This window comes from Echiichthys vipera, assembly GCF_963691815.1.
Source record: "Echiichthys vipera genome assembly, chromosome: 13".
NCBI lineage: Eukaryota > Metazoa > Chordata > Actinopteri > Perciformes > Trachinidae > Echiichthys > Echiichthys vipera.
In genome coordinates this window covers 4,980,557-5,042,305 of record NC_139838.1, presented here as the reverse complement: position 1 = coordinate 5,042,305, position 61,749 = coordinate 4,980,557, and the positions used below count along the sequence as shown (strand labels likewise).

General features: G+C 42.6%; 2 protein-coding genes across 2 annotated transcripts; one reads left to right on the top strand and one right to left on the bottom strand.

Annotated features, from left to right (window-relative positions):
* Positions 1-6,026: 6,026 nt before the first annotated feature.
* On the top strand, positions 6,027-23,601 carry asns (asparagine synthetase; the record flags this gene model as incomplete). Its single annotated transcript, XM_083925831.1, has 11 exons — positions 6,027-6,293; positions 7,096-7,333; positions 7,442-7,627; positions 7,724-7,825; positions 10,982-11,109; positions 11,293-11,419; positions 14,109-14,215; positions 18,098-18,198; positions 19,280-19,361; positions 19,495-19,650; positions 22,693-23,601. 11 exons carry the CDS (start codon positions 6,027-6,029, stop codon positions 22,900-22,902), a joined length of 1,704 nt encoding a protein of 567 aa, XP_083781957.1. The 3' UTR covers positions 22,903-23,601.
* A 2,165-nt stretch (positions 23,602-25,766) lies between these two features.
* tac1 (tachykinin precursor 1) lies at positions 25,767-32,153 on the bottom strand. The gene is made up of 5 exons (XM_083926090.1): positions 31,810-32,153; positions 29,901-30,003; positions 29,784-29,807; positions 26,425-26,481; positions 25,767-26,327 (listed from the first exon to the last, which is right to left on the bottom strand). Exons 1-5 carry the CDS (start codon positions 31,924-31,926, stop codon positions 26,281-26,283), a joined length of 348 nt encoding a protein of 115 aa, XP_083782216.1. The 5' UTR covers positions 31,927-32,153; the 3' UTR covers positions 25,767-26,280.
* Between the last annotated feature and the right edge of the window lie 29,596 nt (positions 32,154-61,749).

The window sequence follows — 61,749 nt, the reverse complement described above, 5'->3', positions numbered from 1 at the left end:
ATAGATGGCTTCTTTTACTCCGGGTTTAAAATACACAGGGATGCAGAGAAACTCAGGTGGATCTTCAACAAACACTGCATCAATGTGTGTTTCAAACCCGGTAACAAACTCAGACAGAGACTAGTACATCCCAAGGACAGAACCCCACACATCCACAAAAGCAATCTGGTTTATGTTGTCCAATGCAACGAGGAATGCAAAGATCTTTACATTGGAGAAACAAAACAACCACTGCATAAACGCATGGCCCAACACAGGAGAGCTAACTCCTCAGGCCTGGACTCTGCTGCCCACTTACATCTCAAGGAGAAAGCCCACTCCTTTGATGACAACAATGTCCACATCCTGGACAGAGAGGACAGGTGGTTTGAAGCCATCTATGTAAAAGTAGAGAAACCATCACTAAACAGAGGAGGAGGTCTGAGACACCACTTATCTCCAGTTTACAATGCTGCCCTTTCATCCCTTCAGGAGATTCAACAATCTAACCTCAAAGAACAACTGTTCATAAATGTTCTCCTGTGACTCCAACGACTGTCGTCAAGACCCAATAGAGCACTAACGAATTTGAAACCGCCTTCCCACCAATGACTGTCACTCTGGTCGTTGGCACTTGGAGCACAAAGGGTTCCAGTGACATCATCGGCCTTGTGAGAGGTTAAATACCTGGATCTCCACACCAGTTAGTTGGACCAGTCCCAGCCTGGTCAGATGCATAAATGAAGTGATGAAGCCTCTTGGATGAGAGGTGAAACATCTTCCTAGACAAATAACCAAGTCCAGTTGCTTTTGACTGAAACAATCAGACAACAGTTTTAATTGAATGAAACCTTATACCCGTGTGTTATTACATTTAAGTGACTTTGAACGTGGCATGGTTGTGTTGCTGAGTGTTTCACAAACTGATCTAAGGGGATTTTCACACACAACCATCTCTAGGGTTTACAGAGAATGGTCCCAACAAGAGAAAAGATCCAGTGAGTGGCAGTTCTGTTTTAGCCAGAGGTCAGAGGAGAATGGACGGACTGGTGCAAGCTCCTCCTCCGCCCTCTTCCTCCACCTCTTCTTCCTCTTGTCCTCCCCCTCCTCCTCCTCTTCTTCCTCTTGTACTCCCCCTCTTCTTCCTTCTCCTCCTCTTGCTCCTCTTCTTCCCCCTCCTCCTTATCTTTTTCCTCTCCTCCTCCTCTTCTTTCTCTTGTCCTCCACCTCTTCTCCCCCCTCCTCTTCTTCCTCTTGTCCCCCCCCTCTTCTTCCCCCTCCTCCTCTTCTTCCTTCTCCTCCTCCTCTTCTTCCCCCTCCTCCTTATCTTTTTCCCCTCCTCCTCCTCTTCTTCCTCTTGTCCTCCTTCTCCTCCTCTTGTCCTCCCCCTTCTCCTCTTGTTCCCCCTCCTCCTCCTCTTCTTCCTCTTCTTCCCCCTCCTCCTCTTCCACCTCTTCTTCCTTTTGTCCTCCCCCTACTCCTCTGGCTCCTCCTCTTCTTCCCGCTCCTCCTACCCCTTCTCTTGCTCCTCTTCTTCCCCCTCCTCCTCCTCTTCCTCTCCTCCTCTTCTTCCTCTTGTCCTCCCCCTCCTCTTCCTTCTCCTCCTCTAGGTCCTCTTCTTCCCCCTCCTCCTCCTCTTCCTCTCCTCCTCTTCATATTCTTGTCCTCCCCCTCTTCCTCCTCTTGCTCCTCCTCCTCTTCTTCCTCTTGTCTTCCCCCTCCTCCTCTTCAGACTGGTTGGAGCTGATAGGAAGGCAACAGTAACTCAAATATCCACTGGTTCCAACAGAGAAATGCAGGAGAGCATCTGTGAACACACAGCACCACCTACTTTCTACAGAGAGGGAACAGCAGCAGAAGACCACACTGACTCTTTATTAAGCAGCAGGTGCACCTAATAAAGTGGCCGCTGAGTGTAGACTTACTTTGGCCTCTTTGGTCGATTTTTAAAAAATAAAATACTTAGTGCATTATTATTATTTAGGTGACACTTTAAATGTAGGGCTTGAACTTGTAGCAGAGTATTTCCACAGTGTGGTAACAGTACTTTTACAAAGGCTCACCACTATCACCACCGTCTGCAGGTGATGCAACAGCACTGGCAATTGCAGGATTATGAGGCGTCACCGTCAAACAGGGGGGGTCAAAATAAAACAACATCCCTCTATTCTGTGGGGCCTTCAAAATAAAACATTTTACCGAATCATTCCAGTCCATTTTATTTTAGAGTTCAGTCCAGTATAAATCCAAAAACCCCACAGTGGAAAGTTCTGTGAAAGCCATGTGATTAATGAGACAGAATGACAGTAAAGTCTTTCTCTTTTATGTCCTTTTCTCTGAGCGGTTCAAATGAAGTTACCATATCACAATATCACAATACGGGCGCACTTCTGACTCCGCAGAGGCGAAAGACGGCTCCCTTGACCGAAGAGGCGTACACTTGCTACATCACCGCTCTTAATTTGAAGACACACTCACCACGTTATTTCCGGTGGAGTGAGTGCATCAGCATCCCCCGGTCCATCATCCGAGTGCTCTGCTCCAACACACGTTACATCTACAGGAACCACCGGGAGAACAAGGTCAGTCCGTGTGTGTGTGTGTGTGTGTGAGTGAGTGATATAGTGATTTTCACTTGAATTAAGTTTTCTAAAGAATTCTGCTTAAAAAGGAAGGGAATGCGGTTTTAGTACATGTCCAGTAATATCGAATCAATGAGAAGTATAAACACACGGAGTGACCCGTTCAAAAGTCACGTGAAGGCTGGAGCGGCTGGTGTCCACGGGCGCTTCACTTTTACCGTCTGAGCGCACCAGTAACGCACGCGCATGTGTGTTTACACTGGCCTAATATTAAAGGTTAAATAAGTAGAATCTTTATTAAAAGCTATATATATATGTTTTAAAAATACACTCACGTGGTGTTTTGAGGGGTACAGAATAAAAGTATTGCTTTTCCATAAAAAAATATATTTAGTCTGAATTAATATTTAAACTCTTTTTTGAAGGGTTTGACAATGACTACAATGGAAACAGAACGGGACAGAAATCCCGTTCTGTTTCCATTGTAGCAGCCAATAGCGTTGGGCGTTGCTGGTTGCCAGGGTTGTCTGTTGTTGCTACAGAAACAAGAATCATTTAGTTGAGTTGAGTTGAGAGCTAGCTAACGGATTCAACAGCACTCACAGAAAGACTTCCAGGTGAAGACTGGCTAACGTTAAATACTGAAATTTATTGATTAGTCCAAATGAGTGGTTCCCCTGTTGGATTCATCACTGACATGGAGCTGATCACTTACACACTCTGCAACAAACGTGGCAACCCGACTGCTGGAATTATATTTTGTTGTTGTGACTATGATCTTGAGACACTAGAAGACGCTGTTCTGTTCATGAAATAAAAACTTTTTTTTTCCAAGACGCACATTTGAGTTATTTTCCAAACCATATCTTTTACTTGTATGGGTCCTCTTGTTACTAGTGCACTCCTTTCAGTATAGTATGGCTTAGGACCATTGGCCATAGTGCAGGGTAGGGGTGTGCAATATTATAGACGGTAGGAGTTTGCTCTCCACCGTGTAGACGCGTGAAGCTGTGACGTAATGACACAATGCGTGTCACAGTCATTCAGTCTTTTGCCACTTTTTGACAGCGACCGGACATTTTTTGTTTTCTTTCATGTTACTTAGTGCATGAGTTGGCCTTGTGAATCAATCAATGTCAAAATAATAACAAGGAAAACTCTATACTTCCCCCATTAGTTTGGGAAGAGTCACAGCACTTCCGGTGCGTGGACTTTGTCTGCGTGATGGTCACATCTCACAGATTTCACAGGCTTTCCAGTTGCTCATCGTAACGGTCGATATCTTGCTGTCTCTCGTTCCTGTGATCAGCTGCTTTTAAATTTCCTGGCTGTGGGTCGCACAACAGTTCACGTCAGGCGTGAGTCTTCGGTGGAGTGGGGGGCAGACGGTTTGAAGTTAGTGAGCAGCTTAAGACCCTTCCAGATAGACGCAAAGACGTTTGCTGAGAACACTGTCAGGAGTCTCTTTGAATATGGGGTCTAGCATCTCTCAGGGCCTTGCAAAACCTGTATTTAGACTCTTTAAACCGGTCTTAGTCCCCACTCCTGAACGCTTCCTTCTTTTCCAACCCTAGCTGTCTGAGTTCTGCTGTAAACCAGGGTTTGTTGTTGTTGTAGATTACCCTGGTGTGTGAGAGTACACAGCTGTTCTCACAGAAGCTGATAAAGTACTCACAGCGTCTGTGTACTCATCCACCTGTTTGTGGCAGTTTAGAAAACATTCAGCACAGTCCAAGCATGCTTTAAGGTCCTGCACAGCCTCACTGGTCCACTTCTTAGATGTCCTCCCAACAGGTTTAGACAGAAAGGCTGAGTCCTTACCGCAGTGTCCCAGGGTTTGACCCCCTTTGGCCCTTTGCTGCATATCAACTAGGGCGGCCCCCTTATTGAGAATGAGCAGTTTAGGAAGGGTCTGAGCCCGTCCGCCATGTCGGAATCCCACACTATTGGTTTCCAAGGCAACACTGCGACATAGAGCGCTAAAGTACGGAACTTGAATCACAACTAGAGACGGAATCACTGCGTTTAAACCGAGATACGACGAGACCATTGTGAAGAGATGGAGAAGAATAAAGAACAAAAGAAAAGGGTCCTTACAGGGACAAACTTACAACCAGCACCGAGCAGAGCTATTTAGAATAAGGCAAAAGAAAAGGGTCCTTACAGGGAAAAACTTACAACCAGCACCGAGCAGAGCTATTTAGAATAAGGCAAAAGAAAAGGGTCCTTACAGGGACAAACTTACAACCAGGGCCGGGCAGAGATATTTAGAATAAGACAAAAGAAAAGGGTCCTTACAGGGACAAACTTACAACCAGCACCGAGCAGAGATATTTAGATTAAGGCAAAAGAAAAGGGTCCTTACAGGGACAAACTTACAACGAGGGCCAAGCAGAGATATTTAGAATAAGACAAAAGAAAAGGGTCCTTACAGGGAAAAACTTACAACGAGGGCCAAGCAGAGATATTTAGAATAAGGCAAAAGAAAAGGGTCTTTACAGGGACAAACTTACAACCAGCACCGAGCAGAGATATTTACAAAAAGGCAAAAGAAAAGGGTCCTTACAGGGAAAAACTTACAACCAGGGCCGAGCAGAGGTATTTAGAATAAGGCAAAAGAAAAGGGTCCTTACAGGGACAAACTTACAACCAGCACCGAGCAGAGATATTTAGCAAAGCTGCCAGATAGACGGCATTGACCCATATGAGCTGGCTGACAAGTTTTGCAGTGTGTAATGCTGTGTGGACTTCAAAGTGAACAAATCAGTTCTGGTTAGGCTAGGGCCATGAACAGTGTGAGCAGGTTTTTTCTGTAAATAATTTTGGGAAAAAACTCAGCGAACGCAGCAGCCCGTATCGTCCGATACCAATACACCTATACGTATCGGTCCATCACTACCGGTCCCGTTTTACCGTAATTTATTCATTGAATCAAAATCAGAAATACTTTAATAATCCCAGGGGGAATGATTAAAAGAGGGGGTAATTATTATTATTACTACATTATTAATATATATATATAAATTATTAATATATATATAAATATATCTATATATATATATATATATATAAATTATTAATATATATATTAATATGATATTATTATTATTTGAGAGGGGATTTTTCATTAGTAGCAGCTTATAAAACTAATAATAGATACTCAATAGGGTTGTTGCGATTGTTAATGGACTGCTGACAGTGTAATTAACATGCTCTTGCTCAGTGTATGATGCATACTTGTAAATAAACATATAGCCCTGACGACCACTGGTCGACCAGCATCTTAAGCTGTATGTCGTAAAGGCAATGTATTAGTTTTTCACAAATGATAAAAACTGATAAAAAATATTGGTCCTAGACAGTATTTAGTTTGTATGTTGCAGTTCTTTTACAGATAATGATCATTTCCTTGTATAGTTAGAAACTGGCATTAATCAACACTGTCTGTCTTTCTTTGATCCACCCATGGTCCACAGCTGTGACATGTGTGGTATATGGGCTGTGTTCGGCAGTGATGAGTGCCTGTCAGTCCAGTGCACCAGTGCCATGAAGATCGCTCACAGAGGACCTGACGCCTTCCGCTTTGAGAATGTCAATGGCTTCACCAACTGCTGTTTTGGCTTCCACCGGTTGGCTATTGTGGACCAGCTCTATGGTATGCAACCCCTCCGCATCAAGAAGTTTCCTTTCTTGTGGCTCTGCTACAACGGAGAGATTTACAACCATCACACGGTAAGAGCTGCGTCTCTGTGCCAGTGGTGCTTTGAGAAGCTCCACATGCACGATTTTGTTGTGTTTTGTAATTGTCAAACAACAACACCATGGTCATGTAGGGCATGCTCATGGGGGTATTGTTGGGTCTCCGTAATTCACAGCATGTGGTCTTAGACCTACTGAAAGGTGTCCGGAGATAACTTGACTTGTAATAACTTGAATCAGTATAGCTTGACCAAAATTGAATTTTTCTGAGAGGCTGACGCTGATATTGTAATTTCAGAGTATCAAACTGCCAAGGATATCTTAACTGTACAGATCAGGACATTTTATCAAATAAACTGGTCACTCCTTTCTGATGAACACACCATGTAACAGCTGGGAGGAGGCCTCGGGGAAGACCCAGGACCAGGTGGAGGTTTTACACTGTTCATCTTTCCGGTTTTACACTTGCAGGTGCATTGCTGTGTACCTAAGGATGTCTATCAAATCATTTGGCGCAATGTGGACATGTCCAATATGTTAATTAACCTGTTAATAAACGAGCAAACAGCTGTGCAGCAGCGGAGGCGGGGGTTCAGGGCTCTGCAGAGCTGAGTCGAGAAACTGAACTCTTCTTCAGAAGTGAAGTGACAGAAAGAACGATAAAATCAGCTTTGGCAATCTGCACTGACACTAAAGAGAGATTCAAGTAATGGTCAATAATGTGAATTTTGTTTGATCCAGTGATTTGCAAGTGATAGAGGTATGTACGTTTATGTGAAGAAACCAAGAATCCTATAACAACCCTGTATGTGGTATTTCTCTCTTTTTCTTTCAGCTGAGGAAGCAGTTTGATTTTGATCACCAGACTAAAGTGGACGGTGAGATTCTGCTCCATCTGTATGACCGCTTTGGCATCCAGAAGATGGCGTCCCTCCTGGATGGTGTCTTTGCTTTTATTCTGCTGGATACTGGCAACAGGAAAGTGTTTCTGGGAAGAGACACGTATGGTGTCCGGCCTTTGTTCAAGCTCCTTGCAGACGATGGATTCCTGGCTGTCTGCTCAGAAGCCAAAGGTAATCGGGCAGTTTATTACCCTTCCTTGAATCTGGGTCTTTTATACACTTGTGATGAAGGTTTTACAGCTTTTTAGCATTGCTTGACTTTTGTTATTCTAATCACAGGACTTACAGACATTTCCCATTCAATGTCTACCCCTGCCAACATCGTTCCCTTTCTCCCTGGGCACTTTGAGGTCTTCGACCTGAAGCAGAATGGCAAAGTTGAGTCCATCCAAACGGAGCAGTTTCACTGCTGCACAAAAGAGCCCGCTCATGCCGTCTACGACACCGTGGAGACACTGCCCACAAGTAAACTGTGCTTTGTTAGCTTGTGTTTAGTCATTTGGAAAGCATATTGTTTGAGCCTTTTTGAACGCATTTTTAAAAAATGATGTGTCTCCACAGGTTTTGATGAGGAAACGGTGAGAAGCAACATCAGAACCCTGTTTGAGAATTCTGTTAGGAAACGTCTCATGTCTCACAGGAGAATTGGCTGTCTTCTGTCAGGTAACTTAAAGTTCTGCCATCTTTTCACTTAAACAGCTCCTGTGGCTACTGGATAAGTGCATAAATTATACTTCATTTGAACAAAAGTCTTCATAAAATTGGTGACAACAAAGGGGCACAAATAGAGTAAAGGAATCAAGACACACCGTGGGCCTTTCACTACATGTCACGGTCCTCTTGTTGCTCCACAAAGAAGAGGTGGTTGATTTACCGTCAGTCACAACTCATTGTCAGTAGTGGTTATAGGCCGTTGCAGATTAGGGGGCCAGGCTGGGGCCCCTCGTGCGATTTTATATATTAACCCTTAGTGACCCACATAGAGGCTTTTTTGTATTTTTTAAGGGGGGGCAGGGGATGCTTAGGGGGAGACAGCAGGTCAACAGTAGCTATCACACGAAAGAGGCGTACATCATCTGAAAGAACCTGAGATTCATTGGACAGGCAGCTCAACATTGTTTGTCAAGTTCTTCCAGTCAGGAATCTGTCATGGAGATTGGGCTTTGGTTAGAAGCTTATTTAAATGTTGAATGTTTAATGTGTAAGGGCTTAGAATATGATGGTGGAAGTTTATGAGTCCCATTCTCAGCTCTATTATGTCTCATAAGTTGTTTCAGCACTTTTTGGGTTGATACAATTTGTTACCAAGATTTAGTGCTGAATGTAACCATTATTTACCAATTGAGAATTGATAAAAAAAATGATCAACAATCCCTTCCCTTCCCTTGTGATTTGGGATGATAAAAACTTTTGTCCTTTGGAGATTTCTGCAAAATTTGCAATTTTCAGTTACTGGATGGCGAGCACTTGAGTTGTGAAACTGCTCAGAAACCTCCTTATTGTCATCTACCTATGGAAGCCATCCATCCTCTGAATGCTCTTGGTCTTTAGTTTGTGGTTGTAAAGTTTCATGAGGCTGTGATTTTCCTAGAGGTCACAACAGATACTTTTAGACAGTGAAGTCAAGTTTCAAACACTACCATGAAATGGCTCCATAGCCAGACCAAACATGGGTCAGACCCAGTTCATGCGACTCAACACTGTTTATAGATCCTAGTATGCAGAAATATTCAAACACTCCACTTTAGAATAGGACAAAATAACACATTGGTACATTTGAAAAACTGCATGTTTTTTATTCAGATATCTTGAGGTCAAAAATCAAGGGACACCTTTGAAAATGGCCCAGACAGTTTTCCCCTTTAAAAAATAATATGCAAAATCTAGAGCGTTATTTCGCTTCCTTCCTGACAAGCTAGTGTTGTGGAAATGGATTTCTTCAATAAAGATCAACAAGCAGGATCAGCTTTTTCTCTGTGGTTTATTTTGACAAAGTATTTTCCTCTGCAGACAAAAATACGTTCAACCTGCTCTAGCTCTAACGCCCGCCTCAGCCTTTTAAAGACAGTAATGTCATCACAATCAAAAATATTTGTAAAAAACAAATACCATGCAGAAGAAAAGACTGTGTGTAGTGTTTGAATCTTCGGCTTCCCAACCAATTAAATCTCCAACACCCATTTTTTTAAACCTTCCATGCTGGGCTCCTCTTCCTTCCTCCTCTTCTCTTACCCTTTTGCCACCAACTGAATTTTCGACACACAATCACTGACAAATGACCTTTATCACACAGGAATCAGGGAGGTTTCACTCTTCCTTCCAGGTTAGTTTACAACTGGCCCTTTTGTATTTAGTCTCAGAGAAACTTTTTTCTTAATTTCCTGGTGGATATAAGAGACGCATCTATTCATAAAAGCAGAAATATGATAACAAAAATCTCCCACACACACCCTGTTGTACAAAGACTATCGTCCCTTCAGGAAAATCTTTCTTCCTCTTTTTATATTTGCTGAACATGTCTGCTTCATATTTTATTATGCTTAAAATCAACACAGGTTATGCAAGTGATATGTACTGTTATTAAAATAAGCATATACTGTATGTTATGCATAAAATGTATTACAACATACATTTTGGATAATAAATACACTACCAATACAAATGGTTAAATATTAACCATAGCTGATGTATACAAAAATAGCACATAAATAACATATAAACGACAGTTACTGCACATGCAGCAAGCTAGCTAAGGGCTGTAGCTGGAAAGCTAACTGGTACTGGCTAGCTGGTAAAATGCAAGTGCAAGTCAGCCAAAATAGCCCACTAGCTAGCTGGCTAGTATTGTGTGGAGAGCTGCAGCCTGGCTACTGTGAACAGAGCTTCAATGGAATCAAACAGGGCACCTCTGCACGTTCAATATATGTCCACTAAAAGTATTTGTTGTTGCCATCACCGGCTCAGATTGTTATCAGAAGTTTCTACATTGTGGAAAGATGGAGAAGAAGTTTCCGTTCTCCTGCCATGCTTTAGTGTGTAGTTACTGATGCAGGTCAACACAGTAACTGTAGCTAATAGCATTAGCCTACCTCCACTCCATTTTGGACTTCACTTATCTCCGTTCCCTCAAAGGCCCACTGTTGAGATGGTTTTGGCCAATGGTAAAAAAATTTGTTCACGAACATTGAACTCGTTTAGAAAGTTTGTCCAGATTTAACTGTGCTGAGTCCACTGATCGTAGCATTTCTACTGGAGCAGATGTATTTAGTCCAAAATGTCTTTGTTAAAATGCTAGTGTTCCGTCCGACTGACGGGCTTGTGCTGTCGTCAAACACAAACAGCCACCATATGATATATATTGGTAAGATTATATAGAGGCTAATACAGGGAGGTTCTGTTCCGTATTTTCAATGCTAGTGCAGTGCTGTTTGCATGTGTGTTTATTTTGGAACAGGCTGAATGCTTAACTCATGGTGTTGCTGCTTGCACCGTTGTCAGGGGGTGTACCCACCCAGGGCACGTGGCCGTTCTGAATGCGTGCATGTTTGCCCCGTTGCTTGGCAACCCGGAAGTGCTGCCTGCAGCATTCTCAACAGGGATCGACGAATATGTTGAATTGAATGGAAAACTCCCTTTTGTCCCCTGCAATACAGCTGCTGTTTAGGAGTGTACCACACATTTCCATCATGCAGCCCAGTTACATCATCAGTAATTGTTTGCATCAGCCAGATGAAATATATGCTATATGTCTTGGATCATAACACAAAGATGGATGGAGTTTTGAGTTGATGATCTTCAGTCATGTTGTCCATCCTTCAGGTGGTCTGGACTCAAGTTTGGTTGCTGCTTCACTGGTGAAGCTGGCCAAGGAGGACAAGCTGCAGTATCCCATCCAGACCTTTTCAATCGGGTCAGAGGACAGTCCAGACGTCGCAGCTGCTCGCAAGGTCAGTTAATTTGATGGAAGTCTTTCTCATGCCTTTTTCCCTGACTATCAAAGGTTTACAGAATGGACCATAATGACCGTTAACTTCAGTCTATAATTTGAATGAGCTGCGGCTGTTTTTTGTATAACAAACCAACATGGAGATTGGTGTGTTTTTAGTCGGTTTGTGGTTTGTGTTCGTCAGGTTGCAGCTCACATTGGCAGCGAACACCATGAGGTGAACTTCACTGCAGAGGAAGGCATCCGAGCTGTAGAGGAGGTCATCTTTCACCTGGAGACCTATGACATCACCACCATACGTGCCTCTGTTGGTAAGTGGGAAAAAACTGTACAAAAATCAGTTGGATCAAAAGATGTAGGTTGTATCATGGCTTTGAAAATGTCTTCCTCAGTTAGACCAATAAACTGAAAGTTTCTGGAATTTGTTCTTTTTTTTTGAAGTGCAAAAATGGAAACTAAGGAGTCATCAACAGACTGTGTTGGCTTGTACTGATGGGCAATGATTTATTTTTTACATAACAATTGAAATCAGTGCTTTATTTTACAGGTCCGTTATTCACAAATAATTTGACTAATAAACATTTCCTACAAGTTTCATGGTGAGAACTATGTGACTTGGAGCTAATGAGAGGGGAAATAGAGACAGTGATCAATTGGTACCTTTCTAGCTCATTAATCCTGGCATGACCTGGAGAGTTTCTATATCGGTCCACAGCTGTTACAGCAGGTCTGTTTGGTCTACTGGTGGCTGGATCCACTGGAGGCCGGAACTTGTTTATTCAAAATCTATCATGCCTGGCTCAGTTAACATTGTTACCTGACAAACTTGTAAACAGTGTACACACCAGACTAACACCTACTTACTGAAGACACCTCAGCTCACCTGATCACATCCTGTGACTGCGTCGTATGGATACTTAAAGTGATATTCCGGCGTAAAATCCATCCCCAAGGTCTTTTTCGCAAATACACTCATCAAATAAGCCATCGAGACATTTCTTCCGTGTAACAACTATTAACGGAGAAATCTCGGAGAGTCGCTAACAGTTGCTAACAAACAATGCAACTAAAATGCTAATTATCTCAGGGCAGTACGGTGAAGGCATCAAAATGTTTTTTTTAACCACTAATACTGCTCAAAATAACAGCAAACCTCTGCAGCAGCATGAGAAGAGTCCCTACACACTAAACTAAGCACCAATGGGCTCCTTCCTTTGGGATTGACTTTGGTAATCCACTAGAATGGACTTTACTATGAGAGGAGCTGGTACAGGGGTCAGTTGGTAAGTCTTTAAAAACACGCTTTTAATAAACCCTGGGTTCACTAACTACAGTGTTGGTGTTTCGTTTTATGTGTAAAACTGATTCAGCTCGCCCAATAATACATTTCAGTAGTCAGGGGTTCACAGCTTCGCCATTTTCACGTCTCTAAAAGGTCGCCTCACAACATTTCTGCTGATTTATGTGCTCACTGATGTGACAAAAATGTGCCAGCTGCATCACTGCATTCCTTTTCCCCTTGACCTGCTCGTTTGAATCCCAGTGGGATCCTGTGAGAACGGTGAAAGAGGTCAATGGAGGCAATAGATGGAAGATTTACTGTGGCTCTACCCACCACTACATAATCATATTAATGAGACAAATGTAGAATTCACCATTCAACAGTATACTGTGTGAAATGATGACTTGACCTGATTTGGTATAACGTTTGTATCTTTAGTGTGATTGTCAGATAATTCTCAGCAGGAACGTAACTGTGTGTGAACTTTGGGAGAGGGTTGTTAAAGTCAGGGTTGTACGATATCAAACACCTGACAGCCGTAAACAACATAACTTTGGGTCGCAAACTAAGGGCGCATTTACACTTGGCCCAGACGACCCATGCCCTGTGCTTGAACGTGATTCTCCCCCCTACCTCCTCCCCTACAGTAAACACTCCAGCTCCACATCAGACCACCACGAACCGTCCGTGGCATCTTTTTAAATGTCCATCGTGGGCAACAGTCGTGTATAAATAGACATCAGGGCTGCTGACAATGCTCACACTCGTGCTAGTGCTCATTCTCGTCCACGTGTGCATGCTCGTTCTCGTACATGTGTATCCGTGCTTTACGAAAGCCCACCTCTCTCAACCGGGCCAAGGCTGGGAAGCGTGCCGTGGCTGGGAAGCGTGCCGTGCCTGGGCGCGGAACAGTTGTACTCACACTGATCAAACAAGCTAGACTGTGGCTGTCATTCTTGCTTGGACAGTGTGAGTGGGCCCTTAAAACATCTGTTTTGGGTCGTAAAAATGAAAGCAACTGTCAACTTCTGTCCACTTTGGGGTATAAAAGGCAAAGCAATTAGAGGGTTGTCAGAGAATGTGTCTGACGCGTATTAAAGAGATCTGATCCATCACACCACTTGGACTCTATTTTTGAAATAATTTCTTTCACAATATCGTGATCTGCGATGATAAATAAATTAGATGACTACGATGAAGCTGGAAAAAGGAGCTCTGATCACAATGTACAAATGTCATAAGCTAAGCAAATAAGATAAAGTACTCAAGTAGCATGTGTTTATGTATAATGTATTAAATGTGATTCATATTTTTATTGTTGTGAATATCTTGCTCTCATTATAATATTTAAAGAAAGATGCCATATGTTTCTTAATGTGGTCATTTGTCATGTTAACATATGAAGTTGGAATCGCTCCATGCCATTACTTATTGAATAGAGAAAAAAAGAACATCTGTTGGGAATGTGCAGCCCTTTATTACCAGTGTAAGCCCAAATAGCTCGCTTCAATCAATCATCACACCTGAGAGGCCCCTTTTCAATAGTAGACATTGTTCAATGGCTTTTACATACATATACTGTATATATGGACTTTCATTATGGTGTGTTCGTATTCAGAACCCTCATTATTCTTTTATGGAAACGTATATTCTGATAAGACATTTCTGCTTGCCATCTCTTTGTAATGGAACCCTTGTTTGTGTTTCTCCCACTGCAGGGATGTACTTGATTTCAAAGTACATCAGGGAGAAGTCCGACAGCGTGGTGATCTTCTCTGGGGAGGGCGCCGATGAGCTGTCTCAGGGATACATTTACTTCCACAAGGCAAATCCTCCACAAAACACTCACTACTTCTGAATCACTTTGTTTTGTTTTTCTTTTGCATGTCAACATTTCGTTCATATTTAATAAACCATATAGGCAAGGGTTAATGCCAGAAGCGGTGTCCTATATCAGGAATTAATGGACGACGCGGAGGCCAGAACCGTCTGACACACAGCAGAGTCCGTTCATTCCTCATTATGGACACATCAAAGGGCATTAACCCCCCTTTATAAAACAAGAGAAAAGAATAGTTGGCACACTGCAAGGCTCCAGATGTCAAATCTATTTGTTGCACCATGGTGGTGACGATTGGAACAGAACACTGCTCTTCTTCAGACGGACGTGAATAATGCACAGCACCACCTTAAAGTGTCATTCTGGTGTAAAATAATCCCATGGTCTTTTTCTACACTTGCATACATCAAATAAGCCATCGAGACAGTTTTTTCTGTATTTAAACTATTAATTATTAATCCCGAGAAGTCGCTGCCAGACGTGGCTGACACTGATTAGCTCGGGGCAGTACGGTGAAGGCATTAAAACGTCTTTTTTAACCACTAATACTGCTGAAAATAACAGCAAACCTCTGCAGCAGTATGAGAAGAGTCCCTACACAGAAAACAAAGCACCAATGGGCTCCTTCCTTTGGGATTGACTTTGGTAATCCACTTGAATGGACTTTACTATGAGAGGAGCTGGTACAGGGGCCAGTAGGTAAGTCTTTAAAACACTCTTTTAATAAACTCTGGCTTCACTAACTACGTTGTTGGTGCTTTGTTTTATGTGTAAGGACTCTTATCATGCTACTGCAGAGGTCTGCTGTTATTTTGAGCAGTATTAGTGGTTAAAAAAGACGTTTTAATGCCTTCACCGTGCTGCCCCGAGCTAATCACTGTTAGCCACATCCGGCTATTATCGGCTGTTAGGGCCTCCCCAAATTATCTTCGTTAATAGTTTACACATGAGAAGAATTTTCTCAATGGCTTATTTTATGAGTGTTTAGGCGAAAAAGACCCTGGGACGGAATGACATACCATGGTCAACTGCCAAAGAACATTTTTTAAAGACCATTAATTTATACTTCAATGCATTTTGCAATCAAAAGTCTTTCCAAACAAATGACCCCCTGGCAACACCCCCAGGGGTTCACTGCTCCACTGCTCCAGTTAATAGGATGAACCTTAGATACAACCTGACAACAGGAGGTATTTCTTGTCCGCTCAGCTCACAGAACCACAGCTGCGAGCCAGAGCGCTAATGCCAACATTATGCTAGCAGCATTCAAAGTCAACAAGACAAGCTAAGTTCAACTCAGACACATGAGGGCCTGACTGTGGCACATCAACCATGATGTGAAGTGGAGTTCTGATATTTTTTGGGGAGTTCCAGAGGGAATCAATACAGCAGAGGTTCAGTAAACCACGGCATTAATTTAATGAGGAGTAGCCCCCGAAGAAACTAGGAAAAAGAACTGAAGAACTAAAGAACTAAACTCACTTAAGCCTTCAGACTTGCAGAACAGCAGATTCAATTAACAGTCTTTGCTGACCTCCGGTGGCAGAAGTTCTCACCTTGCTATAGTTGTTTTGTTTTTTTACTGCAATTTGCCTTTACAATTTGGCTTTTACTTTTTAAATGATGTATAATATTGACTAGAGCTTTGCCCGTAGAAAGTAAGCATTCCTATGGAAAAGTGGCCCAATGAGCCTACACATGCCTAAATGTAGCCTGACACACAGGTGTACATGTAGGCAGTCTCACAAAGTCACTTACAGATACTCTACCACACACTGTGACACACATGGACACACGCACTGACACACACAGACACACAAACGATGTAAGAAAAGCCACATTGACCGAACATGGTCAGACATATAGACACACAGAAAAACATAGGAATACACACATTAACACTACATGCAGCACATAAACATACACACTTGAACACAGTAGTTGATGTTGGTGTGAATCATGATCATTTAGGTTTGTTGTAAAAGTGTAGATGGATACAAAATTATTGTGTTTTCATGGAGTTAGACTCTTAGCAAGGACACTGTAGGGAGTTAAACCCGTTCTACTATTGTGAAAGTACCACTACTACTGCACATATCAGTGTTGACATGGGAGCAAGAAGATAGAAGCCTATTCATGCTGAATAAGGTGCTAACAGCCGTAAGAGCTCTGCAGGGTTTGGTGAATTCAAAATGAGTGAGTCAGAGGAGGCTGGGAGAAAATAAGTGACAGTGTGTGCGTGTGCGTGTGCGGCTGCTTTGGGCAGACGGCAGCCTCAGTGAAGTGATGTTCGCTGCCTCTGCCGGTTCACAGGACATGTACCTGTTCTTTCAGGGGCACATTTTTCAGCTTGTTCCACGCATTCTATGATTAAGTGTGAACAGAGAGCGTCAATGCGACGGATATTCTAGATAGATCCTATCCTACAGAATACTGTGTTCTGCTGCTCATCTGAAACTTTAAATCCAAACCGTCTCCAAATGATCGAGCCATTCTGTTTTCATTTTTCTAACCAAGTCCTCCTCGTCCTTGTAAATGTTTTCATGTGCACAGTTAAGTCACTGCAGCAAATATCATAGGACATTTAACAGCAAAACTAAAAACTGTAATTATAAACTTAACCGAGAAAACGGAACTAAACTTCTGAATAATCAGTAAAGTTACTGTTCCTTGTGTGTAAATGTGCCAGAGCAGCAGTAGTGGAGCAGCATCTCTGCTCTCTGCCATGTCTGCTGCTATGCTGTATTTTCCTCATTGATAATGTATGATTTCATCTATACGCTATTAATCTGACTCACAGGTCTGAAACTAGCCATGACAGTTGCCCTGTTTTGTGCCGCTTTTAGCACTTTGTGCCGGGTGGAGATAGAGCTCTACTACATTTGCAGTGCAAATACCCAGATATTAAGCTTAGGGTTCCCCCAATGTATTACAAGCCTGGGGACACCCCCACTGGGGGTTGGTGAGTTTTTTATTTTCTAATGTACACTGAACAAAAACTATAAACGTCATACTCTGGCTGTGAGGTTGGCATTAAAGTAAAATTCCTGGGTAAAATCATCCCAGGGTCGTTTTCGGCCAATTCAGTCATCAAATAATCCATTGAGACGATTTTTTTCGTGTATGAACGATTAACAGAGAAATCCCGGAGAGTCACTACAACACTGGCAGTGGCCGGCTGTTTGCTAACACTGATTAGCTCGGGGCAGTACGGTGAAGTACGGTGAAGCCACAAATACTGCTGAAAATAACAGCAAACCTCTGCAGTAGCATGAGAAGAGTCCCTACACATAAAACAAAGCACCAACAACGTAGTTAGTGAAGCCAGAGTTTATTAAAAGAGTGTTTTAAAGACTTACCTACTGGCCCCTGTACCAGCTCCTCTCATAATAAAGTCCATTCAAGTGGATTACCAAAGTCAATCCCAAAGGAAGGAGCCCATTGGTGCTTTGTTTTCTGTGTAGGGACTCTTCTCATGCTACTGCAGAGGTTTGCTGTTATTTTGAGCAGTATTAGTGGTTAAAAAAGACGTTTTAATGCCTTCACCGTAATGCCCAGAGCTAATCAGTGTTAGCCACCTCCAGCTGTTGATACCCTACCGGATATCTCCGTTACTAGTTCATACACAAACAAAATTGACTCGATGGCTTATTTGATGAATCAATTTGCCAAAAAAGACCATGGGATGAATTTACACCGGAATTACGCTTTAAATTTCCTCCTAAGCGCTAATAAAAAGATGGTATCAAATTTTAACATTGAGAACTCTGGGGGTACCCAATCAAAGTGAGATGAATGTAAAGGCTTGCGTGTGAAAGGGCCTCTGCTGCAGGTGAAGTTGCTGACAGAGTCGTGTTCCACCTCCAGGCTCCAACTCCCAGAGCAGCTTCAGAGGACAGCGTCCGACTGCTGAAGGAACTCTTCCTGTTTGACGTCCTCCGTGCTGATCGCACCACTGCTGCACACGGGTACATGCATCCGTTCACTTCATTAACCACCACTGCCAGCATCAAGGAATTGAAGCTGGGAGCACTCCATGAAACATAAACCTGCAGATCAGAGTCAGATCGTTTATTGAGAAGGTTTTCACTTCGAGGACTTTGCCCCTGTGTTTGGTGCATATAATAAACATATCAAGAGGGAAAAAATGAGTATTGCAACAGTCAAGAACGTAAATATAGAATAGAAATGTTGCAACATAAATATGTAAAAGAGAGAGGCAGTCTGTTACAAGATGATAACCGACGACAAAGAATAGATATTTGAAGTGAACTTATTTCAATCAGAAGGAGCCCGAAATGAAGCCGGAACCGACAATTATTCAGCATTTTTGCCCGACAGCTTAAATGATTAATTATTAAAACACTTGCCTGTTCATTTTCTAATTGATCTATAAATTATTTCGGCTCTATTAAATTTTTGGAGACTCTCTGGCTTTGAACGCTGGCCGTGACTTCAAACATTTAATTCAGTTTTTGGTCGGTCCAGTGAAAACATCATCAGTCCCGCTCTCCTCCCTGTTCTCAAAAACAGTCAGTCATTAGAGCACTTGTTTTTTTGTACTTTTATTTCGCAAGTCACTTAATTAATTGGGCAGAGAAAACAGTGACATAATGGACTGACATCAGAAATTGCAGTAATTAATATCAGGCAACAGCTGTTCAGTGTTCATTTTCAGGAAACGTCTGAAAGGTTTTAAGATCTCATCTGTAATTTAACCACGGAAAGGTAAATCCTTCAGGAGAGGAGAAAGACAAAGTGTTCAACTCAAGTGAAGAATGCATTAGAATTAAGAGCAAACGTGGAGTAATGAAACCTTAATAATGGGCCCAAATACCTGCAGTAATGAAAGCCATCAAAGCCAGTAAGGTAATAATGGTCTTGGTATGACGGACTACATAAAAAATGAAAGCACCCCGGTGATGAACAGTAATAATTGATAGTAATGGAGCTATTAACCATTTTATACGGCACCACTAGTTCAGCGTTGTCCCTTACAATCACTCTGCCTCATCATTTTCTCATCTAATGTTCCTTTTTATCTGTCAGCCTGGAGCTCAGAGTGCCTTTCCTGGACCACAGGTTCACAGCATACTACCTTTCCCTACCCGAGGAGATGAGGATCCCAAAGGTCAGTCCTTCTGCACAGCTGATGTGCTGTCTGAGCACACAAACTAGTGTTTTATTTCACCCTCCCAAACATGAAGCCCTCTCCGGGGGTTCCAGCATCGCTTTGTAGTAACAGTGTCGTCCTGTCTAAGCAGCATGGAGTGGAGAAGCATCTTCTGAGAGAGTCCTTCAAAGATCTCAACTTGATCCCAGATGAGATCCTGTGGAGGCGCAAAGAGGCCTTCAGCGACGGGATGATGTCTGTGAAGAAGTCCTGGTACGTCCACCTGCAGGAGCACCTGGAGTCTATGGTACGTGTCACTGAAGACCTCGTGAAACTGATCTTTTCTTCAGCTGTGTTCTGTTTAAAGCTGAAGTTGGTAACTTTCTGTAAAAAATAAGTTGTTTTTGTTCCTATTCTCCTGAAAGGATCACTGTCTCCTCACAGCACAATGAGACAGATGACCTGTGAGAAAGTCATGTACCTCTACCTCTCTGTCTGCTCCTAATGTCATCTGCTAGATCCACCGCACCGTACCAACAACCAGTCAGATCAGAGGAGTCTCTGACACAGTGTCAGTAACTGCTCATCAACTCTAAACAAACAAACTAGGCAGCGCTCATCAAATATGAATCAAGATTCTGTTTCTGTACTGGATATTTCTCACATAAAGTGTTTTCAGAAACATATTTTAGTTACAGTTTAGCTGTAAGATGAGAAAGTTTGTCAGGTTGGAGGGCGAAGCTCGTTTTGTCTTAGTCACAAACTTTCTAAAATCTATATTAGCATATACTTATACTCAATGCTATACTATATGCAATATTTTGCATATCTGTTTATGCATAGTGTGTGTAGCATGGAGGGGCTCCAACTACATGTCATTGTAGTATCATTGTATTGTATAATGACAATGATAAATCCCTAAAATCCTGTTGGTTGTACACAATACAGTGACTCTGGGTGTTGATATTGACAGTATGCAGTGTCATTTTGTGATCAACCACCAGGAGACATCACAGTCAAAGATTTCAAGGCCTCCACGTGGGGCCAACTGAATGTAACATAAAAGCCAAGTGATTTAACCAAGGAGACCGATGCATTGACTTCATTAGTTATTTTACCAGGATTCACAGTGGCAACGTGTGTAATATCAAGTCTGACTACATACACACAATCATCATGAAAACAAATCACGCCCTGAAGTCAGTATGGAATTAAGTCCACCTCCACTCTATGAACTGTGGACTGTGGTTTAGGATCAGGTTAAATTTTATCCACTCGTTTGTTGGTTAGATTTATTTCCACAAAACGCGCACATAGGTAGAGTAGGATGAGTTACACAGCATTAACAGCTACAATAAGAATAATACAGCAGTTAAATCAAGTCAGATTTTTCTGTCGGGGAAAGAAAGTATTTGACAAAAATGATCATTTCTTTTGACGATACCTTTGTAGGTGGCCCAGCCTTTTGTGTCCGGGTTCTCCGTACGTACCTGTAGCCTGTATGCACGTCCCATTCTTGTGAACACAGTACCTTCAGAACCCCCTGGGTGGATTTTCTTTAAATGTGCCGCAAATTTCCACTTGAACTCAAGAATAAACAGATTCGATTTTGTAGGTCAAAGGTCACTGATCTCACAAAACACCTTATGTTTGTCCATAACTCAGTAACTCCTGCACTAATTCTGACAATTCACACAAATGAATAACAAGATAAAATAATGAAGTGAATCCAAAAGGTCAAGTTGACTGGGAAATCATTATGTTTCATAACTCAGGAACGGAGGAGACATTTGGTCACATACTGAACTGGTGACACTGATGCTGAAACTGTGATGGTTGTAGAGATCATCCACATTTGATCAAATAATACACTTGCACCTGCAGGAGCACCTGGAGTCTATGGTCCTTAATACTTAATATTTAAACACTTAATACTTTTCATTGAATTGTCCTCCTCAGATATTCTCTGTAAACTGTAACTTGACTGTTTGTTCAAACTGGAATCCAACTGCAAGGCGCTAATTCTAGTTTTAGTTTTATATAAAGGGTTCCTCCACATTTTCCATTTCCAAATTCCAGACTTCTCCAGACTCAAATTTTCAGACTTCTCTGAGGTTTTTCAGTCAATATTAAACATCTGAATACCAATTGTTAGATAAATGTTTTTAAAATCCAACTTTTAACACCTATGTTCAATTCTCACTCTGTATGCCATTATGTTGCCAAGTAATTACAAGACATTTTTACCTTCGTATTGTAGCTCTTATAAGTGAATGACCTCCAAATCGAGACATGTTCATCGTACAGCGATTTATTCAGGCTAAATGCTGAAAGAGTGAAATGATTAACTTAATAACTCCTCAGGCCTACTCAGTGTGTCCTTCTGTTGGGCAAAAGACGCTGAGAGGCTTGTGCCTGATGCTTTGACAAGACAGCAGTGCTTTAACCCTGGCAAATGGCTTCAAATTGCTGCCAGCTTGATTAGCTTCATATCATCTACAGGTCGGCTGTGTTGCTTTAGTAAAGTTGTTTTGATTTGTATATATTCATATATTTTATTTTAGAAAGTGAGATAATAGTCTGGAAACAACACAAAACATCAATATTTTTCCATACTCTTTTTGTCATGAATAACACAGTGAACCGGACCCAAATATAGGCAAGGACACAGTGAACGGTTTAAACGAATGTTTAATAACACAGAAAACAAGGGAATCCAAAAACAGGGGAAACAAACAAACAAGACGTGACAAGACAGTCGAGGGTAGGCAGGAACGGGACCTCAGGAAACTATAACGAAAGGAAACAAAGAAACAATCGTTAACAAACAAACTAATAAACGCGAAGATTCAAACAGACAAAGTACGGGAGCCAACCGGCAACAAGTTACCACGTAAATGAGGACAACGGTCTGACCCCGAATGTGTCCCACATCCAGCCTTTTAAGCAGCAGAGCAGGTCATCAGTGGAACTGGATACAGCTACCAGCTCCAGACAGACACACACCGAGAGGGGAGACACATGCAGGGAACAACAGACAGAGGGAGACAAACACAAGCACAAAAGGAAAGGGAGAGGCTAGCAGAACAGGGATCCTCACACTTTTCCCTTTTTCCAAACTTATCCACACTTGGAATTACTCACATTAAATTCCAAACTTTTCCATACTGCGTAGGAACCCTGTATATAATGACAACAACCAGTCATTCCAGAGGGTAATCCAGATGCATATTAGATTTCAAAAACAAATACATCCTATTTACTTGTTGATTTAGCCTTGAACAAAGGCTGCAAATGAAGCCTCATGTGACCCACAGCTCGTGTTCTCAGCTGCTGTCTGTCTTCTCAGGTGAACGACGACCAGATGGAGAAGGCTCACAAGACGTTCCCTCACAACCCTCCACGCTCCAAAGAGGCCTACTACTTCAGACAGGTGTTTGAGAAGCTCTACCCAGGCCGGGCTGACTGGCTCTCCCATTACTGGATGCCACGCTGGACGGACGCCACCGACCCGTCAGCCCGGACCCTGGCTATCTACAAAGCTGATAAAGACCAGTGATGTGTGTCTGTCCCTCAGCAACACATCAGCCTTCTTAGAACAATCTACATGTGTCATACTCGGCTTTACTTTATTAAACTCCGGTTCTGTTTCATTTAGAACTAGTTACAGCGTGCTTGTCTTACCCGACACCGTGATGGAGTGTGTCAGAGCTGCTGCTCACGGCGCTCCAGTCACTCATAAACCAATGGGAGATTTTTTCATCTCTTTCCACAGCCAGGGTTAGGGAGGGAACAGGATAACACAATTAAAATACATATAATATGAGTTACTGTCTTTACTGTCTGTTGCCTTGTCAGCTGGATCAGTGGTTCTTAAACTTTGTACATGACATTCCCATCTCATCTCATCTTCAGCCTCTTATCCGGGGTCGGGCCTCGGGGGCAGCAGCTTTAGCAGGGGACCCCAAACTTCGACATTAACCAGCTCTAACTGGGGGATCCTGAGGCGTTCCCAGGCCAGTGTGGAGCTATAATCTCTCCACCTGGTCCTGGGTCTTCCCCAAGGTTATTTATTGTTGACTGTCTTCAGCCACAGCCCCTATGAAAGGGTAGCATCAGAACTGACATGTCAGTGTTTTCAACCAATCATTTGACCTCTGCTCACTCTTACCTTCACAGTTTAGCTCGTAATCCGGCTCTAATTACATGACCGAACCATTTGATCAAATATACCAAGAGGTGTCACTCATTTCCTACCTTCCAGTTACCTAAAGCGTTCTTCAAATGTGCTTGAGACGCCCTAAGTAACCTTTCACAGCTAGGGCTGCAAAGGAGCGCTACATGTCTGGGAAATGCTGGAAACTTCACAGAAACAAAAATATGACAGGAAATGCTAAACTTATTTTAAATTACATTTCACAGATCTTAGAAGTTTAAGTATTTTCTTAGTATTGTATTAATGTAGTAATTAATGCTTCCTTTTTTATTTTGGAGATTCCTTCAAGTACCACCAGAGAGAGCTTGGGTACCACAGTTTGACAACCAGTGAGTTGGATTACAGATAAATTCTTCGCTGGATTTTCATAAAAGAAGAAGTGTAGCCTCGGCCAATGAAGAACCCATTATATTTTAGAGTGGATCCAAAAGATGGGGCGAACACATAAAACCTGTTTTGGGCCATGGCCTCAGCAGAGGCAAAATACATTTAGAGTTATAATGTGTAAGATTTCCATCTGCTTAATTGTCTCTAAAGTTCCTCTATCACACAGTGAGTTAAAACAATGGTGATTGATCACATGACCCACTAATGAAAGACCTTGTTGCTCTTTGCAGAGTGTACCCACCTGTGTGTCTGTGGAGACATTCCCTCCTTGAATGCTAATGCGCCTCAATGTTAGTGACGCTGCTGACGGGTTGGTCTGGTCATGCTGCGTTCACTTGTACTCGGAAATTGGGAACTTCCAACTTCTGAGTCAGGCTTGTAGTAAGGGCCCAAGTGTTATAGAAGTGTGTGGCGTGTTCTTTACGCTGTCTTTGAAGTTCAGCCGTATTTTCCTGCTGGCACTTCTTACATACTGTGGCCTCATGACTTTATATTATGGCCAAGTCTATTCACACCCATGTGTAAATAGCAATGTATGCTATTTGGACCCAACAATGATATTTTTCACCCATTTTTTCCCCTAACCATTCAAAGGATGTTCTAGGCTGGAGACGAACCATGGTAGTCTGGGTGATGTCCAATGCCTAACCCACTCACCTACAGTTAACTACTGGATGACCACACTGTGTCGCTCTTTGACGCGCTGGATGAGGGGCCAGGGGAAATAGCCAGATGTTATTTCCAGATCCAATATTTTTAAATTTCTTCAGACTAACTTCACACTAACTAATGGCCTAACTTGGCCGTGTTTCTGTTGGTTTGGGGTTTCACCTCACATGGTTTTATTCAGAGCGACAGATGCTCCAGCTTGTCGACTTGTTACATTATACAATATGTGTGGAAGACCCTGTTACACCATTTCATAGGTAAAGTTTAACACGACCTCTGCTATTTTTGCATTGGGAAGTAGGTCTTATGGCGGCACGGTGGTCAGCACTGTCGCCTCACAACGAAGGTTCCTGGCTTGAATCCCGGCTGGGGCCCTTCTGTGTGGAGTTTGCATGTTCTCCCTGGATCTGCATGGGTTTTCTCCGGGTTCTCCAGCTTCCTCCCACAGTCCAAAGACATGCAGGTGTTCGGTTCATTGATGACTCTAAATTGTCCGTAGGTGTGAATGTGAGTGAGTGTTTGTCTGTCTCTGTTTGTCTCTATGTGTCCTGTGATAGACTGGCGCCCTGTCCAAGGTGTACCCCACCTCACGCCCAGTGTAGGGATTGGCTCCAGCCCGCCAGCGACCCCGACAAGTGGTTGAAGATGGATGGATGAATTAGGTCTAGGGTTAGGACCGTCTATGCAAACACACATTTGTCTTTGTTGCAAGTGTGTTTGTATGACATACTGCTGTAGTTAAGGTTGGGAAACTATTACATCACTGTGAAGAAGAATTGTGATTTGTTATATCACATTACATTGAATTTTGGGAGAATTTACTACATCATGATAAAAAATGACATTTGGGTAAAGTTAGAGGTGTTGCAAAGTTGTTCTATTGGATTGCATTCATCATATTTTCAGTTGTGTGTTTTCTTCCACCCCTAACATCACCATTATCTGTCTCACTTGCTTTCTACTCATTGTTCCTGTTCCATTCGATTGCTGCTAAAATAAATTCCCTCGTAACTGAACTTTGTTTGTGTGCTTTGTGTAGTGCCTCTGTGGTCCACCAGAGTGCGTCTTCACTTCACCTTTAAGGACGCTCTGAACATCAGGTTTTTACACTCTTTTTACAGCACAAAGAACTCACAACTGTCAAGCTGAAGTTGAACCAGTAAAGAAAATAATTTTAATATTTGTCAAACCACTATAACACACAGGTATCCTGTCACATCACACCACATGTCTGGGTGGAGAACATGACAGCTCTAACACAGTCACTCCAAAGCCAAAATGAGAACCTGTCCCAGTGTGTTGTACTTGATGAACAATCAGTTGCAATTAAACAGTTATGAGGCACTATACAGTGACTTTGGCAGTGCAATTTTCAGCATACCCTGGGGTATAGCCTTGCTTTGATGGTCCACAACAACATTTAGTCTTTGTTACATGGCAGATGGTCAGAGACGCTCACAGAAACCACTAACATTGATGATGACACCATTTTCCCTCCTCGCCTTCTGGTGGGAATGAAACTGGCACAGGTACAGCACCGCTACGTCACTACAATGTGGAAACAGAATCATTTTATGCGACTAACAGCTATACACAGCTGGGAGAAAACAAAAGCAGCGCCAGGTAACCCTCCCATGGATGAGGTGCGGGCGGGTGGAGAAGTGTTTAGCGGCGCTTGTCGTATGTCTGTATTGTGCTCCAATCGTAGGACTCTGCAGAGAGAAAAAGCTTGTTAGCACACACCTGCCATATATAGTCATTTGATAAATAAAGTAAAAACTATGAGATGTGGCTCAGAATTGAACTTACCTGGCTCCTCTTGGCTCCTTTTCCCCATCAGTCCGACAAAAGAGTTGACTTTATGCCCTTCAAAGGAAGATATTTTTGATTTGAAACAATCATTTTGACTCATTTTGTGACTGAACAGAATCAATACTTTTCAGCTAACTGCAATCAGGGCCTTAGCCAGGATTTTAGAAATATGGAGGGCAGAAGTTCAAATTCCCCCAGAAAGCCCCCTTAGAGAAAAGCCTCTGTAAGGAAGTCTGTGAATGTTCCCGATTTCTCTCTGTTGTATTGTATTTAATTGTTTTTCTTCATTCATTGAACAGTTCTAGTTTCTGTAAATTCCATTGACCTCTCTAACCTACAAGGGCCGGTAGAAAACAAAATAATGTAGATTAGAGCCAGACCGATATTGGCCTGTCACAGACACATTGGTATTTGTTTTCTATATCGGAGAACAATGCTTTTGGGGGCAATATAGCTTTTTACTTCTCTTTTATTCTTTATTGAAATGGTCAGTAATTGACTGATACTGAACAGGAGGTTTAATCAGCCATTTATTTTATTTTTACTTAAACATTACGTTCTCAGTGTTTATTTTTAGAATTTACTGACAATGCAATATATTGTGTGTACTTTATAATAATGTTAAATATCTATATTAAGTTAAGCAGCCTTCTTACTGAGCATCAGTGAAAAATTATCATTCCAGCTCAAAAAATGCACTATATTGACCGTCGTATCGGGAATCTGTGGATTTTTCTCCTCTGGAAATGGTGTCGGGATGGATCTAAAACCTCCAATTCAACAAAAGTCTGAAAAAGTAAACCTCAATTTATGCAGCATAAATATTTTTTCTTGCGTCCCTTTCGATCAACCTTACTTATCAACGAATGAAGTTTTAAAAAGCCCAGTCTAGCCTATAAAAGCAACCGTGCATATTGTAAAAAGTAAACGTCAGGATATGTAGCTGCTTACACCGCGTGGCCTACAGGATCCACTTTACTTGAACTTCCCTTGTGTCAAACAGAAGCACACTGAGCTCTGGCACAGTGGGAGCGGGTCCTGTCAGGCTGGCAGCGGTGTAAATGTGACGGACAGTTGCTTCACAGGCTGACTGAGGCCCCTGTCAATCCCAGTAATGGACTGTAATATGATCAGGAGGAGGGGGCGGCTTATTGGATCGGGGTGTTATAAAACGATAGAGAGCCCCGAGGGAATATCTTACGTTACAAACATCAATATTCGCATTAGACTGATGAGGTAACGGCATATACATCATATATGCCATGCTCGCTCAGAACTGAGTCTTGAGCCTATCGGAAAAATGACTGCGCTGTCTTGTCTCAGTGAGTGTGTGAGTGATTGAGAGTGTGAGGGTAGACGGCATCTTTGAATAAGATCCGGGTAAAACGTGGAGTCCCCCCCATCCATCACGAGCATAAACAATCCAATTGAACTCTGGGATGTCCTTGGGGCATGGATCCCGGCGCTCTCCCTCGGCCTAACGATGAGTGACTTATAGTCGTGCCTGCATAAGAGGAATAAATGAGATGTGTACTTACTTATGCAGCGCTGTGTTGCTTCACTGAGTGGGTGACTAATTTAGACAAAACCCCCTGACAGAGAGAGGAGAAAATCCCCTCCTCCTCACTCCCTGTTCCCGTGCGCTCTTTATCTCTTCCCTGTGTGTCAGACGGAGACGTTTGCTCTGGACCACCTTACTGACAAACCACTGTGGTCCAGCATTCAAAAGAAAAGCAAAAGCAATGCTCTGCGCTCGCCGTCAATTAATTAAACCCTGTGATATTTTGCGCTCCCTTCAATTCGCCCACTCTTTCTGAACCGCTGGCATAAATATAAATATTCAGCTCACTTTGTAATGTTGTGGGCGAGATATGAAAGGCTTTGTTTTTTCCCCGGTGTGCTTCCGCTATTTGGGTTTTTAGCAACTGTGCATCTGAAACCAAATAGCTCACCCATTCCACTTTTAGTGTGAGGGGAGTTCATCTCTGCCATAAATGCACATACCCCTTCAACACCTGCTGGCTCCACGCTCATCCTTTTTTACTGCCGTTAATGTCACTTAGAATCAGAGCCATATATCCATCAGCCGATACCGTCGGCTGATAACCAGCTGTTCAGTGTGAAGCAACCTCTTTAAAATACCATTTCCGGGTCCAAACGCTCCGTTGAAACAAAACAAACACAACGGCCGAACATGTGAGCAATTAGGATCACCTCTTCGGTCAGTTTTCATCCATAAGAAAGAGGTTAAATGACAGTTACGTTGTTTTATAAAAACTCAGATCTGTTCAAACAACGGTAGCGTCTTAAGAGCCAGACTGGCCTGTGACAGACACATCATATCAGTGTCACTGTAAATGTTGTACTGCACCTATATAATAAAAATCTTATTTTACAGAACAATTAGAAATGGTTTCATATAGCTATTTATGTGTATTTGTTCTATATGTAACTGTGTAGCAATCGACTGATACAGATCATACAGTACGATTTTAACTATTTCATTGTCATTTATTCTTTATTTAAATGGTCAGCAATTGACTGACACACATACAAATTTTTTTTTTGGCAATTTTCCAGACTTTTATTGTATAGGACAGACAGGAAATGGGGTGAAAGAGAGAGGGGGAGACATGCAGCAAAGGGCCACAGGTCGAAGTCGACCTTCAGCCTCTTTACATGGGGCGACTGCTCTACCACTGTGCCTCATACATGCATTTATTCTTTTTTATTTATTTTCTCAGGATTCAGTTCTAGAATTGGTTGACAATATAACACTTTGTATGTATAATGTATAATAATGTTAAATATTCTTTGATAAATGTTATTTGTTTAGGAAAATTCTGACTACCTTTACCTGGAGCGAAATTGGATAAGTAGATAAATTGCATAATCCACATGGAAAAGGTCTCAAAAATTCACTCCCAGTCGACATATAGGTCACCTGTGAAGTTTCACGATCTAAAATCGGTATTGTTCTCAAAAACCCCACTGGTTCATCTGATCATCTTTAATGGCTCTTTTCATATATAAACCAGGGGAATTAAGGACTTCATTTGGATGAATAAAGCGCACAGAAAACACGAGTAACAGTTTACTAATTTTAGTCAGTCAAACATTTGAGATATGATGTGATCATGATATGATGACATGTTTGTTGTTTGGGAGGCGACAGAGGGGGAGTGAGGGGATCCTGACCTCAGTATTTCTAAAATACGGGCAAAGGTCCTGCACAGGCGTATTTTCTGAACCCATAACATCCTTCAGGTTATCTGAAAACCTACAAATGTCCAAACATGGCAATGCTGATCTGACTTGGAAAATAAAATAACGAGTGAATGTGATACTATACTTACTTTTGCGCGTGATCTGTGCATTTGCTGTGTGAGGAGAGATAGAACACAGGTACACAGTTTAAAAACAGGTCCGCGGAGCAACCCAGAGACTTGAGGGTGCAGAGTGAGAGCTCTTACCCATGGAGCGTTTCCCCATCAGCCCGATGAACTGATGCGGCCGCGGCTTCCTTGTCATCCTCAGGAGGATTTCTCTGAATGGGTCGTTGGACAGCCAGCCGTCCTGAGGGGGGGCAAATCATCAATGTTCACAGACACCAAGCTGGAGCGTGTGAGAAGCGTTACTGAGCAGCGTCGGAGCTCAAAAATGAAGCGATACGTTTGAAATGATGTAATGGAAGTCACCAAATTGTAAGTGTCCCTAAAAGCATCTTAATGTGACATTTCCCCTCTCTTATACAAGGGTGTAAAATGGAAGCCCCCCACGCACACACACGTATGCCACACAGAGATGATTCATACATGAATTTTGAACTTTCATTACGTATTTCTGTCTCCATCTCAGCATATATATTCGCAGCACGCGTTAGTGTGAGACGTGGGCCCTGGGGCCGCTGATATCTCCCACATAAAGTTGTAATGATTTATCGCGGGCTCATTCATCTACAGAATGGCTCACAGTTTAGGCTGCTGATGGAGCAACTCGGCATCTTTCCAACTCGCAATGTCAAATACAGGACGTGCCTTTCATGCCAATGGAGAGCGCCTGGGCTTCGGCTCATACTATAGTGGGCACTTAAGGGTTTATCCAATTTCCTGTTGGCCGGCCGCTCAGAGCACTGCAACAGTCTCATCTTCATCATGGGTGTCACTGACACGAGTCCTGAGATCTCATTCTCTGTGCGATTGTTTCAACTTGTTCCCAAGCGGTAGCCTTTCGTGAGTTTCTCTGAATATGAGACTTATTTGGGTAAATGAATGAATGCGTACGGAGAACATATATCCCAAACCGCAGCTTTGTTTCTGGTTCTAGGAACTGAAACTAATCCACTGTGCTTTTGTGTGAATCCCAGAACTGTCGACATGTTCATCCGTGCACGTTCATAGTCCAGTCTTAAGTCAAGTAAGCACTCATTTATTATAATCATTCATCACAGCCATATGGCCAAAATGTTCTATGGCAATATAGGTCATTTCATATCACAATATAGCACATACTCTACCTAACTCTAACTAATTTCATAGATTATTATAGATTATTTCATTATTTCAAAATATGCTTTCAGGGTAAAGCATGTTTTTGTATGCGTGAATTAAATACCTGACAAATGAAAGGTACTGAGCATTTTCTAATTGGATTAAGAACTTTAGTGTCAAATCGATATAAATATGTTCTTCTCCTATACACCGACACAAATAGTGTGATGTGATAACATAAAAAATGCAATCTTGAAAAACAATATTCCCTGGAAATATTTCCCATCAGATTTCCGGAGGCTCATGAGTGAGTGTGTGCTTGTTATTATCCATTTAGAATAATCTCAAGATCTGAATTCATCACGATACCAAAGATAAATGATCACATCGAATTATCGCCCAGTCCTAGTTAATTATATTCTATTCAACATGATGGCAAGTGGAGAGGAAAGAAGGAATCAAAATGACATCAAACCACCACACCATATCTTTAATAATAATAATAATAATAATAATAATAATAATAACCTGCAAGGAAAGGTGCTGGCAATGTACATGTGTAACACTTTAACCCATAGCATCTCCCCATTATTGCTCAACTCTATCCACAGTAATGCACAGTAGTGATTGTGTACACCCTCGGTGAAACAAATACTTTATTGTATAATGTGAGGCTTGGATTAACCTTACCTCAGTCAATTGGCCTCCTTACATGTATGTTATCGCTTTATTTGGATAAAAAAAGAGTAGCACAGCTTTATGCAACTTTCTTCCAGAATAGAAGATAATTACTAATTCATATATATATTGTTTTGCTCCACACTCGAACCCAATACAAAGTCAAAAGTGTCTGAATGATTACCCTGAGAGCATAACCTGTGCTGCAGCTCACCTGGATCTGATTGGTGCTGGTCCAGTACTCAGCCTCTTCTTTTGCCTCGTTTTCCTCGCAAAAAACTTGGGCGACGGCGAGAAAAGCCATTAAAACTGGTAAAAGCAGCAACTTCATCGCGTCGCACCGGGTTTTCGACGCACTTACGGGGAAGTTTAGACTCGAACCGTCGACGAACAACTTCAAAACAACTAAAAAAAGCCCAAACGAGTAACGTTCGAGGCGCGAGCTGCAGCCGTTGTGTGCGCGCACTGTGTCTTCCCACAGCTCAACAGTAGTCCATGGTGCGTGCGTCAAAAGCTCCCGCCACTGTGTCCAGAGCTGTCCTCGCGCTCAGCCCCTGCAGCAACTTCTCGGCTCTCGTGCGTCTTTCTGCCCACGGCGCCTCGCGTGCGCTCCTTTATAGCAGCCGCTCCGGTAGCGTGGTTACCCGGTCACGAATACTACCGTAGTGATACCGCCGTTTCGTTACAGTTACGGTTACAGTTACAGTTACAACACCCGTTCATATCACGAGCTGTGAAGGATGCGCGTCACTGGACGCTCCCCACTTTAAACCGGGTTCACCGTGACACCGTAACCTCTAATAGCGTGCGTCAGGCTAATCATTTAGCACACACTAGTTGTTCAGGGGAAGCATCATATCCATAAAGCCATATTCTCCAAATCTCCACCAAACTTTAATCCCTTCTCATTTGAATTCCGTAACTATTTTGAGTCTGCCCAGATTATCAATCTTCTTCTTTTTCTCTATGCCTTTGTATCTCATTAAGTATTCTTATGTAATGTCTTTATAACTGAATGTGTATTGTTTAGTGAAAGGAGAACTGACTGTCTTTACACACATAAGAAGAAAGAAGCAGAAGAATTACTTTATTAATCCCGCAAAGGGAAATTCGATTTTTTTACTCTATTATTATTCATGTTACACACACACAGGCCCGAAATACACACACATGCACAAACAGGACCTATACATGCAATTAAGGAGAGATGTTAGAGCAAGGGGGCTGCCATAATCAAACTGTGACAAGCTTCAGCTGCTTGATAACGAGCACATCGTTAGACTCAGGTGTGTTAGAGCAGAGAGAAACCTAAAACATGCAAGACAGTGGCTCTCCAGGACAGGAATTGCCCACCCCTGAACTACACCATAATGGTCCGTACTCACATGACAGTCACGTAGGGAAAGTATATGATGGCTCACTTGTAGCTTTTAGCTTAACTGCATTAAAGATGATTTTTGTTAAACGTGGTATAATACTCAGTATTACCAACAGTCATGGACGTATTATTAGACAATGGGCCCCTGGGCATAAACATGTAAGAGGCCCCCAACTCTGTTGAAGAAGGATCGGAAACCCAAATTCAAAGAGTTTCCTTTTAATCTTGGAATCATTTTGTGTCGCTTTGTGGTCACTGTGCACTTTAGACGGGTAACTATGTGGCGATTGTGTTTCTCTTTTCGGTCATTTTACATCCATTTTTAGTTGTTTTGTATGTCTTTGTAATAGTTTTGCAATCTATTTTTAGACATTTTATGTTCATATGTTGTCATTTTGTTTATCTCTGTGGCGGTTTTGTGTCTATTTTCAGTAATTCATCATCTCTTCGTGCCGTTTTTGCAGTTTTTTAGTCGTTAGCATCTATATGTTGTCATTCTACGTCCACCTTTAGTGTTTTTGTATGTCTTTGTAATAGTTTTGCATCTATTTTTAGACATTTTATGTTTGTATGTTGTCGTTTTGTCTCTCTCTGTGGATGTTTGTATTCAGTTATTTGGCATCTCTTTGTGATAATTTTGTGTGTGTTTTCAGCAACATCTTATGAATCAGGTTCCCTGATTTTATGGGCCCCTGGGCCTGTGCCCGTTAGGCCCGTTCAGTAATCCATCCATGCCTACAGCAGAGGGCAGTCGATGCGCCCCCAGTTTAGAGAAGCAGACAGGAGGACAGGCACAGAAGCTAAGAGATGTACTGCTGTGGATAAGTGCATCATCTATTATTTTAGACACCTAAAATAAGGCTAAAAATATATATAAATATCAATTTTAGTGTACGCTATACATATATATATTTTCACAGCTTTACCTTGGTGTCTTCTAGCCCTGTTTAAAGTGTCATTACGGTAAAATCTTCCCATTGTCTTTTTCGACACTTACATACATCAAATAAGCCATCAATACAGTTATTTCGTGTATGAACTATTAACAGAGATATCCGTCGCTAACAGCCGGACGTGGCTTACACTGACTAGCTGATTAGCTAACACTGGATTGACTTTGGTAATCCACTTGAAAGGACTTTACTATGAGAGGAGCTGGTACAGGGGCCAGTAGGTAAGTCTTTAAAACACTCTTTTAATAAACTCTGGGTTCTCTAACTATGTTGTTGGTGCTTTGTTTTCTGTGTAGGCACTCTTCTTATGCTACTTCAGAGGTATTCTGTTATTTTGAGCAGGATTAATGTGTTAGCAACTTTCAGAATTTCTCCGTTAATAGTTCATACGCCAATAGTTCATATGCAAAATAACAGTCTTTGTGGCTTATTTGATGTTTGTAAATGTCGGAAAAGACCATGGGATGATTTTACGCATTTCCCTTTATGTTTACACAGGGGGACAGAAGTTGTTATCTATGCTCTTGTCAAAGCCACCAGACAAAAGCAGTAATTATACCTCACAGAACACTGGAGTTGCAGGTCTACCACTGCTTCAGCTGTTTAGTTTGTGTGTTAGTTTTGTTGTGCCTTACCTTTCAGAACACCAAAGTCACACTAAGACTAACCGACGGAGGCAGCAGCAGATCAGCAAGGTAAAATGATTGTTTTTGTCAATGGAGTCTGGTGGCTTTGAAGAGAACACAGATAACATCTTCACTTTTCCCTATGGAAACTTAAACAAGGCCATCTGACAGCAAGGTCAAACTGTGAAATATGCATACACTATATATGGCATACACTAAAAGTGATACTGATATTTTAAACATCTAAAATCCCATCCACATCAGTACTCTGTTGCTTCCTGTCTGCTTTTCCAAACTGGGTGTGTGCCAACCAGCATCTACTGTAGGTAACACATGGACTATGGATAAGTACCTCACACAACCACATTTAAATAAAATCAGAAATGTTCCTTACCGCTCAAATAGATACTGTAGTCAGACCTCTCATATCAAAGCCTGAGTGAAAAGCAGAAGGGTGTGTGACCTGAGGTTGCCACTGATTTCCATAAGAAAGGCTGTTTTAAAGAGCAGAGTGTTCAGTATGAATAGAGGATTACACTGCCACACCTAGTTCAGTGTCCACACACCTCGGCAAGTGTTTGATTTGCCCAAGTGCCTTTATTCCATAAACAATAAGTTAATTTTATTTACCCATGTGCTATTGGCAAATGCAAATATTTTCCCTGGGGTGGGAACAGACCTCAGTCTGTCTTCTATGGCAAGTGGTATTCTTCTTTTTGTTCAGTCCAAGATGTAATACCAATTTGCATTAACAGGAGTATTTTTGAAGGATGCTTTGCATTTGCTGGCTCTATTTGACCTTGATATTATGTATATTTTTCCTGATTACATCAATTTTAAACCATGAACATGATTATATTTCTAAATTTCCATAATGCCTGGTTGTGGGACACAAGAAGCGAAGAAGTCCTGTTGAACTTTCTTTGCCCGCGAAGTGACTGTGGATAGGTTTACGCTTATATTTCATTATGGATCTCTACCTACGGGGGCTCTGTGGTCACAGAGCCACTTTGGACTGGAATTTAATCATCCTCACAACTGTGACAGCTCATCCAATTAACAGACGGAAGGGGGAGGTGAGGAGAGAAAGCAGGAGAGAGAGAGGTGATGGAGCTGTTGGAACCATGGGAGGGAGTTTCCACGGAGGAGGATAGAGAAGGAAGGAGCAGGAGGTAAACGGAGCAGGGTGCCATAAAAGCCGGGGCACAGAGATAAACAGATTTTGTGGGGAGATGTGGACAAATAGGACATCAGTCCAGAGAGACTGAGAGGTGTTTTCAGTCATTATCACATAAGTAATATATGGATAGCGTAGTCAGTCACTGCGGACATTCCTCTCACTTTGATAAGGCATCCAGCAGCTAATGGGACTCTGAGATGCATGAATATATCAGAACGTTAGTTGATTCTGTGCATGGAATGAATCCAGAGCAGATCATTTGTTGGAAGAGACAAGCCAACACAGTGCCAATAGTTAATGCATGAGCCACGTGAATCAGAACATCCCTGGTGCAAACAGGAATCCTGCAATGATTCAATTTATATTTCGTTTCAAACGGCCAGGAAGTTGTTAAAACATTTACTATTGTGAATGGCAAATTAGCACAAGGATCTTTTTTATCTACCATGAAAATGTAAATGTAAGAAGATAACTTTTGGAATTTAGTGAATTGTTTCACGTATTAACATCATTGGGTTTGTATATCTTACAAAAGTTATGCACAACAATTGGTATCTCTTATGAAATATGACGTTCTCTTTAGCCCAATGAACTGGGTTTGTATGATACCTTACGAAATACGATGTTTTCTTTACTTAACTGTCACCGGTATGTGACCGTGAGTTAAAGCTATGGTCTACCATTTGGAATGTTGGTAATTATTATAAACATTATTTATACTGCAATTATGATCTTGTAGTCCGATCTACACAATATGAAGAGCAAAAAGAACCAAAAAAATCCATTCAGTCTATCAGCCGTAGGCCTGCAGGGAAATTAACCAATGGGAGCCAACCGGTCCGAAAGGCTCCCATTGGCTCTCTGTTACCATGGAGAAGGAAAAGAGCAATACCAGCAAGAGGCCTCTGCTCGCCCCAACAGAGAAGGTTGGAGAAAACGAGGAAAAGGCTGACATGACCTCCATAGGAACCAAAGACGAGTCCACATCAGGGATTCTTTTGGCTGGTGGAGAAGGCTTCACCAGGATCTGGGACTGAAAACAGATGCTGAGACAGCAGACTTTTTGTTGAACAGATCATTTATGTGTTTTATTGTGGTAGATGTTACATAAATAGCCTCTATTAGTCTGTGCCAATACTGGACTTGGGAGGACTTGTAAAACTCAAAACAGTGGACCTGGGCGAGCTGGGTTCGTTTCCCATTTTGGGAATTCATTCGTATTCATTTCCTGTTGGCTACGTACTATACCAAACTGCGACTGTTTCCTTTTATAGGCTAAAACAGGTCATGTAGTGACTTGGTTTTGAGATTCACGTTTTGGTCCATCGCCTTCTTGAGTTCGACTTTTGTTCACCTCTTTCTGTGCAGAACTTTCATATGATGTCATACGTACCTGTTCAGGACAATCGATATCCGCCAAAACAACTTGGTTTATATAAGATAAAAGTCTGTGGTCTGGCTTAGTACCTCTAATAAACAAACTCCAGTCCTCTGGGTGAAAGTCCTGTATTTAGGGACACACCCAACACCCCAACCTTCCTCCCTCCACAGATTCTGGCCCTCTTATACAAATTCACCTGATTTCCTCCTTTGCTCTGGATGTAATTTCTAAATACGCATTACTTTCCATACGTATATGTAGGAACAGTGAATGAGAACAGCCTGAACTTGTTTTGTATGTAATGTAATGTAAGACATTGTCAAATGAGAGAGGGAGGTCATTAATTTTACTGTAATTACAGTGTCTGGTAATGAATGTGGTTATAATTTATTGATGTTATAATGATACATGTGGTACCCTTACCACCTCTATGAGAGATACAGACAAACTCACAAATACACTGTAACATTTCATTCTTTTGAAATGAAAGATGAGGCGATCATTTAAATGGGGTGAGCGCATGTACTTTTCTCTGTGGGTCTAATATGCTCATCAGATACTTCACACCAGGAGCTCGTGCAGTTAATTTTCCAGCATTAGAGCCCGATGGCAGTGACAGATATGAGCTCCTTCTTATGGAGATATGAAGGACCTGCTTCACAAAATGACAAAACACGTTTGTCCTTCCCTCTGTTTTTATTTCTGGTGGTACCATTACCAGATCAACAGTGTTTGTCAGCACCGTTAATTGTGAGAGACGATGGTCAAATTGGATTGTCAGCTGCACTGAATGTGGCTTTTATCTAAGATAACTATGACTATTGTATGAAAATACATGTAAATTCATAAGGAGCAAGTATTAATCAGAAAATGGAGCAGCTGTGGCTCAGGAGGTGGAGCGGGTCCTCCACCTGTCGGAAGATTGGTCCATTGTTGATGTACCCTTATATTTCTGATGAGCAGGTGGCACCTTTCGTGGTAATCTCTACCATCAATGTTATTCCGGCAATCATTTAGAATATTTTCACAGCTTGACCTTGGCGTCATCCAGCCCTGTTAAAAGTGTCATTTCGGCGTAAAATCTTCCCATGGTCTTTTTCGACACCTACATACATCAAATAATCCATCAAGACAGTTATTTTGTGTATGAACTATTAATGGAGAAATCCGGTAGAGTTGCTAACAGCTGGACGTGGCTAACAGTGATTAGCTCGGTGCAGTACGATGAAGGCCTTCAAACGTCTTTTTTAACCACTAATACTGCTGAAAATAACACTAGACCTCTGCAGCAGCATGAGAAGAGTCCTTACACAGAAAACAAAGCACCAACAACGTAGTTAGTGAACCAAGTGTTTATTAAAAGAGTTTTAAAGATTTACCTACTGGCCCCTGTACCAGCTCCTGTCATAGTAATGTCCATTCAAGTGGATTACCAAAGTCAATCCAAAAGGAAGGATCCCATTGGTGCTTTGTTTTCTGTGTAAGGATTCTTCTCATGCTGCTGCAGAGGTTTGCTGTTATTTTCAGCACCTTCACTGTACTGCCCCGAGCTAAGTGTTAGCCACGTCCAACTGTTAGCGGCCCCACCAGATTTCTTCGTTAATAGTTGTTACACGAAAAAAACTGTCTTGATGGCTTATTTGATGAATGTTTTCCTGTTCTGTTTTGTGTCATACCACACAGCTTATCCTACCAAGTGTCCAGTTTCAAACTAAATACACACCTAGGTTTACTCAGGCGAGTGTGGTGCTAACATACTATGACAAATTTGTCATATGGGAAATAATCAGACATACTCTCTACTGGTCAGGAAAACATAAACATACTTTAAAATACTTGTTTGTTTTTTCTGTGGTGACAGAAAGATGGGTCTATTATTAAGGGGTACTTCCTTAGTATTGAACTTCCATAAAGTTGAGGGACAGTTAGCTACAGTCATTCCCTAAATAAAAGCATAAAATACCCCCAAAATAATCTTTAAATTAAATTAAAATTAATGTTTTTTTTTTGTCAGATTGTCTTCAGAGTTCTACTCATTGTGAAGAAACCTATTACGGTGTGTTACTGTGCCGAATGATGTCTTTGCAGAGTTTGACATTAGAAGGCTATTTTCACATTTATCTGCTGAAAGTGGAAAGTGTCTTTTAAGGGCTGGGCCTACGGGCATGATTTGTGACATTACAACTAGTTTGGAAGTCAATCTTAATATCTCCAATATTCAACTTATACAAGTGTGATGTAGATTCTTGAAGCTGTTAGTGCACATACAGTGAGAGTGTGCTTTACAGTGAAGTAGGAGACATCTTTTGTCCAGCAGGAAAACATTAGATATGAAAAATATTTGCATATTCATAGATTCTGGAATTTTTAAAAGGGTAAAAGGCATGGATGCCCCTTTAAGGATTTTAATGTGCGAAAATTATACCGTTTTGGGGAAAAAACTGTTCCAAACAGACTTATTCTATATATGTTAATAAATGTCTAGAGGGGGTCTTTTTATTTTTTTCACAGGACAGTGTTTACACAAATATTTGTAAAAAGTCTACAAGTGTTGCTAATTTTGATGAGCCTGGTCGGCCCATAGAAATATCTAAATTATGTCGTTTGTTTATTCTCGTCGACCCTCTCTGAAACCCTCAAAGAGCAATCATTTCCACCATTTTTGCAATCTGACTTGCCTGAACCCTCACATTAAAGGACCTGGAATAATATTTGTGTGAATAGCCTCACTCTAATTGTGAATCTCATGTGTATTCATGCAGGTCGGTGGGCTGAGCACTTGTACCAGCCATCAGGTTTGTTTTTCTGTCCATATTTTTTTTTAGTCCGGAGGTTAGATTAACAATAACAGCAAAACATCAGCCTCTGTGTATATTTGGTATACTGGGAAATGATATTTTTAATATAAGAATACAAACATGGTATAAACATGGTTTATCCATGTATGACATTCATCAACTGCCTAGAAATGGGGCTCTTATTTACTCCCCTCCTGCCTTCCCCTGGATGGCAAATAAGAAAGACTGCCAAAAATACAACAAAAAATGAAAAATCTAAAAGTTAAATATATCTTATATACACAAATCAGGCGAGCCGTTTGTGTGTTTGGCCATCTAGCGGCGCCGCCTTTACACAGTGGCATCTCCCTCCTGGATGCGTGCGCTTGATAGGGAGCTGTCATTATAAGTGTACCTTTTCTACTTTTACCTGTTCTTTCCAGCAGCATTACTTTTGACAACGATGTCTAGGAAGTCGGGAAGAACCTGTGCAATTCTCTGCTGCTCCAACAGCAGTGGGAAACTTCAACTTTGGAAAGAAATTGAATGAACGACACAAACCTTTACCTCATGAAGAGCGCCCCTGTCAGAAGCTGTAACTAGGGCAACCTAAAGACCACAATGTAAACGTCAAGTTGCTTAATCAGTGATGGAGGTAAATAATTACAAGCACTCTTCATGAGGTAAAGGTTGGTGAAGGTTGTAGAAAAGGTTCACTTCTAAAGACATCTCCCATTCTATCACGTGCATACTGGAGGGAGACGCCACTGCAGCATTGGCGGGTTGTTCACTTCCTGTACTTCACTGGATTCATCTATACCACCACATTAAGTAAGAAAGATAAATAAATACCGGTACATCAAAAAAATAAACAAAACCACCAGTCACAGATGTGAATAAATGTGTGGATTAAGCCTTCAAATGACGTGTAATTGAATTGAATTGGATTTATTGCTTACTGCAACTGCCTTAAAAGCCCCACCATCTCCTCTATTTTACATTCATAAAATGACATATGTTTTTAATATGGTGTTGCCCAGTATAACCAGTATCCTGCTGGTGGCCTCTCAGTACTTTGATTAAAACAACGTGTGATGTCATTTAGTCCTGTGGTTCATGCCCTGGTGTCCAGGGGTCATCAAAGGAAATCTCACCACTATTTAATTCCCTAGATGCTTGATTGAATTACCCCCCAAGGAACACAAATATCAGATCAATTGCAGATATGACGTGGTTCAGGACCACAAAGATAGACTGTGTGTGGTTTACTGTATTGTACTGATCAAAGCTGTGGTGGGGCCTGAGAATTGAAATGTTGGCCTGCCTTTCCAACACTTTTGTTCTGATATTGTTAGAAAAGCTGAACAAATTGTGATGAAATGCAATGGTCCACAACGGCAGATGCATTATGTTACTGTTTTACTAATTTGCTAGAACACATTTGTCCACTGCGAAGCTACATTTTCAGAACAGTTCACACAGAGACCTAAATTGAAGGTTTCTGGCCAAAATGACACATTTTGATGACACACGAGAAATCAATGAACAAGTGTGAACACATATGCAAGAGAAGACTTCTGCTGCGCATAGAAAGTAATGATGAAGATAAAGTTGATCCCAGTGTGTTGCAAATTAGAAAAACTGTAATTGTAACGGCTAACTTTAGTGTGTTGATTCAAGTAAACAGGCTCTGGGAATCTCTGCCTGACTTTCTCAATTACGTACTGTCGGAATACAAATTCACTTTTGTCTGCGCTACAATTTTTCAGTCTGTGTTTGAGCCACAGATTTTCAAAGCTTTATCTTCCAATAGATTTTAAAATCAAATGAACCTACCAAAGTCTGTGCGTTCTGCCATTACTCTGTACATGTCACTCTTTGAGTAAAAACAATATTTAACTCTTTTGAACAATAATTAAATTTTTAACTGTGTTTCACCAGCTTAAGCATGAATCAGAAACACTGAAAAACTTAAAGTGAAATTCCACCGCAAAATCATCCCATGGTCTTTTTTGGCATTTAAATACATCAAATAAGCCATCGAGACAGTTTTTGTCTTGTATAAACTAATAACGGAGAAATCCGGTAGGGTCGCTAACAGCTGGATATGGCTAACACTGATTAGCTCGGGGCAGTACGGTGAAGGCATTAAAACGTCTTTTTTAACCACTAATGCTGCTCTAAATAACAGCAAACCTCTGCAGCAGCATGAGAAGAGTCCCTACACATTAAACAAAGCACCAATGGGCTCCTTCCTTTTGGATTGAATTTGGTAGTCCACTTGAATGGACTTTACTATGAGAGGAGCTGGTACAGGGGCCAGTTGGTAAGTCTTTAAAACACTCTTTTAATAAACTCTGGGTTCACTAACTACGTTGTTGGTGCTTTGTTTTATGTGTAGGGACTCTTCTCATGCCACTGCAGAGGTTTGCTGTTATTTTCAGCAGTATTAGTGGTTAAAAAAAGACCCCAAGTTGATAAGTGTTGGATTTCTCCCAGATTTCTCTGTTAATAGTTGTTACACCAAAAAAAAACTGTCTCGATGGCTTATTTGATGTATGTAAGGGAGTAAGAAGTAAGTAAAACCATGGGATGATTATGCGGCGGAATTACACTTTAAAGAAGTTACTGGTTGTACTTTTGAAACATAGCCTTGAATCAAATTTAGAGTTTAATAAAACTTAATACAACTCTTTTTTCCCCCTTTGTGACTGAATTGCACTCTATATTGAGAGTTTGATAGCATGAAATCCTGTGACCTTCTGATGGAGCTGGTCCCCTGGGCTCCATCTAGATAATGGATACTAACTGGTGGGCGGGTGACTGATGTGAGAGGAATATTGATAACCGTCTCAGATAAGGAGGAAAATACCTAATAGATACTGATGCTGACTTTGCTGCACAGGACAATATCAGATCATGTTTTTTTTTCATTTGAGAGTGAGTCAATGGCTTTCATTCCATTTACTGTATATTACAAACCAATAAGCATTTCCTATTGTTTAATAAGATGGGAGGTGACAAGAATATTATTAGATGAATTATAACAGAAACTATACAAAGCCACTTTCTAGATTTGAGAATCTTTCTTGCAAATGAATTGCAGAATTGTCTTTAATCTGTTGAAGCTGTATTTTCACACCTTTCATTCTTGAAGCCCAGTTACTTTCGGAAATCTCAGCGTTCATTCAAATTCATCCATCCATCACTTATCTTACAGTAGCATAAGGCTAGGTCGCCAGACATCCCCTCCCCAGCCACATCCTTCAGTTCTTTCTGGGGATCCTGAGGCGTTCCCAGACTAGACGGGTTAAATAATCCCTCTAATGTGTCCTGGGTGTGACATAGGGTGTCTTAATCAGAAAGTATAAAGGAGGAGCGTTTTTTTTATTTTTTTTTTTAGCTCTTTCTGATTATCTGAACTCCTCACTCTGTCTCTACATTTCTCCCACTTGAATCAGCATTCTCATTCTTTCAATCAGCACCCAGGGCTCATGACCACAGATGAGGGTTGGGATGTAAATCATCAGCTGAATTGAGAGCTTCACCTAGTAGGAGCTGCATCTCAAGGCTTATTGGTCCCAGGTGAGGGACCAGGCTAAGGGCCTTGGTATGCTTCAAAAGAAGTGGATCTTTGAACAGCATCTGAAACCCTTTACCCTTGTGTTTCTGATGTTGGATTTGGTGGGCCACCAAACAGTTTTTGTAAAGCTACAGGACTGACAATTTGACAACCCCAAACAAGACAACACAAGAGGCATCTCTTTATCCAAAAAGACAATGGCGGTTCCTAAAGAGGTTAGAGTAGATGCTGCAATAGCTTTAGCTTTTTCATAGTTTTTCTTCATTAAAAGATGAAGACTTTTAAAAGAGTTTGACAGGCATATGGTTCATCCAATCACCCGCAGGGTATGTTTTGAAAGAGCCTGCCCTTTCCCAATCAGTTTGTATGACAGCTTCTCAGTTCATGTCCCATCCCAGTTATATGGAAGTTATACTTAATTACATAACAAACATACTAATTTTAACTAAATGCAGAATATATATGTTTTTGTTGTCTAAACCTAACCATGTAGTTTTGTCTAAACCTCACCAAGTAGTTTTGTCTAAACCTAACCATGTAGTTTTGTCTAAACCTAACCATGTAGTTTTGTCTAAACCTAACCATGTAGTTCTGTTTTCTAAACCTAACCATGTAGTTTTATTGTCTAAATCTAACCATGTAGTTTTGTTGTCTAAAACTAACCATGTAGTTTTGTTGTCTAAACCTAACCATGTAGTTTTGTTGTCTAAACCTAACCATGTAGTTATGTTGTCTAAACCTATCCATGTAGTTTTGTCTAAACCTAACCATGTAGTTTTGTTTTCTAAACCTAACCATGTAGTTTTATTGTCTAAACCTAACCATGTAGTTTTTTTGTCTAAACCTAACCATACAGTTTTATTGTCTAAACCGCACCAAGTAGTTTTGTCTATACCTAACCATGTAGTTTTGTTGACTAAACCTAACCATGTAGTTTTGTTGCCTAAACCTAGCCATGTAGTTTTATTGTCTAAACCTCACCAAGTAGTTTTGTCTAAACCTAACCATGTAGTTTTGTCTAAACCTAACCATGTAGTTTTTTCTAAACCTAACTATGTAGTTTGGTCTAAACCTAACAATGTAGTTTTGTCTAAACCTAACCATGTAGTTTTGTTGCCTAAACCTAGCCATGTAGTTTTATTGTCTAAACCTCACCAAGTAGTTTTGTCTAAACCTAACCATGTAGTTTTGTCTAAACCTAACCATGTAGTTTTGTCTAAACCTAACCATGTAGTTTTGTTGTCTAAACCTAACCATGTAGTTTTGTCTAAACCTAACCATGTAGTTTTGTCTAAACCTAACCATGTAGTTTTGTTGTCTAAACCTAACCATGTAGTTTTGTCTAAACCTTACCACGTAGTTTTGTCTAAACCTAACCATGTAGTTTTGTCTAAACCTAACCATGTAGTTGTGTTGTCTAAACCTAACCATGTAGTTTTGTCTATACCTAACCATGTAGTTTTGTCTAAATCTAACCATGTAATTTTGCCTCAACCTAACCATGTAGTTTTGTCTAAACCTAACCATGTAGTTTTGTTGCCTAAACCTTACCATGTAGTTTTGTTGCCTAAACCTAACCATGTAGTTTTGTTGCCTAAACCTAACCATGTACTTTTGTCTAAACCTAACCATGTAGTTTTGTTGTCTAAACCCAACCATGTAGTTGCGTTGCCTAAACCTAACCATGTAGTTTTGATGTCTAAATCTAACCATAAACCCCATTTTCTCCACAAAGCCATGACACAGACCTTGATTAAAATGGTTGAAGCATCCTTTCAAGAATGATCCAGGGTCCTCTGTGATTCTAGGTCATTGGTGAGAAGAATTCTTGACCAGAGTGAGAAAAACATGTCTCGTTCCTAGAGCCAGACCTGGAAGGGAAGGTAGCTGGTGAGCTAATGGGGGCCAGAGTTGTTTCAACTAGAGTTCTGTTCAATCTGCTCATTTGAAGAGATAATAAGCAGCAACTGCCCTGTGGACCCACCATAGATTGGCCAGACTGTCTGATCCCTGCCAGCAAAAAGTCACAGTTTTTGCATTTTTTGCAAATGATTTATCTATAATCTAAGCTCAAACACCCCAAAAAAAAACGCCCACCAGCCATGACTTTTGTTAGAGTGGAGTCATGCAAAGTTAAGTGGCTGTACTTGGTCATCAAGTACTCAGGAACACCAGTAGTGGAGTCTGCTTCCAGTGTGAGAGGCGTTTGAACAAATCACTGTACAATTGTCATCAGTACTTCCCACTCAACTTCAGTTAGCTATTGTTACCTGCAAAATGTCAAGTACATCTATAGGACAGTAGGATGAATGCAGCAGTGGGGGAATTCAACCATTTGGGTCTTGCTGGAGAGGGAAAAAAAGCAATAACAGTGTACACATGTGGACCTCTCTAAGTGGACACATTATCACAAAGACCGCAAAATACAATTCCATGAGAATGAATTCTGAGAATGCTTTAACTTCTAAGATGAGTCATGTAATGTTACATCTGCAGGAATCCAGTTTTCCACAATAGTTGCCCTATATATGACACACACAAACACACACACACGCACACACACACGCACACACACACACACACACACACACACATAAACTCCAATGGCAATAAAAGAATGAATCACCTTTTGAAAGTTGCTTAGAGCTGACTGCCTTCCAGTAGCATTGAGGCTCACTTCAGAGGAATTTTAATTAAGATGCTCCAGATGGGACACGACCGCTATAATTGGTGGCTGTGCGGGGCACTTTCTCATTGACACTCACTTCTTACATGAACTGGTTCTCACCTCCCTTCTCCTGTTATTCTCTTTAAGTGTGCTGACACAAGCAAAATGCTCCTGGGTTTGTCCCTTTGACTACTACAGGCAACGTCTTAATAAAACTAAATGTCCATCTTTCAGTTTCATGGGATTAAATTAGATTCGTAAAAAGAATGCTTGCTAAGTATAAAGCTAAGCAATATATCGATCCTATAGGCTTTACTGGTCTGCACATTTGATTGTTGAGAATTTCTTATTTCAAATCAGCATTTCCTGCACTCAGCACCCTGAACAAACAGCAGCATTAATGGGTAATGAACTGGGTCCATTCCACAAATACAAGCGTGCAAGTACTGATTCACTGTTTGTCTTTTTCATGTCTATCATACCAATGAGTGAAGTTATACACAACAATTGAAGTTCAGCACAATGGTTTAGCTAACAAAAGGTAATGGTGAGGATTGGGCATCAAAAGACTTGGTTAGACAAAATGTTGTGGTTTGGCTTAGTACTTCAGGGCCATGATCACTGTTCCCCGAGGTGAAAGCATAGATCGTTTTAATAAAATGGACGGAGCTTCCCGATCTGAAATCTGAAGCCAACACGGAAGTGCCTTAAGCCTGTATTCTAGTGAGTGGTCAGAAGGGGGGGGGCGTGCAGTTGCAGAAAGACTTCCGGTTGTATGCAAGTCAAAGGGAAAATTACCTACTTCTAACTTGATTTATTGCTATTTGCAATTTATTCATTATTCTCCGTCCTTAATGTGCACAATACTTTTGAAATATCTACAATTATTGGAATTAAAAATATAATAAATTATTATCCTAGTTTTCTGTTTTTCTACTGTGATTTAACAGTACTGCGTGTATTTTTCATGAACAACTGAATACTCTTGCTAGAAATGTGCCTTGTTAATCACAAGACACATTTCTATAATGTTGATGAAATCTAACATACTGTATAAAGAGCATTGTCACTGATTTTTACTTGTGGCAAAAACCTCCATCAATGTGTTCTTGTCTGGTTACAATACTGTACATTTTGCTTAAACTTCATACCAAATCTGCATCATAAAAACATCAACAAACTTATGGCAAGACCTTCATAAGAACTTTTATTGCACATTCAAACCTGAATTCATTTCAACAATTTTAATATGCATGAAAACCTTGAAAAGATCATAATGGAATATGTACAGAAGAATGTAATAAATAAGAATTAATTTAGTGCAAAATTGACATTCAAGTGTATCTACATAAAAATAAATATATGCATTATGTTAGCTCCCTCAATGCCAAGGCCCATGATCTCTGTAGCTCATAGCTGTCTCCTATAATCCTAACTGTGGCTGGATGGACAGAAAAATGTGTAATGGTAAGAAATGTCTCATATTGTAAGCTATAGACACAGGCAGCAGAAGCTGCACTTACTTTTTTTTTTTTACTAGAGGGTCTCAAGATATATATGAGCCTTTTGATTGGTACCAAGAATTTTTCTCTTCCCCACATGTATGGGAGTGAATAGGCGAACGTAGGCGACAGAAGAGTGGTGCAGTGGCCGCTAAGCCCATAGGAGCATTTGACAAGAGCTTCAAAACTGAAGTTCACAAACCAAAAGTTTATGTCACCATAGCTCTGTCCATCTTTATACAGTCTATCTGTGAAAGACCTGGGGTTTTGAACCCATTCAACATCCGATTCAGAATCAGGTTTATTGCCAAGTAATTTGCATTACAAGGAATTTGCCTTGATTTGACGGTGCTTACATGGAAACAGACATAAACATAAGCATAAAAAAAAACCCTGACCATAATAAACTATTAACCATAAAAATAGAAAGTATATATATATATATGTATTTTAACAAGTAGTGCAGGATGTAGTGTGCAGTTAAAGTGTCCAGTGATGGTGTTGGTGCCACGCATAAGAGTCTCTAGTTGTGTTCCAAAGCCTGATGGCAGAGAGGTAGAAAGTGTCCTTGTGGCGGGAGGTTTTGGTCCTGATAGACCATAGCTTTCGGCCGGAGGGGAGAGGTTCAAACAACCTGTGTCTGGGGTGAGAGGGGTCAGCAGCTATTTTCCTAGCTCTCTTCGTGTTCCTGCAGGAGTAAAGATCCTGAAGAGAAGGGAGGTTACAGCCGATCACCCTTTCTGCAGAGCGAATGATACGCTGCAGTCTGCACCTGTCCTCGGCAGAGGCAGCAGCGTACCAGACAGTGATGGAGCAGGTGAGGATGGACTCAATGATTGCAGTGTAGAAGTGGACCTGTATTGTTTGTTGTAGGTAAAACTTCTTTAACTGCCTCAAGAAGTACGTCCTCTGCTGTGCCTTCTTGATGAGGGAGCTGATGTTCAGCTCCCACCTGAGGTCCTGGTCGCCAGGTGGTAAATCTCCCACCTGTAGGCAGACTCATCCCCACCAGAGATGAGTCCAATGAGGGTGGTGTCGTCTGCAAACGTCAGGAGTTTGAGAGACTGGTGACTGGAGGTGCAGTTGTCGGTGTAAAGGGAGAAGAGCAGGGGAGAAAGAACGCAGCCTTGGGGGGAGCCGGTGCTGATTGTCCTGGTGTCCGAAGTGTGGTTTCCCAGCCTCACGTGCTGCCTCCTGTCTGTCGGTAAGACTATAATCCACTGGCAGGTGGAGGCCGGCACATTGAGTTTTGAAAGCTTATCCTGATGGAGAGCCGGGACGATTGTGTTAAATGCAGAGCTCATCTCATCTCATCTTCAACCGCTTATCCGGGGTCGGGTCGCGGGGGCAGCAGCTTTAGCAGGGGACCCCAAACTTCCCTTTCCCGGGCCACATTAACCAGCTCTAACTGGGGGATCCCGAGGCGTTCCCAGGCCAGTGTGGAGATATAATCTCTCCACCTGGTCCTGGATCTTCCCCGAGGCCTCCTCCCAGCTGGATGTGCCTGGAACACCTCACTATGGAGGCGCCCAGGGGGCGATGCCCAAACCACCTCAACTGGCTCCTTTCAACGCAAAGGAGCAGCGGCTCTACTCTGAGTTCCTCACGGATGGCTGAACTTCTCACCCTATCTCTAAGGGAGACTCAAGTCACCCTCCTGAGAAAACCCATTTCGGCCGCTTGTACCCATGACCTCGTTCTTTCGGTCATGACCCAGCTTTCATGACCATAGGTGAGGGTAGGAACAAAGATTGACTGATAGATTGAGAGCTTTGCCTTCCGACTCAGCTCTATTTTCATCAACGGTGCGGTAGAGCGACTGGCCAAACTCACGCTCCATCGTCCCCTCACTCGTGAACATGACCCTGAGGTACTTGAACTCCTTCACTTGGGGTAAGGACTCATTCCCTACCTGGAGTAAGCAATCCACTGGTTTCCTGCTGAGAGCCATGGCCTCAGATTTAGAGGTGCTGATCCTCATCCCAGCCATTTCACACTCGGCTGTGAACCGATCCAGTGAGTGCTGAAGGTCACTGACCGACGATGCCATCAGGACCACATCATCTGCAAAAGCAGAGACGAGATCCTCAGCCCACCGAACTGCAACCTCTCCCCACCATGACTACGCCTCGATATCCTGTTCATGATTTTCACATGAAAATCATGAACAGTGACAAAGCGCACCCCTGGCGGAGGCCAACCCCCACCGGGAACAAATCCAACTTACTGCCGAGGATCCAGACACAGCTCTCGCTTTGGGTGTACAGAGATTGGATGGCCCACAGAAGTGACCCCCTCACCACGTACTCCCGCAGCTAATCCCACAGTATCTCCCGAGGGACCCGGTCATATGCCTTCTCAAGATCCACAAACACATGTAGACTGGATGGGCATGCTCGCAAGCCAACTCCAGGATCCTTGCGAGAGTGAAGAGCTAGTCCGTTGTTCCACGTCCAGGACGGAATCAGCATTTTTCCTCTTCAATCTGAGGTTCGACTATAGGACGAACCCTCCTTTCCAGCACCTTGGAGTAGACTTTACCAGGGAGGCTGAGTAGTGTGATACCCCTGTAATTGGTACACAGCCTCTGGTCCCCCTTTTTAAACAGAGGAACCACCACCCCAGTCTGCCACTCCCTTGGCACTGTCCCAGACTTCCACGGAATGTTAAAGAGACGTGTCAACCAAGACAGCCCCTCCAAACCCAAAGCTTTCAGCTTTTGTGGACGAATCTCACCAATCCCTGGGGCTTTTCCACTGTGGAGTTGTTTGACTACCTCAGTGACCTCCGCCAGAGATATTGGCAATGATTCCCCATCAGCCTCCAGCTCTGCCTCTACAAAAGAGGGCTATTAGTCGGATTAAGGAGTTCCTCAAAGTGCTCCTTCCACCGCCCGTTTACCTCATCGGTTGAGGTCACCAGCGTCTCGTCCTTATTGTAAACAGCTTGGACGGTTCCCCGTCTCCCCCTCCTGAGGTGTCCAATGGTTTTCCAGAAGCACCTTGGGCCCGAAATTCCTTCTCCATGACTTCTCCGAACTCCTCCCACACCTGCTGCTTTGCCTCCGACACAGCAGAGGCTGCAGCCCTTCTGGCCTGTCGGTACCTTGCAACTGCCTCCGGAGTCTTCTGGGATAACATATCAAATCAAATCAAATCAAATCAACCTTTATTTATTTGGCGCTTTTCATACAGAAAAGTATCGCAAAGTGCCTTACAGAGATGTACAGAAGAAGAGAAACATCAAATAAAATCAGGAGAAGAAAGTTAAAAGAACCCAACCCTCCCACAGTCAAGCACAGAGACACACACAAATGTATATACGTTCATTCACACGTTCACATAAACACACACAGCCATGCAGGCACACAGATACACAAACTCACACCTACACCAACTCTAGCTGTCACTACAGAGACATGGCCGGGCAGCGAGACCTGAGGTACAGAGTCTAGAGGAAGCTACCTTTTGGGGGGCCAACCACACCGGGTGAGATCCCAGTCCAAGGTCACAGGGAGCACCGCCACAGAGACCACCCCAACCCGAGCAGACAGGAGTCTCCGCACCAAGGTGCAGAGCCCTCTAGCCGCCCGGGCCGGAACCGTCCATGGGACAGCAACCCCGGCAAAAATAGAAAATAAAAGCATTAGAGCATAAGACAAGAGGCCATAAAAATAAATAAAAGCATGAAGGCTAAAACACAGAGATTAAAACAGTAAAAAAGTATAAAAAGTGCTCTGATGAGCACTGCCTAAAAGAAATCAATTAACTAAAAGCCTGGTTAAAAAGATGGGTCTTAAGCCTCTTTTTAAAAACCTCACCAGTCTCCGCGACCCTGAGGCTCTCCGGCAGGCTGTTCCACAGTCGGGGCCCATAATAACTGAAAGCCGCCTCCCCGTGCTTTTTTGAACTAACCTGTGGTATGGTTAAAAGGCCGGTGCCGGAGGACCTCAGGGTCCGCGTCGGCCGATAAGGTAAAAGCAAATCAGATAGGTAAGAGGGCCCAAGACCGTTAAGACACTTAAAAACTAGTAGAAGAACTTTAAAATCAATCCTGAAACGCACGGGGAGCCAATGCAGCGACTTTAAAACTGGTGTTATGTGCTCCCGCCCTCTGGTCCTTGTCAGCACTCGTGCAGCTGAGTTTTTTAATAATTGTAGATTCGAAATGCTCTTTTTGGGAAGGCCAGAGAGCAGGGCATTACAGTAGTCTATACGACAAGAGATAAAAGCATGCATCAGCACCTCCGTTCTGGCCTGAGAGAGAAACGGGCAGACTCTGGCTATGTTCTTAAGATGGTAAAAACCTATTTTTGTTATATTTTTGATGTGTGGAATAAAACTGAGCTCAGAGTCAAAAATCACACCCAGATTTTTTACAGATTGTGATAGTTTAAATTTCTGTAACTTTGGTAAAAGTTTCTCTTTCTGGCCCTCAGGACCAATGAGTAAAATCTCTGTTTTGTCCTGGTTGAGCTGTAGGAAATTCCCTGCCATCCATGTCTTGATATCTAAAATGCAGTTAAAAAGGACATTAATAGGTCCTGTGTCATCGGGAGACACAGCGATATACAGTTGCGTATCCTCAGCATAACTATGAAAGCTGATACCGTGCCTCCTGATGACGTCCCCAAGGGGAAGCATGTAAAGATTAAAAAGAGTTGGACCTAAAATTGACCCTTGGGGAACACCACACTTTATTTTGTGGGTTTCTGAGGAACATGTATCCATACTTACAAAGAAGTGTCGATCTGTGAGGTGGACTTTAGTTGGGAGAGGACTCGACCAAGTGTCCCCGCATCAACCAGGGCAAAACTCTCCAGTGTTTCCTCGGGTAAAATCAATGATCCAGGTGTGTCAACATTGGAAATCTGTTGGGGTAAAAGACTTGATCTGATGTCATTGATTTTATTTCTGAAGTGGTCTGCAAAGTCCTCACAAAGGGCGTCAGTTGGTGTTTTGGAGGATCTATTAAAATTTTTGTTTGTTAAAAGGTCAATTGTGGAGAAGAGGAATTTGTGGTTGTTTTTATGTTCGTTGATTAGTTTATGGAAATGGGAGATTCTTGACTGTTTGATTGCGTTATTGTATGTTTTGAGATGTTCACGTAAAATTTCATAGTGAACTGTCAGTTTTGTTTTTTTCCATCTCCTCTCAGCACTCCTGCAGTCTCTCTTAGTTTTTTAGTTTCTGCATTTCTCCACGGGGGTGTCGATTTTATTTTATGGATAAAATTGTCAACAATAAAATCACATGGTGCTGGTAAAATTTCTGCAGGAGTGCTCTGTAAAATCTGGATAAAATTTGCAGCCACTTCAGAAGTTAGGTAGCGTTTCCTCACTGTTCTCACTGGGGCCTCCTGCTGGTTAAAACTGGTGATTGTAAAAAACACACAAAAATGGTCAGACACAGCCAGGTCCACAACAGAGGGCGCACCAATGGACAGGCCATAGGTTATGACCAGGTCCAAGGTACGCCCCCTGCTGTGGGTCGGCTGCGTGACATGTTGATTAAAATCAAGGCAATGGAGAAGGTTTAAAAATTCTCTTGACATAGGATCTGAGGAATTATCTATGTGTAAATTAAAATCACGGGTTATTAGTATTCTGTTATACATGCTATGTGTTATTGACAGTAGCTCTGAGAATTCACTGTTAAAAGAGGTGGAATAGCGGGGTGGTCTGTAGACTGTCATACAGAGGATGGGGGGGCTGCTAAAAACAAAGGCATGATACTCAAATGATAAATATTTGTTAAAAAAGACTTCATTTGACAACATGGTGTCTTTGGTGATTGACGCAGTTCTGCCTCCTCTTTGTCCCTCTCTAGTAGAAAATAAAAAGTTAAAATTTGGTGGGGAAGCCTCAGTGAGATCAACAGGTGCATCAGTGCCAAGCCATGTCTCTGTAAGGAGAATGCTGTCTAGGTTGTTATCAAAAATGACATTGTTAATAATAAAGGATTTGTTTAAAAGAGAGCGCACGTTCAGCACAGCTATTTTAATGTCTGTGTTGGACGTGCACTCATCATGTCTTTCTAAAGGAACGTTAAAAACACAGCGTGGTATAAAAACAGTCCTGGGTGTAATTTGTCTGTGTGAGATCCTGGTTTTGATGGTGTGGATGTTGTTCTGTGCCTCAGGTGAAACTGAACAGGGGGCGTGTGTAGTGTAGGAGGGGGAGGGTGAAGGAGAGTGAGGGGCAGAGGGGGCGTGTGTAGTGTAGGAGGGGGAGGGTGAAGGTGAGTGTGGAGCAAAGGGTCCGTGTGCACGTGTATCAGTAGTGAGTCAGTGGGTCGTTCGTCCAGATTGTACAGCGTAATGTAAATTAGCCGAAAGGATGCGGCTACCCAGCGTGCTGGGGTTGAGGCCAACGCTCTTGGATTTAGATCAGGGAGGCCGTTCCTCCCAATCACGCCTCTCCAGGTGTCTCCATCATTACCCACGTGGGCGTTGAAGTCTCCCAGCAGAACTATGGAGTCCCCTACTGGAGCCCCATGCAGGACTCCATTCAGGGTCTCCAAGAAGACCGAATACTCTAAACTGCTGTTTGGTGCATATGCATAAACAACAGTCAGAGTTTTCCCCCCTACCACCCGCAGGCATAAGGAGGCGACCCTCATGTCCACCGGGGTGAACTCCAACACCCCGGCGATATCCCCACACCGCCCGGCGCCTCACACCCTGGGCAACCCCAGAGAAGAACAGGGTCCAACCCCTATCCAGGAGTACGGTTCCAGAATCGAGACTGTGTGTGGAGGTAAGCCCCACTAGATCTAACTGGTAGTGCTCTACCTCTTGCACAAGCTCTGGCTCCTTCCCTGACAGAGAGGTGACATTCCACGTCCCCAGAGCCAGCTTCTGCTGCCTGTGTGTGGTCCGTCGAGGCCCCTCACCTTCACTGCCACCCGTGCAGCAGCGCACTCGACCCAAGAGGTTCCTATGGCGAGTGGAAGTCCACAAACAAGATCCTGACGTAGGATCCAGGGGAGTCCAGGTGCTGGAGGATAAAGTGGATGGCCGAGTTGACAGCATCGTCTACAGACCTGTTTGTTCTTTAGGCAAACTGCTGGGGGTCCGGGAGTGAATCCATGGTGAATTTGAGCTGGGATAGTACCAGGAGCTCAAAAGATTTCATGATGACAGATGTCAGGGCGACGGGTCTGTAGTCATTTAATCCTGTGGGTCCAGTTTTCTTGGAAACTGGGATGATGGTAGAGGCCTTGAAGCATGCTGGCACATGGCATGTCTCCAGTGAGCAGTTAAAGATGTCAATGGAGGGGATCTTCACAATGCTTCAGGCAGGAAGGAGACACGGAGTCCGGCCCAGCAGCTCTGCGGGGATTCTGTCTCTTGAAGAAGCTGTTAACGTTTCTCTCAAGTACAGACAGAGGTGTTGATGGTGGATGGGGGAAGGTGGAGGGAAGCTGTAATGATGGGAGCTGTTCGACCTCAGTTGTAGTGGGGGGAGTAAAACTAGGGGCCTGGTGTTGGTGGTAAGTGGGATGGGTGATGGTGTGAGGACTGACCTGATTGTCTTCAAAGCGGCAGTAGAAGTTGTTCAGGTTGTTGGCAAGGTGACGATCGTTAGCAGAGAGGGGGGCTCTTGGCTTGTAGTTGGTGATTTGCCTGAGCCCTACCCAGACTGAGCCCAGACTGAGCCTTCTCCAGACAGGAGAACTGGGGCCTCATGTATCAATGTTGCGTACGCACAAAAACGTGGCGTACGCCATTTTCCACGCCAACGTTCGGATGTATCAAAAGTGAAATGACCGTGGAAATGTGCGGTGCGCCACGCAAACTTCATGGCTGTCGTACGCACGTTTCTACAGCTATTGTTTCGTTGGCGACACTTAGAGGTGATGCTAGGAAACTGTTAGTTATGTGAAAACAATTCATCCTCAGTGTAATGTGCGCATCAGAGACACATTAATGGACAATTAACACACACGTGTTTGCAATCGTAAGGATATAAAATAAGGAGAAGGATATAAAGCATGCGCAATTTAATAAAAAATGGAATTAACAATGGCAGCCTTGGCCTTGTTAGAAGACATCGCAAATGGTTATGTCAGCCGTGAGAGGGTGTTTAGAGAGCGGGAAGATCTGTTTGCAAATGACGACAACTGGCTCATGAGTCGTTTCGGGTTGCCGAGGCCAGTGTTACTGGAGCTGTGCGCGGAGCTGCGGCCAGACTTAGAACGACACACGCCCAGGAGCCAGGGGTTGTCCATTCCCACACAGGTGCTGACCACTCTGGGATTTCTGGCAACGCATGACTCGTTCAATCTAAACAATAGCATGGTTGGTAACAGGTTGGAGGCTGGCACGGTGCGCGATGGGTGGCTTCTTGGTGAGTAAATCATTTATCCGTTTAATGCGCCCCGAATTTAAACCAGCACAATGCCCGTTTGGACACGCGCATTCAAATATGTGTATTTGTTTTTTTCCCTGGTGAAAAAAGAATGTCTCCTTGTGTTCATTATTCGTCTCAATAAACGCGTGCGTAAAGTTGGAACCTCTGCAGTCATTAATATAAGTGTGATCAGTCTTGTCAATCCTTGTAATGCAGTTATTTTGTCCTGTTTGTTTTCCCGCGAACAGTAGTGTGATTATATATATAGTTACCCCCTGAGAACGTGGCTGTTGACCCCTCTCACTAACCCCGGCACCGACCAAGAGGGGAGATACAACGACCGCCATTCCCGAACTCGGGCAGTGGTGGAGAGGGCAATTGACCTATTGAAGGGGCGCTGGCGCTGTCTAGACAGGTCGGGCGGGGTGCTGCTGTACACACCTGAGAAGGTGTGCTGGCCTATGGTGTCCTGCACAACTTGGCACACCGCCATGGCATACCACTGCCAGAGCACATCCCCCCCACCAGAGGAACCGGATGCCGTACCCGTCAACCTCGACCCACCCCGCAAAGCGATACGGGCCCGTCAGCGTCTGATTTCAATGATGTAAAGAGGCAAGGACACGATTTACTTTGTACGTGCATTTATTGCATGATAAATATCTCCCAGTGCATTGACAATTTGATCTAGACGATCACTGACGCCACGGATTGCTCTCACTATTTCCTCCTGTGATTCCAGCACAGCTTGTGAAAGGACACGGCCAGTCGGGCGGACGTCAGCTGGCGTGGAGTCGCCGGGGCGCGTGGTGCTGGAGGTGCCGGTGGAGACGCCAGGGCGCACGGTGCAGAGGGAGGAGCCCTCTCCTGTCTCATCGTCTATTGAGAAATAATAATAAAAAAAAAAGAAGTAATTAAACATGAGTCAATGTGTTTATATCCTGGCAACTTAACGCACGAGCATGTGTAATGTGAGCAGCCTAGTATAATGACATTTCTGAGTTTAACACATTTACCTTGAGGATGATCTGTGTCGCCTTCATGGCCCCCCACAACTCCGCTTAGAGCTGTTCCCTCCACAATAGCCGCCACTCTCTGATCAAAAGGGGGTCAGTTCCTCCCCTCCTGTCACCCCGCCCGTTGCGGTGATACTTCGGCGGTGGGCCGAAATCCTCCGCTTCACGTCGGACCATTTTTTTATTTATTTCAGTGGTTGTGCGCTGCTCCGACCCCACAGCGTTCACTGCCTCACACACACACTCCCCAGAAATGTCTTTTTCTTTGTGTTTATCCCTGAAAAGAGGCTACCAAATAAAACCGCTCTTCGGTCTCCACTTCATTTAATAAAATTTCGAGCTTAGACTCGTTGAAGTTGCGCTTCTTACCTTTACTCATCGTTTAAATCTGATAGTGCAGAGAGGGAATCCCCGGTGCAGGCCCTATTTACATTGATTTGCATATTTAAATGGGGGCGTGGACAGGGAGGAGTTAAGCACTTCTGCATGTGCGCTCAATTCCACGTTGATTGGGATGTACAAAGGAAAAGTGGTTGGATCCATGCGTACGCACACATTGATACATCTGAATTTTTTTGTGCTTACGCCAGTTTCTGGATTCTAGCGTACGCCATGTTTTAGTAAGAAAGCCACGCAATTCTTAGTACATGAGGCCCCAGGTGTTGGAGTTTCTCTGAGTACAGTCGTCTAGCCCCTCTCACTGCCCTGCTAAACCTATACTTGGCCTCCTTGTACTCTGCTCTGTTGCCACTCTTAGGGCGTACTCACACTGTCCTTCCGTACCGCGACCCGGGCTTTAGGGTACTTGTCCCCCCTCCCTCTCCCCCCGCGCCCCAGCCCCGTTTGTACTCACACTGCCAGGGCTGGCCAATGCTTCTTGCTTTCCATACGCCATCACGCCGTAACACGTCACACGCATTGATCGCGCGTGTGTGGCTTTGTTTACAAATCTTCCCACAGACCTCGGAGTTTTTGTGCGTCTTGTCGACTGTTTTTGAATATTTTCATCCGACCAAATCTGCAGTAAACACTCCACCTCCGCATCGCACCAACGTGAACCTTTCACCGCCATTGTTGTTGTTGTTAAATGTCCGCGCATGGTCAGTCCTTCTATTTACATGTCCGAACAGGCGGACATAACGCTACTGCCGTAGGGCTCGTGCTCGTGTTCGTACATGTGCAAACGGCTCCGCTAAAGCCCACCTCTTTCAAGCGGGCCGTGGACGGCCAGCTGGCCGCAGTTATGCGCGGAACGGGTGCACTCACACTACTTAAAGGTACTAGGCTTTAGCTGAAAAAACGGTTTTGGCCCCGGCCAAAAGGACAGTGTGAGTACGCCCTAAAAAGCCTTTTCCTTATCCAACCTCAACTGCCAGAGTCTGGGGGCGCACTCACACTGTCAGTCCGTACCGTGCCCCAGGCTTTAGGGTACTTGTTCCCCCCTCCCTCTCCCCCCGCTGGCCAACCCGTTTGTACTCACACTGCCTGGGCCTCGCGCAAATGCTCGCCTGCCATACGTCATCACGGCGTAACACGTCACACGCATTGATTGACGTCATCGCGACGTGTCGCTTTGTTTACAAATCTTTCCATAGACCTTGGAGTTTCTGTGCATCTTGTCCGACTGTTTTTGAATATTTTCATCCGACCTAATCTGCAGTAAACACTCCACCCCCGCATCACACCAACGAGAACCTTCGCCACCATTGTTTTAAATGTCTGCGCATGGTCCGTCTTTATTTTTTATTTTTTATATGTCCGAACAGGCGTACATAAATTGACGTCAGAGCTGCCGTAGGCCTCGTGCTTGTGCTTGTACACATGCGCAAGCTCGTGCTCGTACATGTGCAAACACGCTTTACAAAAGCCCACCTCTCTCAAACCGGCCGTGGATGGCTAGCTGGCCGCAGCTAGGCGCGGAGCGGTTGCACTCACACTGGTCAAACGAACTAGACTTTACCCGTAAAACCTGTTTTGGCCCGGTACGGAAGGACTGTGTGAGTGCGCCCTGGGTGTAAACCAGGGCTTGTCATTATTATAAGACACCCTGGTGCGTGATGGCACACATCAGTCCTCACAGAAGCTGATATATGAGGTTACAGCTTCTGTGTACTCATCCTGACTGGTGGAAGCAGTCCTTAAAAACATCCTCTGCAGCCTCCCTGGTCTACTTCTTTGATGTCCTCTTCGCAGCCAAATCAGTTCCCCCAGTTCCTCTGCAGTGACCAAACCTCTCATCAGCAGAAAGAATAAAAAGGCTAGACTTGCTTTTGCTGAGGAGCATGTTGTGTGACAGAGGAGAAGGGAAACTGAAGGGAAACATTATGTTGGGCGTAAGACTGGGGAAAGACTGAACCCAAAGTGTGTAAAGAAGTCAGTTAATTTTTGAGGAGGAAGTGTCATGGTTTGGGGGATTTGCAGCAGGAGTTGGGCCTCTTGTTCAGCTACATGACAGGGTGAATGCAAATGTTTATGTGAACCTCCTTCGGCAACATGTTATACCTTCACTGCAATTGTCTCCAATCAGCTGCAATTTTCATGCAAGACAATGTCCCCTGTCACACTGCAAAACAGGTGAAGCAGTTACTTGAAGCTAAGGATATTGAAACAATTAATTGACCAGCCCAGAATCTAAATCTAAACCCCATAGAGAATCTCTGGAAAATCCTCAGCAACAAAGTAAAGTCTAAGAAACCCACTGATCAGTAACTGGTACTGATCTGTGGAAGAGACTGAAGAAGAATAGACCAAGATCAAACCAGAGCAGTGTGATAAACTAGTGATGTCCTATGGGCGCCGTTGTACCGAAGTCATTCAAAGCAATAGTATAGCCACAATTCTATCAAATTCTCAATAAAAAATAACAGTATTTCAGAATAAGTCAAGTATTAATAATTATTTCTCTAATTTTGATCTCCAGTGTAACTGGCATGAAAGGAACCGCATTAAGCTGGTTTGAGTCTTATTTATCAGATTGGCCTTAGTTTGTACATGTTTACGACGAATCCTCCATGTACACTAAAGTCATTCACGGAGTCCCATATGATTCAGTCCTTTGACTGTTTCTATTCACCTTATATATGATTCCTTTAGGAAATATTAAATTAAGCAATCTATAAATTGTCATTGTTATGCAGATGATACCCAATTGTATTTATCAATCAAACCAGAAGAAACCGATCAGTTAGATAAACTATTTGGCCCAAATGTTGAAAATTGAATTACGGTTTTTCAAATTCTTCATATCTCTTATGAAAACATTACCTTTACTCATGTGGGCGGAGTGTTTTGGTGCTTGAAATGAGCTTACCAACGTCTTAGGTTCACAAAAGTAGTGTTAAAATAGTAGATACATGTAAAATGAATGTCCAAAATGGAATAAAATGTTGTCTCTCACTCTATTTTCACCATGAGATGAAATGGGACTTCATACTACATATCTAGCTTCATGGGATGTTTGCAAATGAAGAAAAATAGCATTAAAAATACAAGAAATACACAATTTACAATATTTACATAATGTACATGTTTTTATTCTTTATATATTCAGCTCTGCTGGTGAGGTGGTGATGGCTGTGGTGCAGGCACAGGCTAACCTGACAAGGAGGATGTGTTCCCTGTGGCAGACAGAAAAGGATTTCACTGTTACATTCAGTCTAAAAATCACATACAAATAAAGAAATGCCATTCTATGAAAGACAGTTTCATCTGCACAAAACAGTATGCTGAGTTAGTCGCCAAAACATATCCAATTATCTAGACTATTAGTGAGTGAAGCTCACTACTCAATAATACAAATTTCACAAAAAAAGATGACGGACACCACAGTCCACCAACCACACACTGTGAAGCAAATGATGCCGGTCACAAGTGCTTTTTCCTGTCTGTCTAATTGACCGTGTGAGTGACCTATGAGCTTGCAGTAAAAAGAATGTGGAAGAAGAGAGTCTGCCGTCTCTGGCAATATATTGACCATGTTTGTACACTGTATAATCACTAGGACATTGATAAAAACATCACTAAGACGTGACTTGTGGTTCCTAGAGTCTCCAAAAGTAGAATGGGAGGCAGAGCCTTCAGCTACCAAGCTCCTCTCCTGTGGAACCAGATCCAAGTGTTGTTTGGGAGGCAGAATCCCTCTCCATATTTAGGAGTAGAGTTTAAACTTTCATCTTTGATAAAGCTTACAGTTAAGGCTAACCAACCTTTAGTTATGCCACTTTAGGCCTAGTCTGCTGGGGTAAACTACTGTCCCTGTGCAGTGACGTGCAGTGAGGGTTGGGGTTGGGGAGGCACTGACTCACAAGTCAGATTAACAAACATACAGTAGGATGCCAATAGGATAGGATAAGAGGATAGGAGAGAATAGGAGCGAACAGGATGCTGAAAACCATTTTAAAACACCAGTGCCACTGTATATTGCAGTATATCTTACTTGTAAATGACTTCTTGCTTTGACTGAAAGTCCAGCTTTGAAAAATGTCTTAGTTTAGAAACCTCAAGGCAAGCATTTTCCCTGTGGATTTATGTCACATCAATAAGATGTAAATATTACACACATATGTAAAATACATTACTGAACACCATGGAAAAGAAGACGAAGACTCCGTTTATTTTTTAGCAGGAAATACAGAATTTTCTGCAATTTTTACTAGAAAAATGGTCAAAATACATTAAGAACCACACCAAAATCATAGTCCATAGGACAAATATTAATACTTGTGTTGTTTTATTATT

Coding starts and splice junctions, on each gene's coding strand:
- tac1 (XM_083926090.1), bottom strand. CDS start 31,926: ATGAAGTTGCTGCTTTTACCAGTTTTAATGGCTTTTCTCGCCGTCGCC. Junction 30,004..31,809: donor CCAGCACCAATCAGATCCAG/GTGAGCTGCAGC, acceptor GCCCCCCCTCAG/GACGGCTGGCTGTCCAACGA. Junction 26,328..26,424: donor AAGGAGCCAAGAGGAGCCAG/GTAAGTTCAATT, acceptor TTCTCTCTGCAG/AGTCCTACGATTGGAGCACA.